This window comes from Thamnophis sirtalis, unplaced genomic scaffold (genome assembly GCF_051295495.1).
Source record: "Thamnophis sirtalis isolate CommonGarterSnake01/CBP01778 unplaced genomic scaffold, rThaSir2_p1.2 scaffold_4, whole genome shotgun sequence".
In the NCBI taxonomy this organism is placed as follows: domain Eukaryota; kingdom Metazoa; phylum Chordata; class Lepidosauria; order Squamata; family Natricidae; genus Thamnophis; species Thamnophis sirtalis.
In genome coordinates this window covers 129318610-129390698 of record NW_028261384.1, presented here as the reverse complement: position 1 = coordinate 129390698, position 72089 = coordinate 129318610, and the positions used below count along the sequence as shown (strand labels likewise).

At 41.0% G+C, this 72089-nt stretch overlaps 2 protein-coding genes across 2 annotated transcripts; one reads left to right on the top strand and one right to left on the bottom strand.

The window, feature by feature from the left end:
• Positions 1-26822: 26822 nt before the first annotated feature.
• LOC148046553 (vomeronasal type-2 receptor 26-like) lies at positions 26823-32159 on the top strand. Its single transcript, XM_087714834.1, has 3 exons — positions 26823-27695; positions 30335-30461; positions 31153-32159. The coding sequence occupies exons 1-3, from the start codon at positions 26823-26825 to the stop codon at positions 32061-32063; spliced, it is 1911 nt and encodes a 636-aa protein (XP_087570960.1). The 3' UTR covers positions 32064-32159.
• Positions 32160-53865: 21706 nt separating this feature from the next.
• Positions 53866-67763, bottom strand: LOC148046552 (vomeronasal type-2 receptor 26-like). The gene is made up of 7 exons (XM_087712190.1): positions 66917-67763; positions 65047-65374; positions 60384-60675; positions 58699-59580; positions 58175-58402; positions 55817-55943; positions 53866-54767 (listed from the first exon to the last, which is right to left on the bottom strand). The coding sequence occupies exons 1-7, from the start codon at positions 67761-67763 to the stop codon at positions 53866-53868; spliced, it is 3606 nt and encodes a 1201-aa protein (XP_087568316.1).
• Between the last annotated feature and the right edge of the window lie 4326 nt (positions 67764-72089).

Sequence of the window (72089 nt, the reverse complement as noted above, 5' to 3'; positions counted from 1 at the left end):
AACCTAGGATGTTCACTCAGAATTACCAGCACATCCTGGCCTTGGCATTTGCTGTGAAGGAACTCAATGAGAATCTCCAACTCTTACCCAATGTCAGTTTGGGCTTCCACATCTTAAACAGCAATTTTTTGGCAAGGTGGACCTATCTTGCCTCAATGGAACTTCTATCCACTCAGGACAAATTCATCCCTAACTACAAATGTGATATTCAGAATAGGATTGTGGGAGTCATTGGAGGACCTACTTCTGAAGTCTGCCTCCACATGACTAACATCTTGAGCACCTACAAGATTCCACAGGTAAAAAAAAAGATGAAAGATTCTGGTTTATTAACCTTAAGATAACATAACTTTATCTTAATGTTACCATATTTTCTTGAATGCAGAAAATATGACTTCAGGAATAGAGTGGTCAATGCCTGGAATGCATTACCTGATTCTGTTGTTATATCCCCAAACCCCCATAATTTTAACCTAAGATTTTCTACTGTTCACCTCACCACATTCCTAAGAGATCTATAAGGGGTATTCAGAAGTGCATTCAGAACATGCCTACCGTCCCTATTCTACGGTCTCCATTTATTCCTACCAATTTACTATGTTTATATTTATACTTATACTTGTACCTGTTATTTTTTACATGTTTGATAAATAAAATAAATATATAAGATAGTTTTGTAAATGAAAGATAGAAAATGGAAATCTTATTGGTTTGCTAGTTAATCTATTTATGACATACTGAGAAAGTAGATCGGTTTATATTTGGGTGCTGAAATATTTGGGGAACTGTGTTGTAATTATTATAAATGGGAATATTTTCCAGAAATACATCTATACATCAATATTTATAAATTCTACATTTACTGGGAATCACTGATCAGGAGTTTTTGAAAAAAGGTTTGGAAAGTCTAAATCTATGTGTAAAGATTGTAATCAATACTGTTCAATAGCAAAAATCTTGATAAATCATTCTATTTCCTGTGGTCTGGGAAAAAATATACTACTTTGCAGATTTGTCATAAGAAATATTTAAATTATCATAAGTATATAAGATTTATATACTTTAAAGATTTATATATTATAAAGAAAAAATAATGAAAACTATTCTGATTATCTCTTTTCTACTAAAAGTATGAGGTTCATTTTTTAAATTCTTACTGAGCTTTTCCCATTTTTATTTTATTTATTTTTTTGGTTCAGATCTTATACGGGTCTTCTCCAACAATAAATGACAAAAGCAAAGAATATTTTTTTCACCAAATGTTTCCAAGTGGGACACATCAATATTTGTGCATTCTAGAGTTACTACTGCATTTCAAGTGGACCTGGATTGGTGCGATTGTTTTTGATGATGACAATGGAGATGTCTTTGTACAGGATATACTTCCCTTTTATTATCGGAAGGGTATTTGTCTGGACTTCTTAGAAGCATTCCCCAAAATATCTTTTTCCAGTGACATTGCTGAAACAGCCACGGAATGGTTTGCAACCTCACGTATTGTCACAGGAAGTAGTGCCAACACTGTTATTATTCAAGGTGAAATGCAAACAGTTAGTGTCTTAAGGACAATTTTCCACTTTTCAAAATTTTATGATGTAGCAATTGAAAGCCGAGTGTGGATTATGACAGCCCAAATGGATTTTGCATGTCCTGGTTTGTCAAGAGATTGGGACATCCATTTCCTCCATGGGGCTCTATCGCTTGCTGTGCATACAAACTATCCCAGAGGATTCCAGAAATTTCAGAAGGAAAGAGGCCCTGCTTCAGAAAATAGAGATGGGTTTATCAGAATCTTCTGGGAAGATGTATTTAATTGTGATTTCTCAAATTCCAACCTAGAAGAGGGGGATAAGAATATCTGTACTGGGGAAGAAAAATTGGACAATCTGCCTAGAACCCTATTTGATACAAACATGTCTGGCCACAGTTATAGTATCTACAATGCAGTTTACATTATGGCACATGCTTTGTATGCCATAACTTCATTGAAGTCAAAAGAGAGGACAATGATAAAAAGCAGAAAACAAAAATATCTACTTGGAGAGCCCTGGCAGGTATCTTCCATGAATGTACTAGAGCTATTTTTAATAGACAATTAAAGACATTGCAGCATAGAATATTGTTGCCCACTTAAATTATTACCCACTTAAGTGCTGGGAAATAGATATAAAAGAGGCAAAAATGCAGTTCTTCTCTGAACTCATAAATCTATATAATGACGGCTACCTTCTGGGGAAAACTACAAAAATTAAAGTAATTAAATTTATATCATTAAAAAAGGAACAAATTTCTCTTTATGGTTTTTCCCTTTTAAATATAGCTTCTGAGTATGTATTGAGAATGTTAAGAAGAGATGAAATATGTATAGTGTTACATATTTCTGTATATTTTTATGCTTTGAGTATGTCTTTATATATAGATCAGTGTTTCTCAATGTTGACGACTTGAAGATGTCCAGACTTCAACTCCAAGAATTCCCCAGCCAGCATTCGCTGACTGGGGAATTCTGGGAGTTGAAGTCCGAACATCTTCAAGTCGCCAACATTGAGAAACACTGTTGTAGATATTGTTTCTTTAACTGTAAACACAGTGCAAACATTTTCTACAAATTAATATGTAATGATTTTATAATACGTTTATTACATTACCAAGTTAAACATTAAAATATAAACTAACATAACAGGAAAAAGGGGAAGGGAATAATAAAACAGATTAAAAAGGGACAGCACAACCAGTGAGAATAATTTGGATATGGATATCCAACAAATTAAGGGCTGTGGTGGTTCAATGGCTAAGACACTGAGCTTGTCAATCAGAAGGTCGGCAGTTTGGCAGTTTGAATCCCTAGTGCCGTGTAATGAAGTGAGCTCCCATTACTTGCCCCAGCTTCTGCCAACCTAACAGTTCTAAAGCACGTAAAATGCAAGTAAAAAAATATGGACCATCTTGGTTGGAAGGTAACAGTGTTCCATGAACCTTCGGAATTGAGTCATGCCGACCACATTACCACACAGACATCTTCTGACAGCACTGGCTCTTCAGCTTTGAAAAGGAGATGAGCACTGCTCCCTAGAGTGGGGAACAACTAGCACATATGTACGAGGGGAACCTTTACCTTTATCCAACAAATGGATATCCAACATCTTCCAACACTGGATGTTTTTAAGAAGCTGTTGGATATGGATTTGTCTGAAGTGGTGTAGAGTTTCCTGCCTAAGCAGGAGTTTGGACTAGAAGACTTTCAAGGTCGCTGCCAACTCTGTTATTCTATTCTATTCTATTCTATTCTATTCTATTCTATTCTATTCTATTCCTATTAATTTCTCCTATATTAAAAGCAATTTGTCTTCCAAACTTCTTTCCCAAACTTTCAGGTATTGTCCAGGCAATTGACTTGAACATTTCCTCCTCCTCCCCCTCCCCCCTCCTCCTCCTATTTCTGTATTTTCCCCTTCCAAATTATTCATCTTACCAATAACAGAGAAAAATTGTAGCTCAGGGTGTTGTAATGGGGAATTCCTTGTTTTCTTGAATGTCTTCCATGATTCAAACTAGGTATCATCATCACTGATCCTTCATCTTAGTTTTAAATTGTTTTAGAATTATTATGAAGGTTCTCCCTGGCCTCATTTCCTCCCATCTTCTCTTCAAATTAGTTCCATAGGTTTATAAGAAATACATTTTTAACAAACAGTGCTGGAGAAAATATTTCCTTTGATGACAATGGACACATAATTGCTGGATTTGATATTTTCAACTGGGTCACATATGAAAACAACACATTTACAAAAGTCAAAGTTGGATGGGTTGACCCAAACCCTCCCTCTTCTAATTGGCTCAACATTCATGAGGACTCCATTGTGTGGCCCACAAGATTTAATCAGGTATACATCTTGTACAGATTTAGGCATAGCTTAACCTATATTTCTGAATATTAAAAAAAAAAACATGGAATTGTTCATCTATTGAAACAATTTAGTCTTATGCTGTTAGTATATTTATGTTTTGAATTTGCTCTGCTGTATAGTTTAGTGTACAATTATATGGCAACATCTTGACAAAGGGACATGGTGGCTCAGTGGCTAAGATGCTGAGCTTGTCAATCAGAAGGTTGGCATGTCAGGGTTCGAATCCCTAATGCGGTGTAACAGAGTGAGCTCCCATTATTTCTCCCAGCTTCTGCCAACCTACCTGTAAAAGATGTAAGTAGAAAAATAAGGACCACTTTGGTGGAAAGGTAACAGTGCTCTGTGCATCTTCAGTATATAGTCATGCTGGTTACATGACCATGGAGACGTCTTTGGACAGTGCTGGCTCTTTGGCTTTGAAACAGAGATAAGCACACACACCCCCTCCAGAGCCAGAAAAAACTAGCATGCATGTGCGAGGGAACCGTTACCTATCTTGACAACCTTTTGAATAACTTTAGAAGAAGAGTGCTATTCCGCTCAGGTATTTCTCAGCTAAAGTGGTTGACATTCTGAAGGACTCCATTGTGTGCTCTACAAGAGATAAATGGATACATACAGTATTTTGCATAGTTTTGAAGATAACTTATACCACATTCTAAATATTCAAAGGGTCATTCTACTCTTCCAACTGTAACATCAATAGTCCTACTGAGATACTGAAATAATGTTTTGAATTAAATTGCTCTAAAAAGTGGTACAAGATTACAAGTCTTCTTTAGAACTGGAAAAGTTGCCAAAGTGAAAACTCTAGGACTTAGGCTAGGTTGTGAGGGGAAAAAATCTTAAAGGAGAATATCAAAATACTCCCATACTGTTGTTGAGGAGCTGAGTTTGATGTTAAGTAGAATGTGGCCATTATCTTGGATAACTGACCAATATCTGAGATAAATTGAACCAGTTTGCTGCTCATTGCTTAGTTTGCTGATTCAAGATGAATACTACCTGGAAATGCTTGCCATGACACTTACCCACCATGTAGGCAGTGACCACCATAATAGTCATCTGACAATAACTCATTCTCAAACAATAAATAGAGAAAATATGCATCTATGTTTCAATAAAAGGAATGCCATGGCAGAGCTACCAAACTGATTCCTTTATTTTTCATCTCCTTCATTCAGAAAAGACCCTTATCCCTGTGTAATGACTATTGTCATTCTGGTTCAAGTAAGGTCAAAATAGAAGGAAAGTCATTTTGCTGCTATGACTGCTTTTCATGTCCAGAAGGGAAAGTTACAAATCAGAAAGGTAATGTTTCTTCAATTTATAAATGTTGTTGTTGTTAATTGTGAAGTCGTGTCTGACCCATTGTGACACCATGGACAATGTTCATCCAGGCCTTCCTGTCCTCTACCATCCTCTGGAGTCCATTTTAGCTGACGCCTACTGCTTCAGTGACTCCGTCCATCCACCTCATTCTCTGTCGTCACCTTCTTCTTTTGTCTTCAATTTTTCCCAGCATTAAGCTCTTCTCCAGTGAGTCCTTTCTTCTCATTAGGTGGCCAAAGTATTTGAATTTCATCTTCAGGATCTGGCCTTCTAAAGAGCAGTCAGGGCTGATCTCTAGGACTTACCAATTTGGTTGTCTTGCAATCCAAGGGACTTGCAGGAGTCTTCTCCAGCACCATAGTTCAAAGGCTCAATTCTTTGATGCTCAGCCTTTCTTATGGTCCAACCTTCACAGCCATACATTGCAACTGGAAAAAACATAACATTGATACACACTTTTGCTGGCACAGTGATGTCTCTGCTTTTTAGTATGCTTTCCAGGAGTAAGTGTTTTTTAATTTCTTGGCTGCAGTCCACATCTGCAGTGACCTTGGAGCGCAGGAAAATAAAACCTGTCACTACCACCATTTCTTCCCCATCCATTTGCCAGGAATTGAGAGGACCAGATGCCAAGATCTTAGATTTCTCAATGTTGAGTTTCAACCCAACCTTTTGCACTCTCCTCTTTCACCCGCATCAAGAGGCTCTTTAGTTCCTCTTCACTTTCTGCCATTAGAGTGGTATCATATGCATATCCGAGGTTGTTGATATTTCTCCCAGCAATCTTAATTCCAATGTTTGGTTCATCTAGCCACGCCTTTCCCAGGATTAGTTTATAAATATTAACCCACCAAAACCTATCTGGAATAATTTCAGCATGTTATATAGTACTGTATATGTTGCATTATAGGATATTTTACAAATCATTTGGGATGAGTGAAATGTAGGAAAGTACTTTATGTCTTCTCTAATTAACTGCCACAAAATAAAACCCAAGAGGAAGACACAGCTTCTGGAAACTTAAGGAAATTTAATATCAACTCTACAAACTGTTCATGAAATACTCTTGACTTCCCTTAAGATCAGCATTATATTTATTGTTCTGCTCTAGCTTTGTTACTGAAGACCTGATGTGCTGCTGTACCTAATCAAAAACATTGCTGGCTCTTTCAAATCACATGCATATTCTAATTTGCATCAATTAATAATAATGGTTTGCATCTGCTCCCTTTTTAGGTTAGTCAAACTACTGTAGCTGCTGCACTATAAATCAGCATTTGTGGGCTAATCTCTAGTTTTAAACAAACTCTTTAGAAAAGATGTGAGATGAATTTCTTTTAATAACTTGCCCTCCCCCAGAATCTTTTTGTGTCTCCTGTTTTGAAAATGGCAATGACTATTTATGATGAGCTATAATTTCAATATCCAACCTTTGTGGTGAAAAACTGGCATCTAAAAATTTTGCTTTTAGCATACACCTTTCACCTATTGCATATACTGTATGATTTTATAATTTACTTTGTTTTAACTTACCATATTTTACGGACTATAAGACACACCGACGTATAAGACGCACCAAGATTTCAAAGAGGTAGGTAGGGCTGGGGGAAGGAAAAATGTCTTCATTTTTGTGAAAAACAACTCTGTTTTTGTGAAAAGTGGGCCGAAAACAAGCTTTTTGTTTTGCAAAATCAGAGCCGTTTGTGCCTCCCCCCCAGCCCTGCTGAAGTCTGCAGAGTGCTTCTGGGCGCTGGGGGCTAGGAGAAGACAAAAACCCCTTCATTTTTTGTGGAAAATGGCCCATTTTGGCCTGTTTTTCACAAAATCGGGGGCATTTCTGCCTTCCCCCAGCCCTGCTGAAGTCTGCAGAATGCTTCTGGGGCTGGCGGGAAGGCAAAAACACCTCCATTTTTGCAAAAAGAAGCCAGTTTTTACCTGTTGTTGTTTTTTTTTGCAAAAATGCAAAAAAATGCAGGGGTGGGGCTTTGGGATGTCAAAAATGGCTGTATTCGATGTATAAGACACACCAACGTTTCCACGCTCTTTGGGGGGGTTGCGTTTTATACTCCGAACAATATGGTATTTTTAGAATAGAATAGAATAGAATAGAATAGTTCTTTATTGGCCAAGTGTGATTGGACACACAAGGAATTTTTTCTTTGGTGCATATGCTCACAGTGTACATTAAAAAATGCATCAATGAAGAATCAGAAGATACAACACTTAGTGATAGTGATAGGATACTAAATAAGCAATCAAACCAAACTATGAACTAAATAAAAGAATATAAATTGCAAAGATGCAAGCAACAAGTCATAAGTGGGAAGAGTTAGGTAAAAGAAAGAATGAGAAGAAGACTAGTAATACAGCCTTAGTAAATAGTTTGACAGTGTTGTGGGAATTAGTTCTTTAGCAGAGTGCTGGCATTTGGCAAAAAAACCTGTCCTTGTGTCAGACTTATTGAATTAATCAAATAAAAACTTCCAGAAAACGTAATTCAAAAGCTTAGTTTAAATTCAGATATATGGCCTGTCACTGGCTGCATTACAGGCATTGTTTATTAGTGCCTTCAATCTAGATAATAATTTTGCAACTCCAGAGAACTTCCTATAGAAGCTGTAACCATGGCATATCTTGCTAAATTTCTTACTTCTTTCAATAATACTTCATTAATACAGTAACTTCTACATTTTAATAAGAGCAATGTATTCATTCATTTGTTCATTCATTCATTTGTTCCTTTCCACAGACATGGATGATTGCTTGCCATGCCCAGAAGGACAGTATCCAAACAACCATCATGATTCATGCCTCCCAAAACATATAGTTTTCCTCTCTTATGAAGAACCATTAGGGACCAGTTTGGCCATTACAGCAATTGTCTTTGCCTGCATTGCCACTGTGGTGCTTGGGATCTTCATCAAATACCAGGACACTCCCATAGTCAAGGCCAACAACCGGAATATCACCTACCTTCTCCTTGTCTCCCTTGTGCTCTCATTCCTTTGCAGTTTATTATTCATTGGAAAACCTGAAAAGGTGACTTGTCTTTTGCGACAAACTGCTTTTGGGATCAGCTTCTCAGTAGCCATTTCTTGTATATTGGCCAAAACCATCATTGTGATTTTAGTTTTCATGGCTTCAGTGCCCAGATCCAAGATGAGGCAATGGCTGGGGAAACCATTAGATAATTACATTATTATTTCTTGTTTCCTCATTCAAGCCACTGCTTGCACTGTATGGCTTATAATCTCACCCCCATACCCAGATGCTGATATGAACTTAGTGTCAGATGAAATCATCCTGGGATGTAATGAAGGCTCTACTCTCATGTTTTACTGTGTCTTGCTCTACCTGCTTTTCCTTGCTATTGTTGGTTTTAGTGTAGCTTTCCAAGCTAGGCATTTACCAGACAGTTTTAATGAAACCAAGTTTATCTCATTTAGCTTGCTATGGTTTTGCAATGTCTGGTTGTCCTTTTTTCCAACCTATCTGAGCACCAAGGGAAAATACATGGTGGCTGTGGAGATCTTTTCCATTCTCTCTTCCAGTGCAGGGTTACTGGGTTGCATCTTTTTCCCCAAATGCTTTGTCATTCTACTAAGGCCTAATCTAAATAATAAAAAACAGTTAATGAGAGGAAAGAAATTTGGTATAATTCCATAACATTGCTTCAGTGAAAAATGCATTCTCTGAAGAACATGCAGAAATTGAAATTTGGTTCAAAAAGATGCCATCAGAAGTTATGTCAATCCACCCATCCCTTGTGATTGCTCTAGGCCAGGTGTGTCAAACTGAAGGCCTGGGGACTATATCTGGCCCATGGGGTGTTTATATCTTGCCTGGAAACACATAAGGACCGGCCCACAGTGCCTTGACTGGCCATGCCAAGCCTTGTTTTTACTGGCAGATGCTTGCAGGAGGCCATTGTAGGCAGGGGTTGGTTGCTCCCAGGAATACTGCTGGTTTGGTGCATGCAAAAATTTTGCACATGCATGGTTGCTTTGTTTAAGCGCATGCCAGACACATGCTCCATGTGCATGCACACTTGCACAAAAATAGGTCTGCACTTTTGCAAAACATTAAAAAAGGAAACCAATTAAATTCATGCAATTACAATTGTTCTGTGCAAGTGCAGAACCAAAAATCAAAATGGCAGTCTCATAGGAGAACCGGTTCAGGGGCATGGCAGGCATGGGTCACTGCTAGTTCCAGCAACCCAGCCCACCAAATCACTACCGGTTCAGCTAAAGTAGTCCAAACCGGTAGGAACCAACCTCTGGTTGCAGGCAAAAACATAGCTTGGGAGCCCTTTTTCACTGGCAGAGCACTTGGGCCCCCACAAGCACCAACACACACAATGTTGAGTTGGCCACACCCACCACGACCACACCCACCTGCACCTCCCCCAGTCAAACACAACCCTGATGTGGCCCTCAACGAAATTAAAATTTGACAGCCCTGCTCTAGGCATTTACCAGACAGTTTTAATGAAACCAAGTTTAAGTCTATTCTAAGTCTGTTCCTGACAGCCTCTGTTTTGCTGCTTGCTTTTCGGCTGTCATTGAAACGGGGAGTGAGGGCATGGTATTTGGGTGTGGGAAATAATCTGTACAGGAGGACTGTTAATTGGGGGTTGTTCTCACCATCTTCTGCGCATGTAGTAAGGAGAGGAGTTTCCCGCCAAGGCCAACTGTCCGGCATACCAACCTGATGATGATATTTGAAGATGTCTCCCACCTGACAGCTGTGGAGATATTGGATTGGACTATGGGCTGGGGTTACCAAGGGGAGGGGAATGGGTCGATATCTGATATCTAATGCTTTTGCGCGCTTTTGCTCATATCCAGCTTTGCTTAGCTTCTATTTACTTATAATCAGTAAAAGTACTCTTAATTCTCAAAATGGAGTTGAGTGGTTTCTTTCTTGGTTATTAAGTGAAGCAGCCTTGACAGTTCCTTTGCACCATACCAGAAATAGACCCCCTAAGTTTAATGTGGAAAATATAAACAATAAGGTACCTATTGTACCTTATTGAAATAATTATTTTCTTTTCTTCCTTTTCTTCTTATGTTTAAGTGTTATGTTTAAGTTTTGAGAATGCATTAACATGCTGAACTTTGGCAACATTGAGGAAAAAAATTGACATCAATACTCAAATTCCAGTGTCATATTTGTGGTCATCCTGCTTGTGTTTGGCAAGTTTTCCCTCAAACCATTTCTATTAATAAAACTTTTGGTCAAAGGTTTAGGTCTGTAGGTAGCTGAAGATCTAGACTACCAGACACTTGAAAGAGTCTTTTTTTTAAATCCTGCAATCCTATCAACAGCTAGAAAAAGTGGGATTTTCCTAACCCTTCATGGATTTCTTTGGATAGTTAACACCATGTCTTCTGATCTCAGAACTTCAATGCTGGGGATAACTTGCTTTTTTCTTCTTTATTTTCTTCCATTCAGCACTAGTATTCATCTGACTAATGGTGGCTGTTTAATTTCTGGTTATTCTATAGTTTGATGAAGAAGTAAATAATGATGGAATGTAGTAAGGACCTGGATTCCCAGGCTGGAGGAGGTGCATTCCAGAGGAGTGAGAAACAACTCAATGCAGAAGTTACATTTGAGAAAAGAGGATGGGGACAGTTTTACTCTAATAGTTTACAAATTACACTCTACATGCATATAATTCATGGGTGTCAAACTCACGGTGTTACATTGCTGTCACATGATGCATCATAACATTTTTCCCCTTTGTGGATCTGGAGTGGGAGTGGTCTTGACGTGACACATCTGGCCCATGACACCCACAATGTAGTAGAATGCTCAATCTGGGAAGGTTCATGTCAGGTCCAAAACCTGACACTTGGCGATTCTTCCAAGAATGACAAGTGGTGATTGTTATTTTCAACCTATAGACAAAATCTTGCCAGACTGAACACTTTACTATTTGCATCCACAATATACTCTGTGAACTATTATATAGGAGCTATCTTCACCCTCTTTTTTCAAGCCTTCTGGAGATATGCCTTCCATGAAATAATATAGAATAATAGTGATGGAAGGGTTCTAGGAGATCTTCTAGTCCAACTCCTTGTTCTATTGGGAGACCCTATACCATTCTGGACAAATATAGAATGGAATAAAGAATACAGAATAATAGAGTTTGAAGGAAACTTGGAGATCTTCTAGACCGTCCCCTTCTTAAGCATGGGATCCTATACCATTTTAGACAAGTGACTGTCCAGTCTCCTCTTAAAAGCTTCCAGTGATGAAGCGCCCAGAACCTCTGAAGGCAAGCTGTTCCACAGATTAATTACTTTACTTTATTGTCATTGTACGTATATACACAGTATACACATACAACAAAATTCACATAACACCCATAGACCAGGCCCAACACACATAACAATCCCCAAACACAGCCCACCCACCAAAAAAATCCTCTGCCCCTAAACCACCCAAGCATCCACACAACAGACCAAGTAGTGCTATCCAATAGCTCACTGATGGTGGCCCTTTAGTTAATTGTTGAGTGCAATTATAGCTCTGGGATAAAAGCTATTCAGAAGACATGTGATCCTAGTTTTAATTATTCTGTATCTTCTGCCAGGGAAGGCACAGTCTGAAAAGAATGTTATACAAGTTCCTCAAACAGCAAGATGCTTTTAATTGGTCTCACTGTTAGGAAATTTCTCCTTAGTTCTAGGTTGCTTCTCTCCTTGTTTAGTTTCCATCCATTGTTTCCTTTTCTGCTTTCAGGTGTTTGAAAAATAGGCTGACCCTTTCTTCTTTGTGGCAGCCCCTCAAATATTGGAACACTGCTATAATGTCACTCCTAGTCATTCTTCTTTGTAGACTTGATTCAATAGACTTATATTACTAAATATTTCCTTGTGGTATTATTTTTTTCCCATTAGCCCATAGTTACAAATAACATCCAAAAGTAAATCAGAGTCCAAGGCAAAGTATTGCTCAAAGTTCCAATTTATCAAGAGATCCATATTGCCACATCTGGAAAAACCCGAATCTGAAAGCTTCCCAGTTTTCCCCACCAACCAAGTTGAAAGTGCAAGATCTTGCTCCCACACCCACAAGTCCATCATATGGTCCAATCTTCCATTACCATGCTGGCAGTTCCACCCATCCAATTCTGGTCAGGTGCAGAGGTGGGTTTCTAGAAAAATATTTGTTATGGCTACTTAACATCTAGCTCCGTACAATCCGCGCTCCCATTTTCCCACAATAGAAAATGCATTGTAGAATAATAGAAAGTGTGGCAGGCCAAAGATCCAAAAGGAAAGATGGCTGCAGACCTGACACCATGACCGTAAGGAACGGTATGGAAAGAAAAACCTTCCAGCCACCTGCTTGAGAATATCAATAACTTGAAATATATTAATGGTGGAGACCTGTATAAAAGCATACAATGTTCTCCTAGTCTCTTTTCACTGCCTTGCAGAATCATCCCTTTTGGTTTTCCATGGGAAAGGAGACAGGGAGTGAGTAGCAGGAAACTGAACCATCAATCCCAGATGCTTGGTTTTTTCACTTTATGATTTTTCTTATTTATTTATCAAATTTATATTACTGCCCATCTCATGGAAAGTGCTGTTTGGCTTACAAGTTCAATATATTTACCGTCCCTACCAATTCGCATATATGAGTGTGCATGCTCGCTCGCTCACTTCACTCTTACATACTAACCTCCGTGCATGTGCACAGCCTTTCGTACTTTCGGCGATACAATGGCCTAAATGGGTGCCATAGAGCCATGGCGGGTGGGCAGGGCCACCTGCAATTTCCACTACCAGTTTGAATCAATAGAATATCACCTCTGATTTGGCTGGTGGAGAACAATAAAATAAAATGATCAATAAAACTATTATAAATCGAAATAGTAAAACTGTAAAAGTCGACCTAACAAGAGAAGAAAAAATAGTACATGGAGGGATGTTCTGATGCCCCTCCGTCTGGTGAGTCACGCCAACACAAGCTTATTGCTAGCCATGCTTTATTCATAGTAATTACTCACAGACAAGACGTTGGCAACAACCCAGACTCCCACAGATAAGAGATACACACCAGAGCTTCTCAGCTTAATATAATGGTTGTGTCCTGCAAAAGGTCTCCTCCCAAAGTCTCTTCTTATATACACTCTTGGGAGGAACCAAATCACAACCACCTGGGCCTGATTATCTCCTATAAGTCTGTCTCCATAATTGCTGCCTTCGCTTCTCTGCCCTTCTCTGCCTGGCATCAGGGACCAACTCCCATTGCTCCTCCCCACTGCTCCACTGCCTGACATCAGGGACAAACTCCCTTTGACTTTCACCACTGCTCCATGCCTCAGGCGCTTCCTGGTGGCCAACCAGCCTCTCTTGTGCCTGCTCAGAGTCTGAACTCTGCCCAGGGTCCTCCGCCTCTTCCAGAGCCGGCTCATAGGGTCCCTCACTATCAGAGTCTGTCGGCAGCTCCAACGGCTCCTACTGGGCCACAATAGAGGGATATTAATAATAGTGGAGCCACCTCATGAGTTTTGCATCCCCTGAGGACCTCCAGACTACTGGCATAACCAGATCTTGAGACACTGTCAAAGGCTCAGGACCTTTGGCCAACGTCAGCACTTGGGGTTTCCAACAATGTAGGCATCATTGCAGAAAAGGTCAGCTGTCTAAGGCCTGCCAAATGTACTCAGCTTCATCTCTCCATTCTTGTCTGCCTGAGAAATGCCATAGATGTTCTGTCCCAGTGCCTGGAGGCCGTAAGGGGCTGCATGGGGTACAATGGGCTTCAACTCAACCCAAGGAAGACTGCGTGGATTTGAATATTTGGGCTTATTGACCAAAAAGGTTTTTTTTCTGCCACTAGTCCTGGATGGGGTGACAACACCCAAGGGGAACCTGGTGCACAATATGAGGTCCTCTTAGACTCATGGAGCCTGCTACAAGAACAGGTGACAGCTCTGCACAGCTTAGAGTGGAGAACCAGTTATGCCCGTTGCTGGATTGGGAGGCTTTGCTCATAGTCACTCATAACCTTCTGACCTCTTGTCTGGACTACTACTGGGGCTGCATTCAGAAGCTTCATCTAGTACAGATGTTGGCTCTAGGGTAGTAAAAGGTGTCAGATATTCAATACAGGTAACACCAGTGCAGTGGTGGGTTGCCAATCTTTTTTTACTACCAGTTCGGGTGCACTCCTGCACACATATGCACTAAAGCATCCAAGCAGTTGGTCACAGCCTCCCGCTGCCGCTAACTACCAGTTTGCCCAATCCGGGCTGAACCAGAAGCAACCTACCTCTGCACCACTGCTTTGTGAGCTACATTCTTCCAGTGTGTTTCTGGGTTCAATTCAAGTTGCCAGTTATCACCTTTAAGACTCTTCATGTCTTAGGCACCATCTTCTTCCAATCATTTCTACCTGTCCATTTGGTCAGATAGGTTGGAAATGTTGTGGTCCCATCAATCAAGGAATATCAGCTGGTGGGAACTGGGAAAAGTGCCTTTTATGTCATTGCCTCTGTACCCTGAATAGTCTCCCTTCCAAGATTAGGATGATCCAATCCTCTTGGCATTTTAGTAAGGTCATAAAGATTTGGTTATGTGGCTGGATCTAGAGTCCAAAGTGTGTTAAGGACCTCATTTCCTGCATATATTATTACTCATAAGAATAGTTTTATTTGGTGCCATGTACATTTATTTGATACTGTTTCAATTATTTGATTTTTTTCAAATTGTTTTATGTTTTATGATGTACACAGCTCATAATCACTTGTTGAGATCAATGGCTATTGAAAGTAATTAATTAAAAGCATAGGTGCATAGATACATACATAGATAGGGACACAGTGGCTCAGTGGCTAAGATAGTGAGCTTGTCAATCAAAAAAGTCAGCAGTTTGGTGGTTTGAATCCCTAGGGCTGCATAATGGAGCGAGCTCCCATTACTTGTCCCAGCTTCTGCCAACCTAGCAGTCTGAAAGCATGTAAAAATGCAAGTAGAAAAATAGGAACCACCTTTGGTGGGAAGGCAACAGCATTCTGTGCACCTTTGGCATTTAGTCATGCCGGCCACATGACCACGAAAATGACTTCGGACAGTGTTGGCTCTTCAGCTTTGAAAGGAGATGAGCACTGCCCCCTAGAGTCAGGAACAACTAGCACATATGTGAGGGGAACCTTTACTTTTATATACATAGATACATACATACATGCATACATACTGCTATCTATGTTATGAAAATCTGCTGAGAGATCAAATTAAGCAAGTAACTCCATGCATAGCGTTCTATTCCATTCATAGCAGAAATCACCCCCAAAATTGGGGTCTATTTCTCTTTATGAGACCACATAAAAAGTTTTCCAAATGTTCAGCTAAAGATAAAAAACTGCAGAAGTGTTGAGGCAATAAAATTCATGAAGTACCTATGTTTACAGGCAGTTTATTAACATGGTCCACCTGAGATTCAAAAACATGTCAAAATTGAAAATTGGCCTAAACTGGGAACTTCCGAGGAAAAATTGAAACCAATAAACCAACAAACCAATAAACCAGTAAACCAGTAAACCAATAAACCAATAAGCCAATAAGCCAATAAGCCAATAAGCCAATAAGCCAATAAATCAACAAATCAACAAATCAACAAATCAATAAATCTTTTTCATGGCTCTTTCAAAAGTCTTATACAGTTATTGTTTCTTTTTCTTCATAAGGGATATTATATAGCTGGTATTCTTCTTATATTCAAAAAGCAAGGTAACAGCTGAGCTGTGAAAAACATTAATGGGTCGATCTCTGAGAATATTATGTTGAACTTAGAATTCCAAGTTGGTCATTATTTCCCCAACAGGTCATAATTATGTAATAACTGTGTTTAATGCTGCTTCATCCTAGCATGGCTGGTGCACATTCCATTGGGATGGGAAGATACTTAACTATACTAATGCTTCATGGCTCACATAGAGTGGAAGCTAATGACAGGCAGGCTTTTAACACCTGTGAGCATTGATAGTAAATATTATACAGTTCTGGCTTTAGATGGTTTTGCCTCTTGACTCAATAGTACTCAAATGCCAATGAAGGAGCAGACACTTTGGAAGAAGGCAAGACATTTTTCAGACAAAGTGATATTTGTTGTGGCCTTTATGATAGGCATAAAGACTCTGCCTCCTGCCTTAAGTAAGGTTTTTATTGCTAAGTGTCCGGTGGGCAAACCTCTTTTTATTCTCCACAAGTATTACGAGCCAGGCGACTTCATCATTGCAGGCATTTTCTCTCAGATCTACATTTTTTCAAGTCCAATCAGCTTCCAGAAACCACCTTCTGAGGAAGGTTTTGATGACCTTGTGTAAGTAGTTTACGTTTAATACGTTATAAGCATGTTATGTTTGACCAGATAAAGTGCTCAAGTTATTCATGCTATTTATAGAGTTCACCTAAAGCTACAATCTGGGGACAAGGAAAAACAAAGGAGGGAAAATATTATGAGGAATCTTTCCAACTTTTCATGCAAATCAATCAGAATAGAGCTGGAAGGGACCTTGGAGGTCTTATAGCCTAACCCCCTTAGAAGGAGACCCTACAGCATTTCAGACAAGTGACTGTTCAGACTCTTCCTAAAAACCTCCAGTGATGAAGCACCCACAACCTCTGACAGCACGCTGTTCCACTGGTTAATTGTCCTCACTGTTAGGAAGTTTCTTCTCAATTCAACTTGCTTCTCTCCTTGATTACTTCCCATCCATTGTTTCTTGCCTTGCATTTGGTTCTTTGGAAAATAAGTTGGCCTTCCCCCTTCTTTGTGGCAGCCTCTCAAATATTGGAATACTGCTATCATGTTCCCCCTCAAACCCTGCAACCGTTTTTCGTGTGTTTTAGTCTCCAGGGCTTTAATCACCTTCATTGTTTCTTCTCTGCATTTTCTCCAGAGTCTCAAATCATGCATGTTCTTTTGTCTTCCTCTCTAATGTTCATTTCTTAAACTAGAGTGGTTCTTGAGATCTCAGAGATGGAAGGACCTACAGGGATGTAAAGGTATAAAACACAAGAATACCATAATGCCCTACTTCTCAGAAATTTATATTGTAAAAAAATAGATTGCATTAGATTTCTTGCCTAGCATCACCAGGGCGAGATTGGTTACGTAGAGGTTTAGTGGTAAATAAAATAAATAATATGGGTAGATATCAAATATCGTAAATATATAAATAAGACAATAGCTGCTAACATTTTCATGTTTCAGCAATATCCCTAAAGAAAATACAGTATGTTTCAAACAGGTTTCTGAAACTGTAAAAGTAATTCTATAGTTTTGTGTGTGAAATTAACTTTATAATTTCCAAAATGTGTTCTATGCAGTTGACTTGAAGTTCCTTGTATGCTATAGATCAATTTTTTTATAACAGTCTGTCTAAGATTGGAGATCTACTTAGACCGACTGTAGATTGGAGAGCTACATCTAAGTAGATGGAGCATTGTCACCTAGAAAACAGACTTAACCTGAAACTATTTTTTAAATCTACGTAGGATGTTTACTCATAATTACCAGCACATCCTTGCCTTGGCATTTGCTGTGAAGGAAATCAATGAGAATGCCCAACTCTTACCCAATATCAGTTTTGGCTTCCACATTTTAAACAGCCATTTCTTTGCAAGATGGACCTATCTTGCTTCAATGGAACTACTATCTACAAAGGACAAATTCATCCCCAACTACAAATGTGATATTCATAATAACATTTTGGGAGTCATTGGGGGACCCAATTCTCAAGTCTGCCTGCACATGACAAATATCCTGAGCACTTACAAAGTACCACAGGTAAGCTGTAGGCATTGAAATCCAATGAGGAAGAACTGCATTCCTTAATTTTAAATATGAACTTGTGTACACATGCCAGAACATGGATATCTCATTTTAAAGATACATAATGGCTTTTTTATTTTCTGAAGAACCAACTTGGTAAATGTTTAATCTGTGTTTGCATGTGAAGGATTGGCACAATGAATTTGTATTAAACTCATTCTGTATCTACTCATCACTGTGTCAAACCATGTGGATATCCCATGAATTCATGTGCTTAACAGCCTTAATTGAAGGACTTTGAAAAGTATAGTATTTGTTGCCATGCTTAGAAAATAAGATAGAATCAGAAAATAAGTTCAATTGACCACAGGTTTATTGCATGCTAACTCACTCCCTAAGGGATGTGGTGTCTCAGTGGCTAAGATGCTCAGTTTGTCATTCAGAAGGTCGGCAGTTCAGCAGTTCGAATCCCTAGCACTATGTAACGGAGTGAGCTCCTGTTACTTGTCCCAGCTTCTGCCAACCTAGTAGTTTGAAAGCATGTAAAGTAGAAAAATAGGTACCCCTTTGGTGGGAAGGTAACAGCGTTCTGTGTGCCTTCAGCATTTAGTCATGCCAGCCACATGACCACGGAGATGTCTTTGGACAGTGCTGGCTCTTCAGCTTTGAAACGGAGATGAGCACCGCCCCTTAGATCGGGAGCAACTAGCACATATGTGCGAGACAAAAGGTTTACCTTTACCTTTTAACTCACTCTCTACAAAAATCAGAACTAACAGAAAGACAAATTGGTGGCAGATAAAAATAATCAGGATTCAAGAGAAGAGAGCTGACGTCATGACAGCATGACGTGCGATCTTGGTATTCCGAGATTGCAGTCGAACTCCTGCTGCTGGATGGTCCATTTGGGCCTAAACTGTCTCGCAGAGATGGTAATTGAGAAGGGCACCTCCTGCTGATCTCAGGGACATCGCAAAATCCCTGAAAGATACAGGAATAGCCTTTTTTTCCGGCGACAGAAACACAGTTAATAAAGCTGCTGAAGTTGGGACAGCTCTTGAACAGGAAGAAAGCGGAAAGAGAAAGTGTGTAGAATTGGTGAGGAAATTTTATTATTAAAGGGGGGGAAAAAAGTTAAGTTAAGATTGAATACAGAAGACTGTAGTGGCAAGACTGATCTGCATTGAACTTGTGTGTTATCCAGTTTCTTTTTTTTTTTTTTTTACTGATGGAACTTTTGCAGGGGTTCTCTATTTTTTAAACAGGATGGATTAAAATTCTCCTTTTTTATAATGCTTGATTTGATTGATTGGATTGTTTGTGATCTCCATTTAAGGGTTTTTTTTTCTTTCTTAAGCTTGGAATATAAAGAAGAAAATAAGAAGGATTATAAAGAGGGTTGTAACAATAGGAGGAAAAGCAGTTACACTGCTACTTAGAGGCTGGAGGCTGAATACATTGTTTTTTCTTCTTTCTCTTTGATCACTTGAGATTCAAGGTTCTTTCAGCTTGATTACTTACAGTGATAGTAGGAAGAGCACAAGTTGTTTATACAGGTGCCTTTTGGAAGTTCTATCACTAGCTTTTGGAGGGAAGGCAACATTTTGACTTGAAAGATAAGAAATGAATGAACCTAAATGAACCTGTTTGAAGCTTATTAAAATAGCCTTGAACGCTATAGTGGCAGTAGCTCCAAAATTGAAAGAATGGCCCAGCAGGAAAAAGAAACTGTAACATTGCAAATGATTATATTTGAAATTCAAAATCTATTAGTTGTGACAGAGAGAATTGAAAAGAGATTGAAGAATATGGAATACAAAACAGAAAAATCTGATGGAGAAACTGAGGATGTTTACCAAATGAAGAAAGTGGAGGACAGAGTTCAAAAGATGGAAGAAAAAAAAATGAGCAAAGAGATAAGAAAACTGTGGATACTGACAACAAAGTGATCATGGTTGGTAATGGCAAGAGCAGAATATGGAAAGGGGAGATGGATGGATTGGAACTCTACCCCAGACTTCAAAGCACAGAAGAAGAAAAGAGAGAAAAATTGACGGAGAAAAGGAGAGAAATCTTATGTCAAATATTTATTTTATTTCTTTTTAAAAAACAGACAAATATTTCATCATTTGTCAATCATTAAGACATTGAAGTACAATTTTTTTGTGTGCCCCTCCCTCCATCCACCCCCCAACCCCCTCCTCCTTCCCCCCCCCCCGACTTCCCAGAACCCGTACACGGTATGGATTTTTAACTAACACAGTCTAAAATCTATTGAGAAAAAAGAAAAAAAGAAATTAATGACATTCTAGATTGACCTTAGCTTCTTCTTACTGAACTAACTTTTAACAGTTTAAATCATTTCTGATCTTAAGCATAGGCTAACTGGAATTTCTTGGTCCCGTATTTATTTTGTATATAGTCAATCCATTTTTTCCAGTCTCGTTTATATCTCTCATTTGAATGATCTTTGAGATATGCCGATATTTTAGCCATCTCGGCTAAGTTTGTCACTTTCAATGTCCATTCTTGGATTGTAGGCAAGTCTTCCTTCTTCCAATATTGCGCCACCAACAGTCTTGCTGCAGTTATTAGGTGCAGAATCAAATTAGTCTCTACCACTGTAAAGTCAGTACATATACCTAGTAAAAATAACTGAGGAATAAACTTTATCCTTCTTTTAAAGGACGGCGGTGGTGAGACCCCTCCTGAAGAAACCATCCTTGGATCCAGCCATTTTAAACAACTACCGTCCTGTCTCCAACCTTCCCTTTGTTGGGAAGGTTGTTGAGAAGGTGGTGGCCTTCCAGCTTCAACGGGCCTTGGAGGAAGCTAGCTACCTTGACCCCTTCCAGTCCGGCTTCAGACCCGGTTACAACACAGAAACCGCTTTGGTCGCATTGACCGATGATCTCTGGAGTGCCAGAGATGGAGGCCATGCGTCCATCCTGGTTCTCCTTGACCTCTCAGTGGCTTTCGATACCATCGACCATGGTATCCTTCTGCGACGACTGCGGGAGGTGGGGGTGGGAGGCACTGTTTTGCAGTGGTTCTCCTCCTACCTCTTGGACAGATCGCAGTCGGTGTTGGTCGGGGGGCAGAGATCATCCCTGAGGCCCCTAAAATATGGGGCACCGCAGGGTTCGGTCTTATCCCCCCTACTATTTAACATATACATGAAACCGCTGGGCGAGATCATTCGGAGGCACGGGATAAAATACCATCAATATGCGGATGATACGCAATTGTATCTGTCCACCCAGTGCCAACTCAATGAAGCGGTGGACGTGATGAACCAGGGTCTTGAGGCCGTTAAGAACTGGATGAGCGCTAACAAACTGGTACTCAACCCGGACAAGACCGAGTGGCTGTTGTGTTTCCCTCCCAACAATTTGGCTAATGTTCCACCTATCAGGCTGTGGGGTCAAATTTTATACCCCTCAGATAGGGTTCGTAACTTAGGAGTCCTCCTGGATCCACAGCTGACTCTTGACCATCAACTGTCGGCTGTGACCAGGGGGGCATTTGCCCAGGTTCGCCTGGTCCGCCAGTTATGACCCTACCTGAATCGGGAGGCTCTCACAACAGTCACTCGAGCCCTTGTGATCTCTAGGCTGGAATACTGCAATGTGCTCTACATGGGGCTGCCCTTGAAGTGCATCCGGCGACTGCAGTTAGTTCAGAATGCGGCCGCGCGAGTGATAGTGGGCGCACTGCGGTTCGCCCATATAACACCCATCCTCCGCGAGCTGCACTGGCTACCGGTTGATCTCCGGGTGCACTTCAGGGTGCTGTTGACCATCTTTAAAGCCCTTCATGGTAGTGGATCTGAGTACTTGAGAGACTGCCTTCTGCCGATTACCTCCCTCCGACCGATAAGATCGCACAGACTGGGCCTCCTCCGAATCCCATCCGCCAGTCAATGTCAACTGGCTACTACACGGAGGGGAGCCTTTTCTGTTGCAGCTCCGACCCTGTGGAACGATCTCCCCGTCGAGATACGCACCCTCACCACCGTCCAGGCCTTCCGTGCAGCCCTCAAGACCTGGCTATCCCAACAGGCCTGGGGATAAGCCGCTAATTTGCCCCACCCGAGTGTTGAATGTTGAATGCAAGTTGTGTTTTTATTACTTTATTTTGTTCACATATTGTTTATTTTGAATTGCACCCCCTCCCTAATGATTGTAAGCTGCCCTGAGTCCCCTCAGGGAAAAGGGCGGCCTATAAATCCTAATAAAATACAAAATACAAATACAAATAAAGATATTTTGCATGACTCACCATATTTTTATCCAGAATGCCTTAACCTTTTGGCAGGTCCACCATATATGATAATATGTAGCATCGAGAGAACCACACCTCCAACATTTAGGCTGTACATTCGGATACACAGAAGCCAACTTTTTAGGATCTAAATGCCATCTATAGAACATCTTGTAAAAATTTTCTCTCAGATTTTGAGCTTGTGTAAATTTCACATTTCTTACCCATATTCTTTCCCATGTGTCCAACATAATTGGTTCTTCAATATTTTGAGCCCACTTTATCATACAATCTTTAACTAATTCTGTTTCCGAATCCATCTGTATTAATACATTATATATCCTCTTTATATGCATTAAGCTTTGATCTCTTATTTGTTTAAACAGATTATCCTCAACTTGGATAAAACCAATTTTTTGATCTATTTTCCACCTAGCCTGTAATTGCCCATACTGGAACCATGTTTGAACTACCTTCTCCTCTTTTAATACCTCTAAAGATTTTAATTGTAATAACCCCCTTTCCGAGGTAAGAAGCTGTCTGTAAGTAATTCTGTCCTGTTTTTGTGCTGTATTCATATTTTCAATTGCGTGTCTAGGCATTGCCCACATGGGTATCTTGTCATTTAATTTATATTGGTATTTCTTCCAAACCCGCAATAAAGCATTTCTTAAAATATGACTTTTAAAATTCTTATCCAATTTTTTGTTGAATAACAGGTAAGCATGCCAGCCAAATACCAGATCGTGTCCCTCAATATTCAATATTCTATCATTGGTTAAATGAGTCTGATCACTAATTACAGATAATGCCACTGCATCATAATATAGTTTTAAATTAGGTAGTTTCAATCCTCCTCTCTCACGTACATCTTGCATTATTTTCATCTTTACCCTCGGCTTCTTTCCTGCGCACACAAATTTGTTGATACCCTTCTGCCATTCTAAAAGGTTCGCATCTTTTTTTAAGTATAGGTAACATTTGGAAAAGAAATAAATTTTTTGGTAAAATGTTCATTTTCACTGCCGCTATCCTACCCAGCAAAGATAAGTGCAATTTTTAGCTTGTTTCTCCATACGTCTAGTAGTCATGCGGCTAGGTCTTGGTTCCATAGCACCTTGCACTTCTAGAGAAGAGAGATGCTCCATCTTGTCTGGTGGTTGTGTAGTTTGCTGTCTATCCTGTCCTTCTTGTGGTCTTTCTCTAGGTCCAGATGGTGCAGGGTATCCGGCCTTCAATATATTATAATAAAAATATTGGGCTTTCCATACAGAGTTGAGGCGGTACCTTTGCTTATCAAATGTAAATATGATGCCAAATGGTGCATCCCATCTATACTGTATCTGACGATTTCTAAGTTCTTCGACCAAAAAAGCGTAGTCTCTCCTGGCTCTTAACATTTGAGGTGGTATCTCTTTCAAAACAGCCAGGTCTTGACCGCCAATTTGAAGCTTAGTGTTATAAGACGCTTGCAGTACCATATTTCTAAGCTCTCTTGTAGTAAAATATATAACGATGTCTCGAGGAAGCTGCTTCTGCTTTGCCAGCCAGGAGTTAATGCAGTAAGCTTTGTCAATTTGCCAGTCTTGGTTGGTCCCTGGTCTTCCCATCAGGCGGTCAAAAGCTTCCGATAGTATCTGTTTCAGGTTCTCCTATTTCTCCTCATGCAGCCCCCTTACTCTTAATGCAAACTCCATTTGTCGGTACTGTATCATAATAATTTCTTTTTCAGCATTTTCCACTTTTTGTTCCACCACCACTGTTTTCAATGTCAAGTTAGCATTGGCATCATTAAGAACCTCTAGAGTATCTTCCATTCCAGAAATATGTTCTGTTAATACAGTTACAAGTCTCAGCATTTCGTCTCTAATTTTACCAACCTTAGTGTCAATTTTCTCATACAGCTCCTGTTTAAGTCCTTTTATTTCACTTTTAATTTCTTCTTTCATTTCTTTTATTTCCTCTTTTCTCTCCTGCTTTACCACCTCTCTATTATCTCTAAACTTATCTTCCATTTTAATTGTCTGTGCATTAAGAGCCTCGCTTAGATTACTCAGGAAAAATTCTTTCGTTAACACATCCCCAGCAGGGGGCGTAGGAAGCGGAGGCTGCAGCTTTGTGCCAGGCACTGAGGATGTGCCCCTGGAAGTAGAGGGTGACGACTTCAAGTTAATATTTGGTTTTGAAGCCATTTCAAAATTTATCTGCCTGCAGTTAATAAAACTCTATTGCCTGAATATGCAGCTTTAAGTAAAGAGGCTGAGTTCCCCTTTTATTTTGAAATTTAAGGCTTGGCTAAACTTTCAGTGATTAAACATTGTAACAAGATCGTTCAGCAGATTCATCACCATTTAACTTCCAGATAAGCAAGATTAATGAAGGAGTAAAATTCTTGTAGAAATGAAACTAATTAAAAAGCTTCTGCCGGCCTATTGTGAAACCAAAACAAATGATAAGCAATCTCTTTTGTTTTGAATTCTTGTGACAATTAACAAAAAGTGTTCGTTATTACCGGAGAAACCAGCCTGCTCGGCGCCATTTTAAAAGCCTCTAAGTAAATAATTTTTCGGAGGAGAAAAAGAAAAGAAGCTAAAATGTTGATAAACAATTATTGTCCATGCAAACGGATTCAGCTCGTGATAAGATTAAATCAAACAAAACTTTGAACTGAGTGGGGGAGACCTACTTTGTCCCGCACAAGGCAGTTTGAAGTTCCCAGCACAGACAGCCGTTCTGCCTTGGGCTAGCCCCCCTTTCCCTGCAAGCACAAAAGCTGCAAAAATTGAAGAGCATTTGCCAGCAAAACAATTTCTTCTTTCCTTCTTGCCTGAAGGATAAGAAAACCTGATAAGATGTCAGATGGAAGATCTTCTAAACAGGTACGTAGCCAGGAATTCGGAGGCAGCTGATTTTTTGCTGCCACCACCAGCAGGCTCCTCCCAGGAAGTCAAGGAGAGAAATCTTGATAGCGATAACCAAAGATAAGCTGATGGAAAGAGCAGATGTTGGGTTTCAAACTTTTGTGAGATACGAAAGTAACAGTATGTTGCCAAGGGAGGTTTATACAAGATTTATTAAAAAAGTAACTAGAACATTAATGCTACAAATGGCAAGAGATATAAGACCGTACTATTGCTGGAGGGATACAGGTTGATGAAATGAAAATGTATAATAAAAATTATGCTAAATTTAGTTTACTAGTAGTATGTATAAAATGAAGCGACAATAGCTATAGTTAAATAATGATTAATAATGATAACAATACATATAGATATATTAGTTTGATAATATAAAATTTTATATAAGCAATATATGGAGATTATGAGAGGAGGTTTAAAAAGCTTTATCTAGAATATGTTATAAAGATGTATTGTGATTGGATGATTTTAGGATGATTTAATGGAATATTATCATATAATCCTATTCCAGATTTTGAATATTATATATAAAAGGACGTAAAAACAATTATAGTCAAATTAAGGTTGAGATATAATAATTGTGATATACATGAATATAGTGAATTTAAAATATGTGATTTGATATGAAAAGCAGGTGATGACTATGGAAGAGATGCATGGAAATACTGTAACCAGCTGACACACTTTCTACAATTTGTAATGGAAGATGGGTTTTTTATTTTTATTTTTATGTTTGTTTGTCCTTGTTCAAAAACAAATAAAAATTGTTTTAAAAAAATCATCAGGATTCAAGGTGGACTGGATTTAGATCTCTTGTGCATAGGAAGGGAGTTGAGACTAATGGCATGCTTGACCACACCCTCGGTCTCAGCCTGTTATAATACAAATATTGAGGAAAGATATTTTCAGATAGAATGTTTGTTTTTACACTCCTTTATAATAAGAAATACAACAACCAAATGCAAAATAAAGGTGAATAGAGAACTGTTGTGGCCCGGCAGGGGATGTTGGAGCTGCCGCTAGGCTCTGACAGCGAGGGGTCTTATGAGTCGGCCGTGGAGGAGGTGGAGGACCCTGGACAGGGTCCCGACTCCGAGCAGGGCGAGGAGAGACTGGTTGGCCACCAGGTGGTGGCGGAGCCTTGGATCAGATGGAGTGTTCAGGAAAACACTTGTGAGTTGTTTTGGGATGCACGCCGTCAAAGGACTACTCGGCAGCAAGAACAAATATGTAATGATAGGAGATGATTGTGCTTAGCTGATGCTGATTAAGATCCCCCCCTGATTATAAAAGAGACTGTTTGTGACACGCCCTTTTGCAGAAGTCAATGTTCACGATTCAGAGAAACCAACTTGGAGAAGTGGTTTGCTGTGAGAGCTTTTTGCATTGCCTAGGTTTGTAGTAATTGCTGCCAGAGTATTTATCTCCTTGTTTATTTTGGGCAATGAGAGTCTGGACTGATTAAAAGTATTCTTATTTGCTTTTGGCTTTCGTTCCTGGACGGAGGAGGGGGGGTCGGAACAGAGAACCTTTTTCCACTGCCTTACTTTTCAACTGGATCTTTCATAAGATTGATCATCATGATGTATCACTTTCTCCCATGTCTTTCCATCCTAAGATCATTTACGGGTCATCTCCAATAATAGAAGACAAAACTAAAGAAGATTTTTTCCACCAGATGTTTCCAAATGGGACCCATCAGTATATGGGGATTCTTGAGTTGCTGCTGCATTTTGAGTGGACCTGGATTGGTGTAGTTGCATATAATGATGACAATGGAGAGATATTTAAGCAGAATATACTTCCCATTTATTCTCAGTATGGTATCTGTGTGGACTTCTTAGAAACAATGCCCAAAATGTCCTTTTCAGGCGATGTTGCTGAAGCAGCAATGGAATGGTTTTCAACTTCACATGTGGTCACGGGAAGTACTACCAATACTGTTATTATACAAGGTGAACTGCATACTATGAGTGTCTTAAGATCAATTTTCCACTTTGCACAGTTTTACGATATAGCAATTGAGAGCCGAGTGTGGATCATGACAGCCCAGATGGATTTTGCTTCTCCGGGTTTTCTAAGAGATTGGGACATACATTGCCTCCACGGAGCGCTGTCCTTTGCCATTCACACAAATTATCCTAGAGGATTCCAGAACTTTCTGCAAAAAAGAAACCCTGTTTCACAAAATAGAGACGACTTTATCAGAGTCTTGTGGAAAGACGCATTTAACTGTGATTTCTCAAATTCCCCTCTAGACGAGAAGGATGAGGAGATCTGCACTGGAGAGGAAAAATTGGAGAATCTCCCTGTGACACTCTTTGACACAAGCATGTCTGGTCACAGTTATAGCATCTACAATGCAGTTTATATTATGGCTCATGCTTTGCAAGGAATAACTTCACCCAATACAAAACAGAGAGGAAAGAGGAAAGAGAGAGCACAAGATCGATTAAATCAAGAGCCATGGCAGGTATTTTGCAGAACAATATAGAAGAATTTCAGTCAATATTTCTTTCTCCTAAATGATTTTTGGGTTTGTTTTTTTCCCCCCTGCTTGTGCATGTTTTTGTGTTACCATAAAGAAATGGAGATTCAAAGGCATTTTTCCCCCTACTGCTAATCTTCAATACTATGTCTGGGCATATTACTACCAAATTTGTCTCACACCAGTATGAAGAAGTAGAGCCAGTTTGGTCAAGTGGTTAAGGTGGGACTTCAGTTCAAGTCGGTATATACCATATCTCTGTCTGTCTGTCTGTCTGTCTGTCTGTCTGTCTGTCTGTCTGTCTGTCTATTTACAGACCTACCTACCTACCTACCTACCTACCTACCTACCTACCTACCTACCTACCTATCTATCTATCTATCTATCTATCTATCTATCTATTATGCATGTATGTACACACACATACACACACACACACACACACACGGGGTGTGTGCATGTGTATAAATTCAGTAGCATAGTTTTTGACTTTAAAGAGAAGAAAGAGAATAGACAGTGCTAAACAGATCAGTCTTAACTGATCTGTTAAAGATAATTGCTTATTAATGTGTCACCTCAATTTTTCTTGTTAATGTTACCGTACTGCTGTAACAACTGACTGAAAATGTCTCCTCCTCCTCTTCTTCCTCCTCCTCCTTCCCTTTCTCCTTCACCTTCCTCCTCCTTCTCCTCCTTCCCCTTACCCTTCTCCTTCCCCTCCACCTCCTTCCCCTTTTCCTTCTTTGAATTGAAATGAGTGCTATTAGGATTTCTTGCATGTTTAATATTGATCTCTGCAGCAGTGTATTTTCTTTCTAGACCATTACCCAGAGTTTTCAACTGTGGACAGTGTCTCATGTCATCATTTTCTCTCCATTTCCCCTTGATTTAGTTCCACAAGTTTATAAGAAGTACTTTCTTTGAAAACAGTGCTGGCGAAAATATTTCCTTTGATAACAAGGGACATATAATTGCTGGATTCGATATTTTCAACTGGGTCACACACTCAAATAATACATTCACAAAAGTCAAAGTTGGATGGATAGACCCAGACCCTTCTTCTTCTAAATCGCTCAGCATTGATGATGATTTTATTAAGTGGCCCACAAGATTTAACCAGGTGCATATTTTGTACAGATCTGGAGATAGCTTAACCTACATTCTGAATATTAAAAAATTGTTGACTTGTGTTTTGAATTGGGATGTACTCTTTAGATTTCTGTTTAATTAGATCGCAGATCATTGGTGACCTTTAAAAGGTAATTAATAACATTCTGGACAAATGGAGAATAGAATAGAGACTAACAAAATTGAAGGAACCTTGAAGGTCTTCTAATCCAACCCCTTCCTCAAGCAAGAGGCCCTATACCTAAAATGGCAAGCCTATGGCATGCCTGCCACAGGTGGTATGTGGAGCCCTCTCTACGGGCATGCGAGCCATTGCTCCAGCTCAGCTCCACCATGCATGGGCACATGCTTCCCACTGGCTAGCTGATTTTGGGGCCTCTGCTGCACATGCATGGGGGGATACATGTGGGAGATGCACATGCATATGTGGGGGAGGGGGAGCATGGGGGGAGTGCCCCCCCCCAGTGCCCCATTTTTTGTCCCAGGAGGCTTCAATGGGTAGGGTGCAGCATTGCCTCCCACAGCCCATTTTTGGTCCCAGGAGGCATGCTAGACCCAAAACAGGGTATGGGGGGGTCACACGGGCATGTGTGATGGGGTGGGGGAGTTGTTCTAACTGTCAGGAAATAAAAAACAGAAAGATCACCATGCAGCTTTGCCTGATTTCTTTTTTTATTATTATTTTCAGAAGCATTGGTGAAATGGCTCAGATTGACAGGGGGTAGTACAAATGTTTCTGGTTTATGATATTGGAAGTTTATTTGATTTAAATATTTTGCTAGCTTAAGGGCTTAGTTACTCAAAAATTTATTCTTGGATAGAACAAATTACTCACATTGGCCTACCAAGTCCTTATCATATTGCTTAAGTATAATCATAGCACAAAAATTGAAATGACCTATTGGAGAACTTATAGTATTTGGATTTGATCCATTAGCTTTGTTAAAGGAATAGTTGTCAATAAAATATTACATCAGTAAAATTCAACTCCCTTTTGCTAGGATATATATTGGAAATTGAAAATAATTAAATGGAGAAATACCTGATTATATGGTAACCAAAAGCACTTAAAACTAAATAGAAATTTGCATGTTAAATCTTCTTGACTTTTAATGACTTAACAAAAACAAAAAAACAAAAAAGCCATGGGATGTTTTCCCACAATCTGATTGAAAGAAACATTTTTTATTCCTTTGGGTGAACTTTACTTGAAAGACCAACATGGTTATAATATATTAAACACTCCAGATTGAATCCAGGGGTGGTATTCACTTACTTTCAATACTGGTTTGCAAACGTGAGCCCAACGTCTGTGCATGCACTCAGTCTTCCGCACATGCGCTTGGCTTAAAAAAAGTGCCTTAAATGGGATGCTATAGAGCTGGGGTGGGTGGGCAGGGCCTCTTGTGATTCCCACTACCGTTTGCATGAACTGGTCTGAACGAGTAGAACACCACCTCTGATTGGTTCCTCATTTTATTCATCTCTATTTACAGAAAAGACCACGTTCCATGTGTAATGACCATTGTGCTTCGGGTTCAAGAAGGAGTGAAATTGAGGAAAAGCCGTTTTGCTGCTATAACTGCTTCCTATGCCCAGAAGGGAAGATGGCAAGTGAGAAAGGTAAAATGAACAGCATTACCTGTATAGAAGCAGCCATTCTATGCAAAGACTGTTCAGAAGAAGGAGTTCTAGTTCAGAAGATAAAGATAAAGGTGCTAATTTAGATGAGCAAAATAATTTCCCATCCAGTTTCCTATTACCTTCCCAGAAACTTGGAAAAGAAAGAACTTTGTTAGCTCAATGATAAGAACAATAGCACTTAGACTTGTATATACCACACCATAATGTCTAAGTGACCTTGGAAGGTTGGATGACTTAGTCAATCTTGAGCTCAATCAGGATCAAACTCCAGGCTAGGGGAAGAATTAGCCTGCAATACTGCATTCTAACTATTGCACCAACAGCTAAAGATACAAAGAATTTTTTGGGGGAAAGGAAAAGATCCTATGAGCAATCACTGGTTTTTAGAATGAAGGCTAAACATGTGTTGCTATATTTAAATTGAATTAAATCCTTTGCTTGGATATTGGCTGTCTCCCATTACATATACATTCAAATTTATATAATTTATTTTCTTATATCAATAGTTTCCTTGACCGTATTACAGAAGTGGTTTATTAGTGTCTTCAGTCTTCCCAATAGCTTTATAGAAGACTCAGGCAGTCTCCTAAGAAGTGGTACACCACTTACTTCAGATAATACTGAAGTAAGCAGAATCTTCTACCTGTAATAACAGCATTTTCTTTCTCAGATATGGATGATTGTATACCATGTCCAGAAGGACAATATCCAAATGACAACCATGACTCGTGCCTTCCAAAACACATAGTTTTTCTGTCTTATGAAGACCCATTGGGGACCAGTTTGGCCACTACTGCAATTTTCTTTGCTTGCATTGCCACTGTGGTGCTTGGCATCTTCATCAAATACCAGGACACTCCCATAGTCAAGGCCAACAACCGGAACATCACCTACCTTCTTCTCATCTCCCTTGTGCTCTCATTCCTTTGCAGTTTATTATTCATTGGAAAACCTGAAAAGGTGACTTGCCTTTTACGACAAACTGCTTTTGGTATCGTCTTCTCGGTAGCCATTTCTTGTATATTGGCCAAAACCATCATTGTGATTTTAGCTTTCATGGCTTCAGTGCCAGGATCCAAGATGAGGCGATGGCTGGGCAAACGATTAGACAATTACATCGTTGTTTCCTGTTTCCTCGTTCAAGTTGTTATTTGCATTGTATGGCTTGCAACCTCACCTCCATATTCAGACACTGATATGAACCTAGTGGCAGATCAAATCATTCTGGGATGTAACGAAGGCTCTACCGTCATGTTTTACTGTGTCTTATTCTACCTGCTTTTCCTTGCCATTGTTGGTTTCAGTGTGGCTTTCCAAGCACGGCATTTACCAGACAGTTTTAATGAGACCAAGTTCATCTCCTTCAGCCTCTTGTCTTTTTGCAGTGTCTGGTTGTCATTTTTCCCAACGTATCTGAGCACCAAAGGGAAATATATGGTGGCTGTGGAGATCTTTTCCATTCTCTCTTCCAGTGCAGGGTTACTGGGCTGCATCTTTTTCCCCAAATGCTTCATCATTCTACTAAGGCCCGATCTGAATGATAAAAAGCAGTTGATGAGAGGCAAGAAAGAAGAACTATAATTCCATATTTTTTTAAGTTAAAAAAATACATTTTCATGTGTGTTCAGTAAAGACCACTCAAAACTGGAATTGCAAGTTATGGGGAAGTTATCTCTTCTGATTGCTCTAGACAGTTATCAGTATCACTTACCACACACTTTCAAACAAATTAGTGGGGAAAAAATATGACACCAGAGATATCCACCTGCATTCTAATAAATAGAACACTAACAATGAATTACTTAATCCCCGGAAGCAATGTTTTCATTTTCTTTCCTTTCTTCTAATTTTTTGTGAAATACTTTGAGAATACATTGATATGCCGCAGTGTAGGAATTTTGAGAAAAGGGACCTCAATATTCCAGTTACATTATTGTATTCCTTGTCACTTTGGTATTGGTATTTGCTATGTCCCCCCCACCCAAGACCACTTCTAATTATGAGAGTCACAGACAAAGGACAGGTCTATAGATAAATGCAAATCCAGATCCAAGCACACCCACTGCTTCATTCCAGATTCTCAACAAACCTTGTTCATATACATGCACAGCATGTCTGCACTCAGCCTGATCCTTGGTTCAGGGTTTGTCCCTACCCCTGATGGCTATACAGAGAACCAAGGCTAGTCTGTTCATCCTCCATGGAACTTCATCAGTATTGTTATTCTAGTTGATAATCATTTTCCTGTTGTAGAAAAAACAGGACACGCAAGCCAGCACTTCAGGGAAGGAATAGTTTATTTGTGCAGGTTCATAGCAAAGAAATGTCCTGAACCATGAGTGACAGGCAGGAAATCCCTTATATAGTTTATCGCTTCCTGATAACTCCATCTGCTAGTTTTGGATACACCCCTCAAAATTTGCCCCCGAGTTACAGCAATATTATGTCTATAGGAAGTAATAATACATAGTCAGCCAATGGTCAACTATAGCATACATTTGGGGAAGTAAATTGTTTCTTTCCAGACGGATTTTACAGTCAAGCCAGCAGATACATTGAAATAGAGACTTTTGCTTCAGCAGTTTTCATGTGCATACTTCCTAAAAGCAAACGTTTGCAATTTCTATATATGAACAATTAAAGCTTAATATCATAAAACCCTAGTTTGGTTCAGGCTTGAGGCCTACATTGGTTCAGTCTGCCACTTCATTCCAACTGATTAGACAGTCAATCCTCATCTTTTCACAAAAGCACCTGAGGAAAAACTGTAAATATCATGAGGACCACATCTACTTTATTTACGTTTTAATTTTATGATGCTTGTGTGCTCCGTTTCTTTCATAAGATTACAGTTATTTTACTGAAAAAGTGAGTCTCCAACACCACCGATGGAAGAAGCCTTGAGACTTGAGTTTCGTCAAAGTTCCATTTGATTAGAGATGTCATATTGGCACATATGGGAAAACTCGAATCTGAAAGTTTCAGTGTAAAATGTGTTTTTATTTTCCATTTTTCATTTTCATACAGTCACATATATACTGTGCATAACCGGGGCCATACAACATTAAACAATAAACAGAGCAATTCCTCTTGTCAACAATATCCCCCAAAATAGAAACCGAATATACCTCTTCGACCCTCCATACACCTCTTTCTTCCGCCCCCTCCAACTTTCCATCTTTCCTCCATCATTCCCCTCTACCCTACTTCCCCGCCCCCTCTACCACTCCTCTCTCCCAGTCCACTCCCTCCCTTCCTTCTCACCCTCCCTCCCATCCTCTCTCCCGCCCTCTCTACCCCTCTTTCTTCTATCCCACTACTCCTCCCTTTGGTGTATTTCTACTATATGTCAATATATTCAGCTTGTCCTATTTTTACAGTGAAATTAAAGAGAAACAGTATACATTTTTAACAAACACAGTCTAAAATATATTGAGACAAAAGAAATAAAAAAAGTAGATAATAACATCTCTACATTGAACTCAGCTTCTTCCTGTTGCACTAACTTTGAACAGTTTAAATTCTTCCTGATCTTAAGCATAGGCTATCTGGAATTTCTTAATCCCGTATTTGTTTTGTATATAGTCAATCCATTTTTTCCAGTCTCGTTTATATCTCTTATTTGAATGATCTTTAAGATATGCCGATATTTTAGCCATCTCGGCTAGGTTTGTAACTTTCAATGTCCATTCTTGAGTTGTAGGCAAGTCTTCCTTCTTCCAGTATTGCGCCATCAACAGTCTTGCTGCCGTTATTAGGTGCAGAATCAAGTTAGTCTCTACCACTGTAAAGTCAGTACATATACCTAATAAAAATAACTGAGGAGTAAACTTTATCCTTCTTTTAAAGATATTTTGCATAATCCACCACATTTTTATCCAAAATGCCTTAACCTTTTGACAGGTCCACCATATATGAAAATATGTAGCATCGAGAGAACCACACCTCCAACATTTAGGCTGTACATTCGGATACATAGAAGCCAGCTTTTTAGGATCTAAATGCCATCTATAGAACATCTTATAAAAAATTTCTCTCAGGTTTTGTGCTTGTGTAAATTTCACATTTCTTACCCATAAACTTACCCATGTGTCCAACATTATTAGTTCTTCAATATTTTGAGCCCACTTTATCATACAATCTTTAACTAATTCTGTTTCTGAATCCATCTGTATTAGTACATTATATATCCTCTTTATATGCATTAAACTTTGATCTCTTATTTGTTTAAACAGGTTATCCTCAACTTGGATAAAACCAATGTTTTGGTCTATTTTCCATCTGGCCTGTAATTGCCCATATTGGAACCATGTTTGAACTACCTTCTCCTCTTTTAATACCTCTAAAGATTTTAATTGTAATACCCCCCTTTCCAAAGTGAGAAGCTGTCTGTAGGTTGTTCTATCCTGTTTTTGTGTTATATTCATATTTTCAATTGCATGTCTATGAATTGCCCACATGGGTATCTTGTCATTTAGTTTATATTGGTATTTTTTCCAGACCCACAGTAAAGCATTTCTTAAAATATGACTTTTAAAATTCTTATCCAATTTTTTGTTGAAAAACAAATAAGCATGCCAACCATATACCAGATCGTGTCCCTCGATATTCAGTTTTCTATCATTGGTTAAATGAGTCCAATCACTAATTGCAGATAGCGCCACTGCATTATAATATAGTTTTAGGTTAGGTAATTTCAAGCCTCCTCTCTCATGTACATCTTGCATTATTTTCATCTTTACCCTCGGCTTCTTTCCTGCCCATACAAATTTGTTGATACCCTTCTGCCATTCTAAAAGATTCGAATCTTTTTTAAGTATAGGTAACATTTGGAAGAGAAATAAAAATTTTGGTAAGATGTTCATTTTCACTGTCGCTATCCTACCCAGCAAAGATAAGTGCAATTTCTCCCATTTTTTCATCTCTATCTGTATACTATGCCAAAGTGGTTCATAATTGTGCTTATATAATTTCCCGTTTGAGGTTAAAATATTAACCACAAGATATTTGACTTTTTTGACTACCTCACAGCCTACCATTCCTCCTAGTTCTTCCTTTTGTTTAGTATTCATATTTATAGCTAATATTTTGGTTTTTCCTAAATTTATTTTAAAACCAGACATTTGACCAAATTGATTAATCATATTCATTAAAACCATACTAGATTCCTGCGGTTGTTCCAATATTATGACCAAATCATCCGCAAAAGCGTGGACTCTGTATTCTTGCTGCCTAATCTTGATCCCTTTTAGACCATCCAAGCCCCGTATTTTATTCAACAATATTTCCAAAGTTATAATGAACAATAGTGGGGACAAAGGACAGCCCTGTCTTGTACCTTTTCCAATTTGAAAAGGGTCTGTTAAACTTCCGTTGACTATGATTTGAACTGGTGGCCTTTCAGATCCAGCGGTCCTTGGAGGAAGCCACTTATCTCGATCCAGTCCAGCTTCAGACCTGGCTACAGCACAGAAACCGCTTTGGTCGCGTTGACTGATGATCTTTGGAGAGCCAGGGATGGAGGCCATGCCTCCATCCTGGTGCTCCTTGACCTCTCGGCGGCTTTCGATACCATCAACCATGGTATCCTTCTGCGACGACTGCGAGAGGTGGGAGTGGGAGGCACTGTTTTACGGTGGTTCTCCTCTTACCTCTCGGACAGGTCGCAGTCGGTGTTAGTCGGAGGGCAGAGATCGACACCTAGGCCCCTAACGCATGGGGTGCCGCAGGGTTCGGTCCTGTCCCCCCTTCTTTTCAACATCTACATGAAACTGCTGGGTGAGATCATCCGACGGCACGGGATAAAATACCATCAGTATGCGGACGATACTCAGTTGTATCTCTCCGCCCCATGCCAACTCAATGAAGCGATGGATGTGATGAGCCAGGGTCTTGAGGCTGTTAGAGACTGGATGGGGGTTAACAAGCTTGTGCTCAATCCAGAAAAGACCGAGTGGCTGTTGTGCTTCCCTCCCATGAATTGGCCAAGTGTTCCATCTCTCAGGCTGGGGGGTAAAATTGTATGCCCCTCAGATAGGGTTCGCAACTTGGGAGTCCTCCTGGACTCTCAGCTGACTTTCGAATACCATTTGTCAGCTGTAACCAGGGGGGCATTTGCCCAGGTTCGTCTGGTGCACCAGTTGCATCCCTACCTGAACCGGGAGGCCCTCACAACAGTCACTCGTGCCCTTGTGACCTCTAGGCTGGAGTACTGCAATGTGCTCTACATGGGGCTGCCCTTGAAGAGTATTCGGCGACTTCAGCTGGTCCAGAATGCAGCCGCACGAGCGATCGTGGGTGCACCTCGATTCACCCACGTAACACCTATCCTCTGCGAGCTGCACTGGCTGCCTGTTGATCTCCGGGTGCGCTTCAAGGTGCTACTTGTCACCTACAAAGCCCTTCATGGTATTGGATCTGGGTACTTGAGAGACCGCCTACTGCCAATTACCTCCACTAGACCGATAAGATCGCATAGATTAGGCCTCCTCTGAATTCCATCAGCCAGGCCAGTGTAGACTGACAACTACCCGGAGGAAAGCCTTCTCGGTGGCTGCTCCGACCCTCTGGAACAAACTCCCTGTGGAGATTCGGACCCTTGCCTCCCTCCAGACCTTCCGCGCCGCCCTTAAAATCTGGCTGTCCCGGCTGGCCTGGGGTTAAGACTCTAACCCACACTCGAATTGTATGACTGTTGAGTTTTTAAATGATGTAGTGTCTCTATGTTGTAAATTGTTGGTCTTTCCCCTCCCCTTTTTGAACTGTGAGCCACCCTGAGTCCCCCCAGGGAAAAGGGCGGCATACAAATAAAGTGACTAAACTAAATGACTAAATGTGTGCTGTTGATATATTGCTTTAATTGATTGTAAAAAGCGATCTCCTATCTGCATTTTTTGCAATATCTTCAACAGAAATTGCCAGTTAACTCGATCAAAGGCCTTCTCAGCATCGAGAAATATGAACGCAGCAGGAATTTGGTTGTTCTTTCCCAAATATTCTAATGCATTAATAATTAGTCTAACATTACTCTTCATCTGTCTCCCCTGTATAAAACCTGTTTGGTAGGTGTGTATCAATTGTTGAATAATCAACATTAACCTATTTGCTAGTATTTTAGTAAAAATTTTGTAATCTACATTAAGTAATGAGATAGGTCTATAATTTTTTGGTTGGGTAGTATCTTCATCTTCTTTGGGTATCAAAGATATAAACGCTGTCTTCCAAGATGGAGGCACTTTACCTTCCGTTTGGATCTTATTAAATAATTCTCTAAGAGGTTCTACCATTTCTAACTGTAAATTTTTATAGTAAACCACTGTCAAGCCATATGTACCTGGCGCTTTCCCTAACTTTAGTTGGGGAAAGCGCCAGTTTAGTTTAGTTTAGTTTAGTTTAATTACCTGCAAAATTTCCCCCGAGATTATTAGTTGGTCCAGCTTTTGCCTGTGCTCTTCTCTAACTAAGTATTTATCTAAGTATTTGTCTATATCTAAACCCTTAATTTTATCCCCTTTATACAATTCTGTAAAAAATTCCCGAAATGCCTTTTGAATCTCCTCCTGTTGAAACACCTCCTTCCCTCTATAAATCAGTTTGGATACATTTCGAGTTTTCCTTTTTTTCCTAATCTGATAAGCTAACCATCTGCCAGGTTTATTTGCATTACAAAATGTTGTGTTTTGCATATAATAAACTAGTGGCTACCTGGTCAGAGATCAACATGTCAAATTGAGATTTTAATATGGTAATTGCTTCCTTAATCTTTGTACCGCCTGGATTCAATGTTAACTCCAACTCTTTCCTCTTAATTTCCTCTTCCAACTCTGTTCGTTTTAGCCCTTGTTTATGTCTATGTATTTTATTTATATTCATCAGTACTCCTCTCATATACACTTTCCTTGCATCCTATACAAATTCCATAGGTGTACCCTTATTCATATTCAAAACAAAGTATTCAGATAACAATTTTTTACAATCATTAATGTACTTTTCATATCTGAATAAGTTTTCATTCAGCCTCCAAGACCTTCTTGCCTGCACTGCCCTTCCCAATTCCATCAAAAATGGGTTATGATCCGAAAGGACCCTAGCCGCAATCTTTGTCTTCTTCACCCTAGAAAGTAAATCATTAGTGATTAGTATAAAATCAATCCTTGAAAGGGATTGATGTCTATCAGAAAAGAAGGTGAAATCATATTCCTCTGCATTTCTTTCTCGCCAAATATCTCTCAATTCAAAGTCGTCCATCATGTCAAAAAATGGTTTGGGTAGCTTAGCTCGCATTTTAGTATTTGGGCAAGAGGTCTTCTTATCTCTTTTAGTGTCGATCACACCGTTCCAGTCACCCAATAGTGTACAAGACTTATAGTCCCACTGTACTAATTTAGCATGAAGATTTCTATAGAATCCATCTTGCTGTTGATTAGGAGCATAAATTCCCAAAAGTAATGTCCTTTTCCCTTCTAAGATTAGATCTAGCGCAATATATCTTCCAAAGGGATCTGCTTCAATTAGTTCAGCTTTGATGTCTTTTCTTAAGTATACAACTATACCATTTTTCTTTTCCGTAGCAGAGGTCACAAAATGTTGACCAAGTTTGGGGTTAAGCAAATATTTTTGATCAGTTGATTTGATATGAGTTTCTTGCAAACAAATTATATCATTCTTGAACTGTTTAAGATAGTGAAATATTTTCTTTCTCTTCTGTGGGGAATTCAGTCCATTGACATTCCATGTTAAAATCTTAGTTGTCATCTTTGGTTACCTGAAGCTTTTTTAGAACCTCCTGCATGGCCTGTTTAACCTTTGGCCTAGCTCCTCCAACGGCTTCTGAGCTTGTTGCTGTAACTCCTTGATCGATGGCCAATAATTGTTGAGGTTGTTGCCTTTTAGCTTGTTTTTCCATTCGTCTGGTAGTCATATGGCTGGGTCTTTGTTCCATGACACCTTGCCCTTCCGGGGAGGGAAGATGGTACATCTTGTCTGGTAGTTGTGTGGTTTGCTGTCTATCTTGTCCTTCTTGTGGTCTTTCTCCAGATCCAGATGGTGCAGAGTGTCCCCGCCTTCAGAATATTGTGATAAAAATCTCGAGCTTTCCATACGGAGTTGAGACGATATCTTTGCTTGTCAAATGTAATTATAATACCAAATGGTACATCCCATCTGTACTGTATCTGACGGTTTCTGAGTTCTTCCACTAAAAAAGCATAGTCTCTCCTGGCTCTTAGCATTTGAGGTGGTATTTCTTTCAAAACAATCAAATCCTGGCCCTCAATTTGAAGCTTGGTGTTATAAGACGCTTGCAGTACCATATTTCTGAACTCTCTTGTTGTGAAGTATATAACTACATCTCGGGGAAGTTGCTTCTGTTTTGCCGCCCAAGAATTAACATGATAAACTTTATCGATCTGCCAGTCAAAGTTGGACCCCGGTCTTTCCACCAGACAATCAAAAGCCTCTGAAAAAACCTGTTTCAAGTTCTCCTGTTTATCCTCACGCAACCCCCTGACTCTTAATGCCAGCTCCATCTGCCTGTACTGTATCATAATAATTTGTTTTTCAGCATTTTCAACTTTTTGTTGCACCACCTCAGTTTTTATTTTTTTTATTTTTTTTATTTGTGTTTATTTGTATGCCGCCCTTTTCCCTGGGGGGACTCAGGGCGGCTCACAATCAAAAAGGAAGGGGGGAAACAGACTTTTACATATAGACAGTACATGATTAAAATGCAACATTCAGACCATTCGGGCAGGTTACAATCTTTAGCCCCAGGCCTGACGAGATAGCCAGATTCTAAGGGCTGTGCGGAAGGTCTGGAGGGTGGTGAGGGTAAGAAGCTCCACGGGGAGGTCGTTCCATTGGGTCGGAGCTACCACCGAGAAGGCTCTCCTCCGCGTGGTGGCCAGTCGGCATTGGCCAGCAGATGGAACTCGGAGAAGGCCTAAATGATGAGATCTAATGGGTCGTGTGGAGGTGATCGGCAGTAGGCGGTCTCTCAAGTACCCAGATCCACTACCATGAAGGGCTTTATAGGTGGCAAGTAGCACCTTGAAGCGTATCCGGAGATTGACAGGTAGCCAGTGCAGCTCACGGAGGATAGGTGTTACGTGGGTGAAGCGAGGTACACCCACAATTGCTCGCGCGACTGCATTCTGGACTAGCTGAAGTCGCCGAATACTCCTCAAGGGCAGCCCCATGTAGAGCACATTGCAGTACTCCAGCCTAGAGGTCACAAGGGCACGAGTGACTGTTGTGAGAGCCTCCCGGTTCAGGTAGGGACGCAACTGGTGCACCAGGCAAACCTGGGCAAATGCCCCCCTGGTCACAGCTGACAAATGGTGTTCAAAAGTCAGCTGTGGGTCCAGGAGGACTCCCAAGTTGTGGACCCTGTCTGAGGGGTATAATGTTTGACCCCCCAGCCTGAGAGATGGAATATTTGCCAAATTGGTGGGAGGGAAACACAACAGCCATTCGGTCTTATCCGGGTTGAGCACGAGTTTGTTAGCCCTCATCCAGTCCCTAACAGCTTCAAGTCCCTGGTTCATCACGTCCACCGCTTCATTGAGTTGGCACGGGGCGGACAGATACAGCTGGGTATCGTCCGCATACTGGTGGTATTTTATCCCATGCCACCGAATGATCTCGCCCAGCGGTTTCATGTAGATGTTGAAAAGTAGGGGAGACAGGACCAAACCCTGTGGCACCCCATATGTTAGGGGCCTAGGGTTCGATCTCTGCCCCCCAACTAACACCGACTGCGACCTGTCCGAGAGGTAAGAGGAGAACCATTGTAGAACAGTGCCTCCCACCCCCACCTCTCGCAGTCGTCACAGAAGGATACCATGGTCGATGGTATCGAAAGCCGCTGAGAGGTCAAGGAGAACCAGGATGGAGGCATGGCCTCGATCCCTGGCTCTCCAGAGGTCATCAGTCAATGCGACCAAAGCGGTTTCTGTGCTGTAGCCAGGTCTGAAGCCGGACTGGAATGGGTCAAGATAGCTGGTTTCCTCCAAGGCCTGCTGGAGCTGAAAGTTTTGGATGTCAAATTGGTATTAGCTTCATTAAGAACCTCTAGGTTATCTTCAATTCCAGAAACATGTTCTGTCAGTAAAGTTACAAGTCCCAGCATATCATCATTTATTTTGGCAATCCTAGTATCAAGTTTATCATATAAGTCCACTTTAAACTCTTTTATTTCCCCCTTTATCTCTTCTCTGAATTACCTGAAGAGTGAGGTATCTGTCAGATGTCTAGGCAGATAACGCGACCAGAAACCCGGGAGCAGCTCTATTAAGCTGCCACCATCAGCAAGGTCCCGCCCAGGAATCTGAAAGTTTCCAGGTTTTCCCCAGCCAAAAGAAAGTTCAAGTCCCTGCCCAGCACCCATATGTCCATCCAAGATCCAGTCAGGCCGCACGTAAAACTGGAAATGCCACCCAGTCACCTCATCTCAGCTGCAGGGCAAGGTGGTCTTGACTGTGTGAGAAAATAATGTTAATTTGGCTATATATCACCCACACTCTGTATAATCCCCCCTCCCATTTTCCCACAGTAGAAAATGTGCAGGCCTGAAGTCCCAAAGCTAAAAGATGGCTTCCAGCTCTGACAATGAGCTCATCATTTGATGTGTCTAATTTGATTGTGATAAAGGAGATAATTATTGTATATCTACATTAGGATTTGAGATTTTTGAGATTTTATTAATATTTGTAGGCCGCCCTTTTCCCTGAGGGGACTCAGGGCGGCTCACATAAAATCAGGGAGGGGGAATACGAAACAATGACAAAGACACATATAATAAAAGTAATAAGCAACATACATTCATCATTCGGGAGGGGCGGCTATCCTTGTCCCCAGGCCTGACGGGCTAGCCAGTTCTTAAGGGCTGTGCGGAAGGCCTGGACGGTGGCGAGGGTACGAATCTCCACAGGGAGTTCGTTCCAAAGGGTCGGGGCTACTACTGAGAAGGCCCTCCTCCTTGTGGTTGCCAGCCGGCATTGGATAACTGATATTCCCCACATATTACAAGTGTAAAAATTGTCGTAGTTTAGAAGTTGCCAAACTTTGACCACTTTCTGCAAATTAAAGTTCTATTCCTTCTGCAAGATGGTATGTCCTATCTAACTTTTTTTTTGCTCTTTTTTTCTTTTCCTTTTCCTTTCTGGATTTACCTTGTCATGAATAATAATACACCTGATGCTTCTTTGAGGCCTATTGTTTGCCCTGAAAAAAAAATGTACTATCTAAAAGATAAAAATTGTAAATTCTCAATTACCAATATTGAACCATCACAGGAAAGGAGTTGAAGGACACTTCTTTATAGTTCAATACATCAATATGCGTTTATTAGTTATCAATGTCTTTCAATTTCAACACTCTTGCTCTTAATAAAGATGCACAGTCCATAGTATCTATTATAAAATGTGAATAATAAGAATGGATATTTTATCATATTTTGTGAATGTGCAGTAAGCTAGATTTTTTTCCTTGTTAAATTTCTTATTAAATTTTTATATTTTATATAGCCAACACATTGTTCTTATTGTTTCTGGTCATTGTTGTTGTCTGTTTATTATCTATCTATCTATCTATCTATCTATCTATCTATCTATCTATCTATCTATCTATCTATCTATCTATCTATCTAATCTTATCTATCTATCTATCTATCTATCTTTCTATCTACCATCTATCTATCTATCTATCTTTCTATCTATCATCTATCTATCTATCTATCTATCTATCTATCTATCTATCTATCTATCTATCTATCCATCCATCTATGATATATCTATATCTATATCTATATCTATATCTCTATCTCTATCTCTATCTCTATCTCTATCTCTATCTCTATCTCTATCTCTATCTCTATCTCTATCTCGATCTCGATCTCGATCTCGATATCTATATCAATATCTATATCAATATCTATATCAATATCTATATCTATATCTATATCTATATCTATATCTATATCTATATCTATATCTATATCTATATCTATATCTATATCTATATCTATATCTATATCTATATCTATATCTATATCTATATCTATATCTATATCTATATCTATATCTATATCTATATCTATATCTATATCTATCTATCTATCATCTATCTATCTATCTATCTATCTCTATCTATCATCTATCTATCTATCTATCTATCTATCTATCTATCTATCTATCTATCTATCTATCTATCTATCTATCTATCTCTATCTCTCTATTTATCCATCCATCCATCCATCCATCCATCCATCCATCCATCCATCACACAATAGCAATAGCACTTAGACTTATATACCACTTCATAGTGCTTTTACAGCCCTCTCTAAGTGGATAACAGAGACATTATCTTGCCCCCAACAATCTGGGTCCTCATATTACCCATCTTGGAAGGATGGAAGTCTGAGTCAACCTTGAGCCAGTGAGATTTGAACTGCTGAACTAGCAGTCAGCTGAAGTAGCCTGTCTGTCTGTCTGTCTTTCTGTCCTTCCTTCCTTCCTTCCTTCCTTCCTTCCTTCCTTCCTTCCTTCCTTCCTTCCTTCCTTCCTTCCTTCCTTCCACATTATTTTTCCTATCTGAGTCTCTTTTAGTGAAGGAGACAATATATGCATGTATGCAATTACATACATGCATTTCTCATGAGCTCAGAAATTAAGATTATACTTGTTGATAAACATCAACATGTTGACTTCTGAAAAGATTATTGTGAACTCAGCATTCCATAGTGGGCACTATTCCCCCATTTGACCATGATTATTTAAAAAGTATGATCCATACTTATGATCCATATCATATGTCCTCTTCCTATGAACATTCCCTCGGGACAGGAGGGTGATACAAAAGTGAACTATATTCATACTTCATGCTTCAAGCAAAAGTGGAGCAAGTGAGTGGCAAAGCTATGCTACTGTCATTACTGGAAATAGATATTGTTTAGGTCTGGCTTTAGAGAAGCTGAGCATTGCCACTGGTATGAGCAGCATTTTAATATCAATAAGGGAGCAAGCGTGCTGGAAGAAGGCAGGAACACTCTCAGACAAAGTGGCCATATTTGTAGCTCTGATGATAGCTGTAGAAGCTCTGTTTCATTCTCTGCACAAAGGCCCTAATGCTAAGTAACCTGTTGGTTAACCTCTTTCTATTCTCCACAAGTATTAACAGCCAGGCCACTGTATCATTGCAGGCATTTTCTCCCAAATCTACATTTTTTCGAGTCCAATCAGTTATGAAATGTCACTTTCTGAAGAAAGTTTTGATGACCTTGTGTAAGCAGCTTGGGTTTAAGACATAAAATGCAACTAAGTTCTCAAGTTTGTGAAACTGAACAGGTGTATCTGTGAGAGGGACACTGTTACTTCATCATTTTCAAACCTCAGTTGATTTGAGAAATTTTTTTTTGTAATTGATTAATACAGTTGACGTAAAATGCTGTGTTTTCCATGAAATGTTCATTTTCCGTACCTATCATTTTATAGAAAAACAAAACAAGAAACAAAGATTGGGATTAGATCTGCTGCTGAATTAAAAGCATAAAATTAAACCTTAGCTTTGCCTTCTGTTCTGACCCCCCTCGTCCTACACCAAAGCACACCGAGGCAAAGATACTTCAAGGACTTTATTAACAGACAGACAGGCCCTTGGCAGCAATCCAGCACAGTCCAGGCATTGGCAGCAATCCAGCACAGACAAGACGTGGCAGCAATCCAGCACAGACTAACCTTGGCAGCAATCCAGCCTGCCAAGCTAGCCACGAGAGTTCTCCAGCTCTAATAAATACGTTGACTCCTGCAAAGGGTGTGTGCACAATCATTCCTTTTATAGTCTTGAGAGGAGACCTAATTACCACCAGATGAGTGCAATTATCTCCTGTAACTGCGCAACTGTTCCTTCCGCCTATTAGCTCTTTGGTGCCGGGCATCCAGGAACCCTTGCCTCTTCCCCACTGCTCCAATGCATGACTTCAGGATCACACTCCCTTGTCTCCTCCTCACTGGTCCAAGGCTCATGCGCCTCCTGGTGGCCAACCAGACTCTTTGTGCCTTGCTCAGAGTGGGAAACCTGTCCAGGTCCTCCACATCTTCCATAGGGCCCCTCGCTGTAGGAGTCTGGTGGCAGCTCCAATGGCTCCTGCTGGACCACAACACCTTCCATATCTCAGAAGGTGGTATAGATTGCATATGATTTGTATTATCTCTATACCAGCCAGAGGTGGTATTTGCCAGTTCTTCAAACTACTCAAAATTTCCGCTACCAGTTCTCCAAAACCTGTCAGAACCTGCTGAATTCCATCCCCTAGCTTATGACAAGCTAAGTCAATCGGGAAGCCATCTTCACCCAAATTAACATGCTAAATTAGCAAAAATGGTGAGAAAGGTCAAAACTGGGGCAAAATGCATTTAACAGATGTCTCACTTAGCAACAGAAATTTTGGGCTCAGCTGTGGTCATAAGTTGAGTGCTACCTTTACCTTTCAAATGAGTGCCCTGTATGATTTATCGTCATGATTCTCATCTTCCACATGTTCTATCTCAAGATCTTCTATGGTTCATTGCCAATGATAAATAACAAGACCAAAGAAAGTTTCTTCCACCAGATATTTCCAGATCGGGCTCTTCAGTATATGGGGATTCTTGAGTTGCTGCTGTATTTCAAGCAGGGGTGGGTTTCTCACCCCGTTCGAACCGGTTCGGTTAGAACGAGGCCGGCGGCGTCCTTGCGCACGTGTGCGGCGTCCTCGCGCATGTGTGCGGCACGTGCGTGCATGCACGGGGTGCACACATGCGTACTAGTGTCTGTGCGATGCTCCAGCTGCTCCTGGAGGATCGCGCAGGTGCTGTATGCGTCCTGCGCATGCGTGGAAGCGCAGAATTCATCAAAACTGGGTAAGGAGCGGGCGCAGGTGCACGGGCGCGCGCGGGCGTGGGGGAGGGGCTTCGCCATTCCCGGAAGTTACTTACTTCTGGGTTCAGCGACCAACCGGTTCGCAGGGACCGCCGCGAACCGGTTGAAACCCACCCCTGATTTCAAGTGGACCTGAATTGGTGTAGTTGCATATAATGATGACAATGGAGAGATATTTGTACAGAATATTCTCCCCATATATTCTCAACATGGTATCTGTGTGGACGTCTTAGAAACAATGCCCCAAATGACTTTTTCAGGTGACTTTGCTGAAATAATAACAAAATGGTTTGTAACATCACATATTGTCACAGGAAGCACAGCTATTACTGTTATTATACAAGGCAAAATACACACTATTGATTAATTTTCCATGTTGCATAATTTTATGATATAGCAATCGAGAGTAGCGTCTGGATCATGACAGCCCAGATGGATTTTGCATCTCCTGGTTTTCTAAGAGATTGGAACATACACTGCCTCCATGGAGCTCTGTCCTTTGCAATTCACACAAACTCACCCAGAGAATTCCAGAACTTTCTGAAAGAAAGAAATTCTGTTTCAGAGACTAGAGATGGCTTTGCCAGAGTCTTGTGGAAAGAAGCATTTAATTGTGATTTCTCAGATTCTACTCTAAAAGAAAAAGATGTGGAGATCTGCACTGGGAAGGAAAAGTTGGAGAATCTCCCTTTGACCCTCTTTGAGACAAGCGTGTCTGGTCAAAGTTATAGCCTCTATAATGCAGTTTGTATTATGGCTCATGCTTTGCATGCAATAACTTCATCCAAGAGAAAACAGAGAACAAAGATGAAACAGATAGGACAAGATCAATTAAATCAGGAACCATGGCAGGTATTTTGCAAAACAATATACCCAGAGCTGGTATTCAGCCAGTTCGTATCCATTAACCCAAACCAATAGTGGAAATCATGGGTAGGATTGCCCGCCCTCCCTGGCTCTATGCTGTCATATTTATGCATGATTTTGAGGCTGGGCACATTCGTGGAAGGCACACATGTGAGCAAAACGCATGCACAGAAGGCCAGGCACATGTGCAGAAGGCACACATAGCAATAGCAATAATAGCAATAACAGTAGACTTATATACCACTTCATAGGCCTTTCAGGCCTCTCTAAGCGGTTTACAGAGTCAGCATATTGCCCCCAACAACAATCCGGGTCTTCATTTTACCCACCTCGGAAGGATGGAAGGCTGAGTCAACCCTGAGCCGGTGAGATTTGAACCGCTGAACTGCTGATCTAGCAGTCAGCCTGCAGTGCTGCATTTAACCACTGCGCCACCTTGGCTCACCTTGGGGCGAACTGGTGGTAACAACATGTACACTTGTAGAAGAATTAGTGCCAGATCTAGTGAAAGATCTAGTGAAATGAACAGAACAATATGAGACTGTCCACTGTATAGTAAATGCCAGGAAATAAATTTAAGACAAATCCAAAAGAAAAACATTTGAGTTCATCATTGATCTGAGGATCTTCACTCACTTTATTTTTCCAGAGAATTTATGGACATTTTGGTACATTAAAGATAGATATATAGATGTGTAAAAGAATCATAATGAATATTTCAATATTTCAGTCCCCAAAAGAGTTCCTTTTCTTAACTTTTTCTTTGAATAGACATTGTATGATACAATATAAAAGTGTAAAAGTCTGGATTGATAATTTTTTCTCTCTCGTTTAGTCCCTGTCGACTAATATTTTTATATTTTTTGTATTGTTAAATTTCTGCTGAGTAAATTTGATGAAAACATTATGTTTTGAAACCATCTGAAGCCACGATGGTTTCTGACTTAGACAGAGTAAAAATGTGTGAATAAATACACTTTTATTATATTAATAAGCAAAATATACATATATTACAGTAAAAGCAACTACTTTTCCAAATCTGACACCCTGTCATCAAATTACCTGTACAAGTCACTTGGTCACTTTCTCCCTCTTTCCTTCTTTCCCTCCCTCCCTCCCCCACTCCCTTCCTCTTCCTTTACCTCTCCCTCCTCCTCCTCTCTGAAATATTTGTTTGTTTATTTGTCAAGCATGCATAAAATAACAGATAGAAGTATAAGCATGATTATGACTACATGAAATGGATATGAATAAATGGGAACATTAAGACAGGGATGGTAGGCACTTTGGTGTGCTTATGCATGTCCCTTGCAGACCTCTTAGGAATGAGGTGAGGTCGACAGTAGACAGTCTAAGGTTAAAGTTGTGGGGGTTTGGGGAAGAAACCACAGAGTCAGGTAGTGCATTCCAGGCATTGATCACTCTATTGCTGAAGTCGTATTTTCTGCAATCAAGTTTGCAGTGGTTTACATTAAGTTTGTACCTATTGTGTTCTTCTGTGAAGTTCCCAAGAGATGACCTAATTAATTTATGAGCCACAAGACAAAGTTCAAACAAAAAAACATTCATTTATTATGATCAACATCTTGGCTTGATCTTCTGTGGAGCCTAAACTGGCTTTCACTTAATTGCATTTGAACTTTACCCCGCTATCTCCTACCTTCTGTCATGTGTCATACATCATATTCACAACTAGGTTGTAGAAATATGAGGGGAAGAAGGCAGGGCTTAGCAGAAGACGGACTTTCAGGCAGTTCCTGAGAGACCATCTATACTGGGTCATTTTGGACGATTCGTTTCGAATCTAAGCTGTCCCGGAGAGACAATGACATGGTGGGAACTCCAGTGGTCCCAGAGATGTTCACAAAATCTCTGGGAACCTAAGGAAAGCCCTCCTAATCCAGTGATTTCCGGATCAGCCGATGCTGACTACAACTGCAAAAGCCCAGCGAGAGAGTGGATATAAGCATGTCGTTTGGTGTGAGTTTTAAATCTTTTTTTCTTGTTGGAAAGAGAACATTCTAAATTTGGAAACTTAGTTTAAAATAAGGCTGACTAGTGAGAAAAGCGGCAGGGATAAATGTTGCCATTTGGAAGTTTATTTTTCTGTTCCTTTTTTTTATCTTTGGAAACCGGGCTGGACTTTCTTGTAATTTAAATCGGCCTCTTCTGTTCCTCTTTTTTGTTGTTGATATTTTTAACTTTGAATCTAATGGGGACACTGAATCTTAAACTTAAAGTGCCTTGAAGATCTGTTTTTTTTCTGTTTTTCTTCGTTCTCTTTTAGCCTTTTTGATGTATTTTAATAATTAGTAATTAACAAATGCCACGGAACAGGCTAAAGCAAGCTATAAACTACAAATTACAAGCTAACACTGCCATCTTGTGGACTTGAACTTTGTTATCAAAATCCCCCCTGTAATGCATTTGATTTACGTATTTACGCAGCTGGAATCTTGCTGGACAAAACAGCAGAGCTGAGAGTGACCTTGGAAAGACTTTTATCTTGGGGGGGGGGGGGGAAGAGTCCGAAAAAAATCATTTGTTTTAGCTTGTTGGCATTCTTTCATCTCTCAACACCATTTTCATACCATCTGCTGTGGAGACATCGACACTGATTTTTTCTTTTTTGATCATCACTATTGACTTTTTGATCTTTTACTTTTTTTTCTCACTGGCTCAGGGTTGACTCAGCCTTCCATCCTTCCGAGCGGGGTAAAATGAGGACCCGGATTGTTGTTGGGGGCAATATGCTGACTCTGTAAACCGCTTAGAGAGGGCTTTGAAGTGGTATATAAGTCTAACTGCTATTGCTATTGCTATTATTATAGACAAAGCTTTGCTTGAAGAAAAAAAATTCAACGCCATATAGGAAAACAGAAATTCTTGCATATAGGAAAACAGAAATAATTAATATGAAACAACAATTTAAATGTCATCTATCAACATTTAAAAGTTAATACATATTGCTGAGGTTATTGTGCAGTAAAAGAGTTACACTCAATTTAAAAAAAAAACACAAAAATGTAAGTATTTTCCAGAAATCTTCACAATGTGCTAGAAAAGAAGTTAGGTGTTTTTTTCATATTTTATTTTTGTGTGTCTGCCAAGGTTCCAAGTGATATAGTCAGGTCAGCTTCAGGCTTGACAGTGTCTTGTTTACAAGAACAAATACCTTTATAGAATGACAAATTGATTCTTAATCTGTTCATGTTCCTTTCAGAAAAGACCCTATTCACTGTGCAATGACCATTGTCATCCAGGTTCAAGTAAGACCGAGATAGAAGGGAAACTTTTTGCTGCTATAAGTACCATTCCTGTCCAGATGGGAAGATTGCAAATCAAAAAGGTAGGCTACATTTAGCTTATAACATCAAACGTTCCTTGGTAACTGTGTGGAAGGTACCGTATTTTTGGGAGTATAAGACGCACCTTTTTCCTTAAAAAAAAAAGGCTAAAAATCTGAATACAGCATTTTTTGCCTCCCGAAACCCTACCCTTTCACCAAGGCACATAGACTTTAGGAGCCTTGCAGAGTGCAGAAATGAGGGCAGAAATGAGCAAAAGATGGACTGGTTTTTGCTCAATTTTGCCCTCCCCCCCCAGCCCCCAGGAGCACTCTATAAGCCTCCTAAAGGCTATGCATGCTCTTTTTTTGGCAAAAGGGCTGGTTTTTGCTTTTTTGGGGGGAGATCAACCCCCAGGAACACTCTACAAGCCTCCTAAAAGCTATTCATTGGTGTGTCTTATACTCCGGTGCATCTTATACTCCGAAAAATATATGTAATTATATATATGTAATTATGATATATGTGATTATTTCATGATATTTTTCAATGTGGTAAACTTAGTGTTATATATTTAGTGTATACTGATTTATTATGTATATTACATTTTGAGATGCTGCTTTGTGCAATGTTGATATTTTATTAATAGTACTTGGAGCTGTTTATTTAAGAAATTGTGTTCATTACACTAATCTCTTTCAGATTGTATACACTTAAAGGTAAAGGTTCTCCTCACACATATGTGCTAGTTGTTCCTGACTCTAGGGGGTGGTGCTCATCTCCGTTTCAAAGCTGAAGAGCCAGCGCTGTCCGAAGATGTCTCCATAGTCATGTGGCCAGCATGACTAAATGCCAAAGGCACACAGAACACTGTTACCTTCCCACCAAAGGTGGTTCCTATTTTTCTACTTGCATTTTTTATGCTTTTGAACTGTTCGGTTGGCAGAAGATGGGACAAGTAATGGGAGCTCACTCCATTTCATGGCACTAGAGATTCGAACCATCAAACTGCCATCCTTTCTGATTGACAAGCTCAGCATCCTAGCCACTGAGCGACAATGTCACTAAGTGTATACACTTACAGCAACAGAATAAGAAGCAGTAAACAAAAGAAATTAAAAAGATAAGCAAAAAATATGATGTGATCTAAATGTCTATGGGGATTCTCAATCATCCAGGTCATGGTTGTCCCAAAGGTTCTTTTTCAAAAGGCAAATGGACTTTCTTTGCTTTTTCCTTGAAGACATTCCTCTTCTCATCCAAGAAGCTTCTTCAGTTCTGAGTGAATCATGGAGAATGGAAGGATTCATATTCCTCCCAGTTATCTATTTGTTAGGATTCTTTCAGAGAGTTGTTGAGGCCAGTTGGAGGTTTATTTGTGCCTTCAGAGTCACCAGAATAGTGCAAATGGGTGTGGAAATTTCTTGGAACTGCTGAAAGGACTGTGTTGTAAACAGAAGATAGATAGTGTCATATCCCTGCCCCTCTGTTGAAAGGGGAAGTTCAATCTTAGTGTAGATGGCCTCTTTGCTACCTCTTTCAAACCAATAACCAGTTGACTGCAAGGAATATAAATTCTTCTATTCTCCACCATTTAATCAGAATTAAAGAAGCTTCTTGGATGAGAAGTGAAATATCTTCAAGGAAAAACAAAGAAAGCCCAGTTGCCTCTTTAAAAAGCACCATTGGGATAATTCAATCTACTTTGCATCAACTCACTTACTGTACCTCTTCCTAACATCTGCTTCTTATAAACCACCCGTGCTTTCACTACAACTGTATAAGATAAAGGTAAAGGTTTCCCTCGCACATAGGTGCTGGTTGTTCCTGACTCTAGGGCATGGTGCTCATCTCTGTTTCAAAGCTGAGGAGCCAGCGCTGTCTGAAGACGTCTCCATGGTCATGTGGCCAGCATGACTAAATACCAAAGGTACCCTGAACGCTGTTACCTTCCCATCAAAGGTTGTTCCTATTTTTCTACTTGCATTTTTACATGCTTTCAAACTGCTAGGTTGGCAAAAACTGGGACATGTAATGGAAGCTCAGCCCGTTACATGGTGTTAGGGATTCAAACCTTACCTGTATTTGAGCTGTTCGGGGCTTCCGCGCACTTAGCATACGACACCTGTGCAATGGTCTGCCAAGCAGCTGGAGCATCTTGGAGGCATGGCAGAGTGTCGCAGGCAGTAAGCACGCTTGCGTGCACTGTGCATGTGTACGTGCATGCTAAGAGTGTTCATGTGGTGAACGCCGTTGGCTGTTTTTGGCTGTGATGGCTTTCTGCCACCCTCTGCCAGCAAAAATGTAGACCTGTTTTTGCTGACAGAAGGCAACAGGAGGCTGTCATGGCTGAAAATGGAGCCTGGGAAGGCCGTGTGCTAGCTTGCCTTCAGATGTTGTGGGGGCTTCATCACTGGAGGTTTTAAAGAAGAGACTGGATAGACACTCGTCTGAAATAGTATAGGATGAGAAGGGGGCTGGTCCTTTCATGTTCTAATCTAATTCTGATTCTGGTCATGCTCATTTAAAACACAGAACCAGAAACCATTTCTGACATCTCTTTTTCTGTGCAGTTTCCAAAATATTCCGGTCAGAGGAGTGGAGTGGGGGGAAACAACATATTTTTCTGATGTAAGGTTTCTGAATTGAAATATACTGATGGTCAAGATATGGGTATAGTTGATGTAGGAAAATATTTTGGGATTTGGGATTCAGTACCAAAGCTGAACCATATGCAAATTAAATAATTTTTTAAAAATGACTTCTTTAATAGACACATGTTGAAATTTAAGATATGCTTCTAAAGAGCAGTGCAAGCCACAATTCTGCCCAACAGAAGGGCATGTGGTAAATTAGTTTGCACAAAACAGACCTCCAGAGCACAATGCCATTTCTAACCTTTTCAAGAAATACCTTGTCAGCAATGAAAAAAAAGTCTATATAATATTAGAGTTTATTAAGAATTTTAAAAAGGTTTTTAAAGGATGGGAATTGAGGCTAACTAAAATATTAGACTTTAAAACACAAAGCATTTCCAAAAAACATTTTCAGTTAAGATGATTATGAAGCCTCAGGTAAAAGCTAGTTTGAAAGAAATCAGGGCCTTTCTTTAGCAAATACAATATTGCACTTAGATAACAGAATAGGTAAGTTTTCTCTTTGTGTTCTGGAAAATTTCAATTGATCAGCCAGATCTTATTCTTTTGATTGATTGATTGATTGATTGATTGATTGATTGATTGATGGCAAAGGATTATGCTTTTTGGTCTTTTTGCATAGCTATTTTTTTTAAAGGCAATACAGTTCTAGATATTTTAGGTGTTTCTTTGTCTCAGTTGCTGCTTACTATTCAGTTCTGGTCTCAGTAAGATGATAAAACATTTAGGGAAGAAGATGCATACAAGAAGTCCTCCACTGGATGTTATAATGGAGAAGATCTCCACAGTCACCATATGTTTTCCTCCTGTGGTCAGATAACTAGGAACAAAGGAGAGCCAAACACTGCAGAAAATCAACATGCTGAAGGTGATAAATTTGGCTTCATTGAAAGAATCTGGTAATTTCCTGGCAAAGAAAGCTACAGTAAAACTGACAAGGGCTAAGAGGAACATGAAGCCCAAGACACAGTAGAACATGATAAAAGAGTTTTCATTACATTCCAGAATAATTTCTTTTGCCATTAAGTGCATGTTGAAATCAGGGAATGGAGGAAAAATCAACAGCCAAACAGTACAAAGAACTACTTGAATGAAAGAGCAAAAAAATACAATGGAAATGCCCAACCTTTTCCCCACCCATTTCCTCATAGTAGACTTTGGTTGGGTGGCCATGAAAGCTAAAATCACCACAATTGTTTTTGCTAACACACACGATACAGCTACAGTAAAAATGATACCAAAAGCACTTTGTCGAAGGAGACACATCATTTTGTGAGGTTTGCCAATAAATAGTAAAGCACAAAGGAAAGAAAGCAGGAGAGACATGAGAAGGACATAAGTGAGGTTTCTGTTGTTGGCCTTGACAATAGGGGTATCCTGGTATTTAATGAAGATACCCAGAACCAACAATACAGTAAAAGAAGACAAAACAGAACAAATGGCTAAGGTGGTCCCCAATGATTCTTCATATGTTAGGTAGGTTAAAATTTTTGGAAGGCATGAATTTTGCTCCTTGTTTGGATACTGATCTTCTGGACATAGAAAACAGTCATCCATATCTAGGAAAAAGAAACAACATGATTATTCTGAAATTCAGCTGAAAGAACCTGAATGCACTGCTATGAGGAGACCATAAAATTTGTTATTTCAGTTTGATGTCTTGAGTCTGTAATTGCTGGTATAGGGAACTATATACATAATAAGTAATGAATAAATGTACAATACCAATATTAGATTCTTTGAATGTGGTAGAAATTATAAGCAGAACACAAGCAGGAGAGAACACTTAGTTTCATTTCAGAGTTCAGAGTGGACAAGCCCAGACAGACTTCTTTATTAAGTTTCTGCTTCAATTCTCTGTACAGACTCAGAAGCTGCAGACTAAACCACACCCTGACTCCCATCTGTTTCAGCTCCTATTGGCTGACTTAGTTGCTATGCTTATTCATTGGCTGACCTTGTTACCATGTCTCTCCCAGTCATGAATCTTCTAACATTCTTGACTGGTTGGTCTTATAGTGTTATGGTTGATGATAGAGCTTAAAAGGCAGAATACACATCAATATCTTCATTCAAAACACCAGGGGAATGATATAGTTCTTTAAATTGGTCCAGTTTTGCAGAAATTAAAATTGATAGGATGACTGTTAACAATTCCTTGATTATCCTGTATTTCATTGAATATCATGCCTGTCATTCATAATTAAATATAGGTGGAGATGGTGACTGGGTAACCGAACCAGTAGGCACGGCATGCTCATCATGCCCCCGAATCAGTTCCCCGATTGCTATGAAATCTTTTTTTCACATGGTTAATGTTATGAGCATGTGCAAAACTATTTAAAGGAAACTGTGTGCATGTGCGCACCGAACTGGCAGTAATGCCAGCAGAAACCCACCCCTGCACCACTGCCATTATGTCATCTCCTGCAGAATATAAATGTAAACCTTTCCCCCTATGTGACAAAGTAGTATTAAGATCTGTAGTTATATCAGAGAATACAATTACACCACATCTATAAATTATGAAAAATATCTAGAAATAACTATCTACAGCATCCAGTATCAGTATATCTGGAAAATGAATTGCTTATCTTTCATCACTCACCTTTCAGATTGGAAATCTTCCCTTCTGGACAGTGAAGACACTTATAACAACAAAATGGCCTCCCTTCTATTTTGATCTTAGCATAACCCAAAGGACAATAGTTATTACACAGAGAAAGTGGCTGGATCTGTTCATAAAGAAGAGAATGTTTTGCATTTTCCAAGACTGTGTATTGATAGTTATTGCCTACAAACCTCCCACTTTGTATCAGGTTTATTGGGAAGATCATACAAACTAATCCAAGCCAAACTTGGATTAGTTTGTATGATCATCAACTAACGTCTGTTAGATACTGATTACTGCTGTGATTAAAGTATATTGCATAATTATATGGTTTATGTATTGTAGAGGTCTTCAATACAGTAAGTCCAGAAATCCTATTGTTTTGGATTTATATTGGTTACAAATAATTTGTTCCACTTTTCAACATTGTATAACTATAGAATAGAGCAGAATAGAGTAGAATACAATAACAGAGTGAGAAGAGACCTTGGAGGTCTTCTAGTCCAACCTCCAGCCTAGGCAAGAAACTCTATGCCACTTTAGACAAATGGTTATCCAACATTTTAAAAATTTCCACTGTTGGAACATTCACAACTTCTGGCGGCAAGTTGTTCCACTGATTAATTGTCCTAACTGTCAGGAAAATTCTCCTCAGTTCTAAGTTGCTTTTCCCCTTGATTAGTTTCCACTCATTGCTTCTTATTCTATCCTCAGGTGCTTTGAAGAATAGTTTGACTCCTTCTTCTTTGTGGCAGCCCCTGAGATATTGGAACACTGCTATCATGTCTCCCCTAGTCCTTATTTTCATGCAACAGTTCTTCATGTTTAAGCCTCCAGTCCCCTAATCATCTTTGTTTAGATGATTAGGGGACTGGAGCCAAGGTGGCACAGTGGTTAGGGTGCAGTACTGCAGGCCACTTCAGCTGACTGTTATCTGCAGTTCAGTGGTTCTAATCTCACCGGCTCAAGGTTGACTCAGCCTTCCATCCTTCCGAGGTGGGTGAAATGAGGACCCAGACTGTGGGGGCGATATGCTGACTCTGTAAACCGCTTAGAGAGGACTGAAAGCCCTGTGAAGCGGTATATAAGTCTAACTGCTATTGCTATTGCTATTGTTGCTCTTCTCTGCACTCTTTCTAGAATCTCCACATCTTTTTTACATTGCAGAAAACAAAACAGAATGCAGTATTCCAAGAATGGCCTTACAAAGGAATAATAAGGTGGTATTAACACTTCATGTGATCTTGATTCTATCCCTCTGTTTATGCAGTCTAGAACTATGTTGGCTTTTTGGTAGCTGCTGCACACTGCTGACTCATATTAAAATGGGTCAGATCCCTCTCACAATTGCTACTATTGAGCAAGGTACCATATATACTGTACCTGTGCATTTTGTTTTTCTTGCCTAAATGTAGAACCTTATTTTTTTCACCATTGAATTTCATTTTGTTAGATAGTGCCCAATGTTCAAATTTGTCAAGATCCTTCTATATCTTAAGTCTATCTTTGGAGTGTTTGCTACTCCTGCCAGCTTGGTGTCATCTGCAAATTTGATGAGTTCCCATTTTATCTCCTAGTCCAAATCATTAATGAAGATGTTGAAGACTACTGGGCCTTAAACAGATACTCAACTGCATACTTCCCTCCATGTAGATGCAGTTCAATTGAGAACTGCAGGTCGAGTGTGGTTGGTCAGCCAGTTACAAATACATCTGGTGGTGATGCTGTCTAACCCACGTTTTTCCACTTTATGTAGTAGTAGGCTATGGTCCACCTCATCATATGCTTACTGAAGTCCAACTAAATGATATGAACAGCATTCTTCTGGTCCACAAATTTTGTCACTTTGTCAAAGTGACTATATAAAAACTTTGTTTACATGGTTGTGTTATTGCATCACTTCTGAGCTATTAAGAGCCGAGGTGGCGCATTAAGAGCCGAGGTGGCATTAAGAGCCGAGGTGGTGCAGTGATTAAATGCAGCACTGCAGGCTACTGCTAGATCAGCAGTTCAGCGGTTCAAATCTCACCGGCTCAGGGTTGACTCAGCCTTCCATCCTTCCGAGGTGGGTAAAATGAGGACCCAGATTGTTGGGGGCAATATGCTGACTCTCTGTAAACTGCTTAGAGAGGGCTGAAAGCCCTATGAAGCGGTATATAAGTCTACTGCTATTGCTATTGATATTGATATTTTAAAAAAACTTGGAGGAAATATTGTCAACTAAAACTTCCTGTCTATAACGTTATGTTACATTAAATCTTACAAAGTTTCCTTGGAGCATTTTTTTATACCACTATCCTGCAGGTTTCATCTATTCAGTTAAACATTGTTAACCATATCCTGGATTATCCAAACCTGGTTAAATCTGCTTGGCCAAATGATTGCTTCTTCGTCAATTTTTAACCTGTCCCCTTGGGATGTCACAGATCCTATTCCACCAATTTTGATTTTCAAAAAGGATTTATTTGGGAATGTTATCCAATTGATCACATCAAACCCAGCCTTTAGTTCTCCATTTTGATTGAAAGATAGTGTTTCTCCTGCAGTATTATTGAAAGAGAGCCTTCTTACTATTTGATTGAACTACAAAACAAAAACAAAGAATAAAGAGAGAGGACAAAAAATTGATCAGGATCTGCAAAATGATGAAAACCTACCTCCATTTCAGAAACACGGGGGGGGGGAGCATATTTTTACATGTAGGTTATATCTTAATTGAAGAGACTTGTCTCCATTCTGTGATAAGTTCTTAAAGGCATACAAGTATATTTAATTGGCCATTCAATGATATGGAGACAAATTTATTATTTGAATGTCAGATATAACATAACATTATGTTAACATATTGGACATAAGAAACATCTAAAGTGCAACATTACCTTCCATGGATGAAGTTTGAGAAGTTCAATAACTCCTGCTTTGCCTATTCTTGATCTATTTTTGAAGGTAGTTGAATAAGCCACATGTAATGCTTGTGCTAAAATATGGACTGCATTGTAGATGCTGTAGCTGTGGCCAGTCATGTCCATTTCAAAAACGGATACAGGGAGGGTCTCTATCTTCTCCTCTCCAGTGCACATCAATGGATTGTCTATTAGGGAGTTGCTCTTCTCATCAACCATTGAACCCGAAAACACACATCCAAATGCCTCCTTCCAAAAAACCCTAATAAAACCATCTTCTTTATTAGAGTTTGGTTTTCTCGTATGAAGAAATTCCCGAAACCCTAGAACCTCTCTTGAATGAACTGCAAAGGATAGAGCACCATGGAGAAAATTTAGGTCTTCCCATCTCTGAAAAGGAAGAGAAGTGAAATCCATTTGGGCTGTCATTATCCAGATTTTACTATGACCTTGTAATGATATCTCTTCAAATTTTAACATTGAGTGAAACATTATCAAAATTATCATTATATCAATTTCACCTTGAATCAACACTGAATTGACAGTGCTGTTCATCACAATACTGTACACTTTCATCCCTTCTTTCACCATAGTGAGAATGTCAGTAGAATAAGAAGCAAATGGGAATCTTTCAATGAAGTCGAAGCAGATCCCATTTTGGGCAAATATTGGTGTCACATTTTGTACAAATTTCTCCCCGTTCTCATTATTCACAGATAAGACCCCAATCCACGTCCATTTAAATTGCTGCAGTAGCTGAAGAATTCCAATATACTGAAGGTCCATATTTGGAAACATTTGGTGATAGAAACCAGACTCTTTGTCCTTATTTGTCACTGGAGCAGAGCCATACATCAACTATAAAAAAAAAACAGGAAAAGAAACAATGGGCTCTAATTTTTTTAAAAGTGCATTAATGTATTTTTTTTCTCATTATAGTAGACAAAGCAAAAGTTTATCTCCATTTCATCTTAATAGTTTTCGATTTGGCAGTTCTCTTCCTCTAACACTTTCAAGCATAACATTTGAAGACTAGTTGTGCACAATCTTTGTTTGTCTTAACCTTGCTTTGATCACTTTATGGCTTATTTGCAATAGCAATAGCAGTTAGACTTATATACCACTTCATAGGGCTTTCAGCCCTCTCTAAGCAGTTTACAGAGTCCCCACAGTCTGGGTCCTCATTTTACCCACCTCGGAAGGATGGAAGGCTGAGTCAACCCTGAGCCAGTGAGGTTTGAACCGCCGAACTGCAGATAACAGTCAGCTGGAGTGGCTGCAGTACAGCACTCTAACCACTGCACCACCTCGGCTCTATACTCTATACTTTCCTGTATAAAGCAGGACATTTAGTACAATCTACTGTTTAAACTCAGAATAGGAGCTGATTTATTTATTTAGTAAGTTCTGTGAATGCAGCAAGTAACATTTGGTGTACCAGGAATTTTCTAGTCTGTTTAATTTGAATATGGTTCTCCATCCTTACATTAATAACCATGAAATTGAAGGAGTGAGTGTTAACATGTATTTCTTAGATTTGAAAATAAATTTGAAAGGAGAGTGTTCCTCTTGATATCAGTCAGTGTTTGCTTTATGCTAGAAACCAAGTCTCATCTAATTGAAATGAGAAATTTCACTGGATAAGCCACACACATAGTTACCTGAGGAAACTTGTAGATATGCAGAATTGTGACTACTTGAAGACATAGCTCAGTGTCAGGTCCTCCAATTATTGCTACTGGATATTTCTGAATGTCACAGTTGTAATTAGGTATTAATCTGCCTTTAGAAGAAAGTAGTTCCATTGAGGCATGGTACATCCATTTTGAAGTAAAATGGCTGTTATAGATTTGAAAGCCCAGGGTGACATTGGGTAAAACATGGGGATTAGTATTGATCTCCTTAACAGCAAATACTAAAGCCAGGATGTGTTGATAAATTTGAGTTATGACCCTGAAGAGAGAGGTACATGATCTGCTGTAACTCGTTTCTTGCAGAATATGGTATCTATTTTGCCTCTCCTTTCATCTATAATATAAGGAGTTGATCCAGTCTATATATGCAAGAAGCAATGTTTCATTCATTGCACTTATTTAATCTAATAAAAGAATAAAAACACGTGATTTGAAATAAATAGTGGCCATCAGATTTACCAGGTTTCTTCCTCTTGGCCCAGGTATCTCAAAAGCTTTTATTCTAGGAAGAGTATTATTAGCATGACAGTGATGCCTTCACTATTGATCCAGGAAGTTACAGTGAACATCAATCTCTTGCGACTTTTTTAAAAGATTGTTGCTGATGGGATCTATAAGAGAGTTCTTTTTCCACCTTTTCTTTAATTGCATCTTTTCTCTGGAAATACTTACACAATACTTACAACACTAGGATAGTGACACTTGTTAGGTTACAATGTTCATCAGAAGAAGTTACTAGGGAAGGAACCTTGGCTCTCAACTCTCCCCATGGAGCTTTGTCATTATGAATGAAGCAGAATCATTTGCATAAATATGAATATTCAAAAGTATAATTAAATAAAGCATATTGAACATTATCTCCAAATAAAAGACCCTGATTTCATAGACCAAATCTAACCTTGGTTTAATTAAGGGGAGTGGGGGATGACAAAGACTTGAGAGAAATAAAAATTCATTCTCTATCACTCTTTGCTTGGCATCAACATCACTCAAGCAGATAAAGGCACCAAAAATAGAGAAAGTACAAAGTCCATAAAATCATTTTGCGTATTCAGGGCCACTGTAAATATAAAGCTATAACACATATCACCACAATTATTTCATGACTTATAGATGACTCAAGACTACATGGTGAATTTAATGCAAGATATCAGCAAACGTAACTATATCATATGCATAATTCAATTCATACAATCCCCTTTCACTTATTCACCTTCAAGTCAATTTTACACATCTCTCTCTGGCCATAACTCAATACTTACATGAATTTGATACAAGACATCAGCATACATGTAAGTATATTGAGGAAGGAGGAGCCAATGTCACGACGAGATGGATGTGCGGTCTCGATGCTCTGAGACCGCAGCCAATACTTTTGTCACTGGGTGGTCCAATCGGACCTAAACCGTCCTGAAGAGACGGTGAACAGCATACATGTAAGTATATTATATGCATTACCTGATTCAAATAATGCACTTTCACTCACTCATTTCACTCACTCATCTTCAGGTCTATTTTACATATCTCTCTCTGGCCAATACTTCCTCAATACTTACATACTTTCTTCAAAGAGGTTGCTAGAAGGAGGTGTCTTAAAGTCCATCATCATACAAAACAGGAAGATCTGAGAAATGATGCTAGCAAAGTGGACATCCCCTGACTGGTATTGCTTGTGGAGAATAGGCAGAGGATCTGCAATGCTGCATTTACTATGAGAAATGTGACACATCCCTTGTGGACAAAGCACTGATAGGAATGTTATGGACACAACACAGAGAAGAAAACTGTTCATTCTTGAATATAGGTCACCTTTCTCCAGCTTATCTTGTCCTTCTAGATTTTTAACTTATGCCCCCCCCCCCAAAAAAAAACACTTGTTGCGTGTTTCTGTATCTGTCTTTATATTTGTTTCTGTGTGTATGGAGAAATTGAATAAAAATCACATGTAGTCAAGCAGTGTCTGATTGGAATTGCAGATGGGGATGTTTCAGGAGCAGGTATGAACAGATTTGGATCCATTGGAGATTTCTCCCTGTCCCCTGATTATAGCTTTTTCCATGTCTTCATGCTTATATGGATTATTACTATTGAGATAACCACTCTGAGGGACCTTGAACAAGAAGGAAAAGTTTGTTTGTCATGTCTCAAAAAGAAGTCTATTTAATACCATGGGACTTGACAGCAAGCCTCAAAGCAGCAAGGATGAAGAAAAAAAAAATTGCAGGCATGAAAGTCCAAGTTATTTGCAATATTGTATTTATAACAATGAAGAGGGAGTCCCTGTGAAGTCCATAGAAAATAAACACTACAAATGAATGGATGGATGGAATGAATGAATGAATAAATGAATTTTTAAAAAATCCTTGCAAAGTGATATAATTTTGCTACTGATCCCATGGTATCGTTCCTTGAAACTGGATTTTTTAATAGTTTGACATTGATTTTACAAAGTTCATATACAATGATCAACTCCTGATGCCATACAGCGACGAAACATTGATTTAAGGAGCCTCTTCCCTTCCTTACAACAAGAAAATAACAACAACAGCACACACTCTCAGTTGTTTTGCCCATCCCTAGGACAAACCCAGTGGTGGGGTCCTCCCTGTATAGTACACAGTATGCCAGAAAAGGTCCTGAAAATCTGGTGTACCAGATTGGACTGGTAGTAATGGTGGCTTGGCCATTCCCCTGAACCTGTTCTCCTGTCAGAAGCTCTTTTTTAAGCCCCTTTTCCCTGATGGTTCAGGCAAGAGAAAAGCGGCTTTAAAAAGTAAAAGAGAGAGAGAGAAAGGGAGGGAGGAAACTCACTTTTCAGCCAAGATTCAGCAAAGGAGAAAAACAATTTTTTGTAGATTGAAGGCGGACAGAAGACGCGAGAGCCAGGACTTCCAAACAGGCAAAAGTTTATTGCAGAACGGAACAGATGGCAGCGATTCAAAAGAACAGAAACCGCGCCAAGGTATTTATATGGGGTTTGTAAAAGAGGGAACCAATAGGGAGCCAGGTACTGTCCAGCAACTGCTGACGCAGTAACTTGGCCAATCAGAATGCGTTAGCTGGCTAGCAACAGACTATGCTACGTCCCAGCCAATCAGGGCGCAGCATAGGCTGTTGCTGGCCCTTTAGGAGTATTCTACACCCTTCCCCCCAGTTCTGTGCATGCCCCTGGGTGGAGCATGCGTAGTCGTCCAAGTAGGCGGGGCGGCGCCGGACCCGCCCCGATCTTCGCAGTTCAACTGCAGTCGTCGTCGGGGTAGGACCTGCTCATGGAAGTTCCTCCCCGAAGGGAGTGGAGCTCCGAGCAACGCCATCTTTGGACTGCCCAGAAGGTGGGCTCACCGAGCTAGATAGGCTGGGCTGAGGGGGCGCGGCCGTTGTAGGATTGTCAAATTGCTGGGGGGGCGTTAACAAGTGGGGGACTGTAGCTTGGCGGAATTCCTGTTGTGGGTTGAGATGGCAGGGGCGCTTCCCAACAGGGGGCGCTCGGGTAGGCTGGGCCTGACTTGGGGAAGGCCCATTCACGGTGCGTTGGGATGGTTTGAGTAGGCTCAACTGGAGCATTACATTCTGGCAACAAGGGGTAGGCAAGGCCTGGATGTGGGAAGGCCTGTGACATTGGCACCGGCTGGAAGGTGGCTGTGCTGTCGGGCTCCGGATCCCTAGGCCCGCTGGTCTCCATAGGGAGGCGCTTCCTTAATTGATCCAAGTGGCGCCTCCACTCAGATCCATCGGCCAGTCCGACCCTGTAGGAACACGGGCCGGTCAGGGAATTGATTACAGCTGGTACCCATTTAGGCTCCCCCACAAAACATCGGGCCCACACCAAATCCCCCAGGCAGAAGGAGCGGGACGGGAGGACCCCCAGGTTGCACGGCTCGTCCCCTGAATAGAGCGGGTGCAGTCTATCCAGGGGGGTCCGCAGGCGCCGACCCATCAAGAGCTCCGTGGGGCTTTTGTTGGTTGTTGGGCAGGGGTGGAGTGTTGGCTTAGTAAGTAAGCTGCCACCCTTGTCTGCCAATTGCCCCGGTCCATGCAGCCCAGCGCCTCCTTTGCTGAGCAGACCGCCCGCTCTGCCCGGCCATTGCAGGCCTGGTGGTATGGGGCTGTGGGCGCATGCCGGATCCCTTGTTTGGCGAAGAACTCCTGGAACGTGATGGAGGTGAATTGCGGCCCGTTGTCTGAGACCAGGACATCCGGCAACCCGTGGGTTGCAAACAACCGGCAGAGGGCCCTGACCGTACTCTCAGCTGTGGTGGAGGTCATGATAACCAGTTCCACCCACCGAGAGTAGGCATCCACCACAATTAGGAAGTTCTGGCCATGGAAGGGGCCAACAAAATCGACGTGGAGGTGTGACCACGGGCCTCTCGGAGCCTCCCATTCTCGAGCAGGCCCAGCCGGGGGGTTTGGCTGGGAAAGCTGGCATGTGGTGCAGTGGTCTACATAGGCCGCTATCTTTGTGTCCAGCAAAAGCCACCAGACATAGCTGCGGGCTAATGCCTTCATTCGCACTATGCCTGGGTGGTCCTTGTGGAGCAGAGGCAGGACCTGGGGCCGCAGTGCAGTAAGGGTCATGACCCGATCCCTCCAAATGAGACAGCCCCTGTGAAGGGAGAGCTCAGCTTGCCGGGCCTTAAAGGGCCGGATGCAATCGGCCACCTTTTCCGTGGACCATCCCCTCAGCACCCAAGAGCAGACCTGGGCGAGGATTGGATCAGCCTTGGTGTAGGCCGCGACATCCGCGGCCATAATGGGCAGGCTGGAAGACGCAATTAAGAGGACTGACAGGGATGGCACGGGGGCTGGGTCAGTCTCCGGCAGGGGGCAGTGGCTAAGGGCATCTGCGTGCCCTAGCTGCTTGCCTGGACGGTAGAGCAGCGTATAGGAGTATGCTGTGAGGAACTCCGTCCAGCGTGTCATCCTGGGAGATAGGATGGGGGGGGTCGGCTTGTCACCTGCCAAAAGCCCAAGGAGAGGCTTATGGTCAGTGACAAGGGTAAAGTGCCGACCATAGATATAGTCATGGAACTTTTTAACCCCGGACACTGCAGCCAGAGCCTCCTTTCTATCTGGCTGTAGTTGCGCTCCGCAGAGGAGAGTGTCTGGGAGTAAAAAGCCACAGGGGCTTCCGAGCCATTTGGGAGGACATGGCTCAGGACAGCCCCCAGACCATAGGGGGAGGCGTCACACGCTAGCGTCAATGGCAGCTTGTCACTATACTGTACTAAGACAGCTGATGATGTAAGCGTGTCTTTGACAGCTGCGAACGCATGCACTTCGCGGCTGCCCCAGCGCCAGGCCGCTGATCAGTCGAGCAACCAATGCAGCGGCTCGACTAGTGACGCCTTGTGCGGTACAAACGGCGCGTAGAAATTTATAAGCCCTAGAAACGCCTGCAGCTCCGCCTTGGAGGTGGGTGCAGGGGCGTTCCTAATGGCAGACACCTTAGAAGGCGTAGGGTGGATTCCTTGGGCATCAATTAAGAAACCCAAGAACTCCAACTTGGGAACAGCAAATGAGCATTTGCTGCATTTCAATTTTAAGCCTGTGCCCCTAAAACGCAGGAGGACCTTCCTTAGCATCTCGATGAGTTCTGAGTGGCTGGAAGCAGCGATCAGAACGTCATTGAAATACGGAACCATGCCTGGGAGCCCATGGAGCAGCCACTTCCAGCCGCTCTGGAAGATCCCTGGGGCCACGGAAATGCCAAATTGTAGGCGGCGGCAACGAAAAGCCCCACGATGGGTGACAATGGTCTGGGCAGCCGCCGCATCATCATCCACCGGGAGCTGTTGGTAGGCCTGTGCCATATCCAGTTTGGCAAATGTGCAGCCCTGCCCCAGGGAATGGAACAGGTGCTGCACCACAGGGACTAGATAGGGGTTTGCCTGAAGGGCAAGGTTGATCGTTGACTTGTAGTCGGCGCAGATCTGCACCGACCCGTCTGGTTTGACTGGGACCACGATTGGGGTCTCCCAGCATGAATGGTTGACGGGTTCGAGTATGCCTTGCGCCAAAAGCTTGTCAAGCTCGACGTCAACCTTAGCCCTTACGGCAAAAGGCACCCTGCGGGCCTTGAGCTGAATTGGAGCAACCTGGGGATCGAGGTTGAGGGAGATGGGAGTGCCCTTGTAGGAGCCCAGCTGGTCGTCGAAGACGTCCGAAAACTCTAAGAGGACGTCCTCTAGGGAGGAGGGGACCACCCTATGCACCCCCCCCGATAGAAAGACCCAAGGCAGGAAACCAGTCAAGGCCAAGCAACACAGAGAGGGAATTCTTTACAATTAGGATGGGCAGATGCCCATGAAAAGTCCCATAGTCCACAAGGATGGGAAAAGACCCCAGGGTAGGAATGATAGTCCCCTGGTAGTCCCTAAGGGATGTGTCCGCAGGAAGAAGCTGGGCACAGGAGACATGGGGGCATAGAGGGGAGAAGGCATCCCAGGAGATCAGGGAGCGGGAGGAGCCAGAGTCCACCTCCATGCGGCAAGGCTGACCTTCCAGGTGGAGTGAGGCAGCAACCTTCTGGGCTCTGGCGGACGCCTGGCTCACGGTGTCTCCGGTGGCTTCTGGCGGGTACACGGTGTGGCAATCTTCAGCCCGCCGAGCGAGCCGCGGCGGCTGGCAGCGCAGTTGCGCTTGGGATGCGGCAGGTTGCTGCAAGAAGGATGGCGCAGGCAGAGAGGCATGGCAAACCTGGGCAATGTGCCCCTTTTTGTTGCAGCAGCGGCAGATGGTGTTTTTGAACAGGCAGGCCGTGCGGGCATGGCGGCCGCCACAACCAGCGCAACCAGAGGCAGTAGGAGCAGCAGGAGGTGGTGGTGGCGGGGGGCGCCTTGGCTGTGCCCTAAGCTGGCCAATGACCTCATTGGAGAGGTCTTCTGGCGGCAACAGTTTGTCAACCAGGCAGGCTTGCGAGGCAGGAGGAGGGCACCCTGGCAGTGGGGCAGGGAGAGGCGATGCCAGCTGCAGGCGTTCGATGTTGGCCGTGGACTGCTCAGAGAGCTCCGCTGCTCTGGCAGCCTCCACAGCTTGCTGCAGGGTGATATTGTGGTGCCTAAACATGCGGATTCTCAAGTTTATGTCTCTCGCGCTGCACACGAACTGCTCGACTAGATTTTCGTCCAGATTCTGGAAGTCGCACTGAGCCGCTGTGATGCGGAGCGACTCCAGAAATTGGCTGATGGTTTCAGTCGGATTTTGGACGCGGTGGCGGAAAGTGAAATGGCGAGCGATGCGGGAAGGTGCCAGGGCGTAGTGGCCCTTAAGCCTGGCCATTAGGGTGTCCCAACTGAGCATGTAGGCTGGCCGTGGTGCGGCTAAGGCTCTGGCTGACGCGAACATCGCGGGGCTGCAGCAGCTTAAAAAGAAACTACATTTTTCCTCTTCAGGCTGGTTGTGATTTTTTGACGCGATCAGGTAACATTCAAATCGCTCCATGAAACCCTCCCAGGTTTCACCAGCGGATCCGAACAGTGCAAAAGGTGGCAAAGCGGATGCCATGGTAGCCGATTGAGTCAGTTCAATGGCAGAAAATGGAGCGGAGAGAAAAAAATTTCTAAGCGTTCGCGCGCCAGTGGTTTAAACGCGGCTTGTGCGGCTGGCTAATTCTTTCTCACTTGTTGTCCTAGGCTCTGCGGGAATCGCTGAATCCCACCTTCGTCGCCAGTTTTGTAGATTGAAGGTGGACAGAAGATGTGAGAGCCAGGACTTCCAAACAGGCAAAAGTTTATTGCAGAACGGAACAGATGACAGCGATTCTCAAAAAGAAGTCTATTTAATACCATGGGACTTGACAGCAAGCCTCAAAGCAGCAAGGATGAAGAAAAAAAAAATTGCAGGCATGAAAGTCCAAGTTATTTGCAATATTGTATTTATAACAATGAAGAGGGAGTCCCTGTGAAGTCCATAGAAAATAAACACTACAAATGAATGGATGGATGGAATGAATGAATGAATAAATGAATTTTTAAAAAATCCTTGCAAAGTGATATAATTTTGCTACTGATCCCATGGTATCGTTCCTTGAAACTGGATTTTTTAATAGTTTGACATTGATTTTACAAAGTTCATATACAATGATCAACTCCTGATGCCATACAGCGACGAAACATTGATTTAAGGAGCCTCTTCCCTTCCTTACAACAAGAAAATAACAACAACAGCACACACTCTCAGTTGTTTTGCCCATCCCTAGGACAAACCCAGTGGTGGGGTCCTCCCTGTATAGTACACAGTATGCCAGAAAAGGTCCTGAAAATCTGGTGTACCAGATTGGACTGGTAGTAATGGTGGCTTGGCCATTCCCCTGAACCTGTTCTCCTGTCAGAAGCTCTTTTTTAAGCCCCTTTTCCCTGATGGTTCAGGCAAGAGAAAAGCGGCTTTAAAAAGTAAAAGAGAGAGAGAGAAAGGGAGGGAGGAAACTCACTTTTCAGCCAAGATTCAGCAAAGGAGAAAAACAATTTTTTGTAGATTGAAGGCGGACAGAAGACGCGAGAGCCAGGACTTCCAAACAGGCAAAAGTTTATTGCAGAACGGAACAGATGGCAGCGATTCAAAAGAACAGAAACCGCGCCAAGGTATTTATATGGGGTTTGTAAAAGAGGGAACCAATAGGGAGCCGGGTACTGTCCAGCAACTGCTGACGCAGTAACTCGGCCAATCAGAATGTGTTAGCTGGCTAGCAACAGACTATGCTGCGTCCCAGCCAATCAGGGCGCAGCATAGGCTATTGCTGGCCCTTTAGGAGTATTCTACACAAATGCTGTCACTTTAAATTGGAATTGTGCATGCCTGGCTGTGGAACTTTAGGAGTTGAAGTCCAAAAGTCTTAATGCTGCAAACTTTAAATTGAAACCTGCTTAACCTGTTTCTGGGTCAGCTGGATAAAAGGTATGATTCTTATACGGTTCTATGTTTTTGAAGTTTTGGGGTTTGTGCAATATGGGTTTTGTGTTTCTAAAAGTGTTTCTAAAATTCCCTGCTTGTGAATGGAGCCAAACTTTCTATAGGCTCATTATCTCATTATCTCTATCTGGCAGGAATGTGAATGAGCCTTTCTGGGAGTATTTTTTTTTTTTTGGGGGGGGGGGGTTGCTTCCCACAGAGAGAAGGGAGAGAGAGAGAGAGAGAGAGAGAGAGAGAGAGAGAGAGAGAGAGAGAGAGAGAGAAAGAAAGAAAGAAAGAAAGAAAGAAAGAAAGAAAGAAAGAGAGCACAGCTATTTAGGGCTAGAAGGCTACTCAGAGGTCATCTAGTCCAACCCTCCCTACTGTAGCAGGAAACCTTACATTGTCTGGATTATTTTGGTGCCTCTAACAGAGGAAAATTGCCAGAAAGGAGAAGGAGTTTACTAGGATAAGGCTGCCATGCAAAGGAAGGCAGAGATAGTCCTTGACTTATGACCACAAAATTTTGGTTGCTAAGTAAGAGCGTTGTTAAGTGAGCTTCACCACATTTTACTAAATCCATGACATCTTCTGGTGACATCAAGTTGACCACAACCACCCAGTCATATGACCGCCAAGCCATGCCCACAAAATAGGCTACGCCCACAGAATAGATAGTAAAAAAAGTTTAAACTCACCCCATGATAAACCTCATTGAAGCCCCACTGCTCACATCTCCCCACTTTAAGCATTGGAGACTATCCAGTATGATTTCCTATCTTTCAAATGAATTCCAGCCTTCTTGTGAAAATCACTTAGTTTCATTCCTAGGTTTTGAAGGACTCTTGCGTAAGGAATTGATCTGAAGGAATTTTGAATAGGCCAAAACTATTTCTTATGCAGTATAAAAACTAGATGTTTTTAAAGGGAAAGATAAGATATTTTTCCTTCACCAGCACACACACCCCTCTTTTTTAAACAATGTGTCTATCTCACAAATGGAGATAAAGGCACATTCTTAAAATGTACAAAAGAACACTATGTTAAAAAATGAAAAAAGATATGAAAATTAACTTTTAAAATTGGCTTCTGATTTTCATCTCTGGAGTTATTCATTTTGCAGCAATATCTTCCAAATAATGACAATTTTAATTCCTCCCATGTTAACATCACCTTCTTAATATGTTTATTCTTTCAATGAGTAATCTGATATATTTGCATGCATATACATGTTTGTGTGTGTGTATGAAAGAGAAAATGTGGGATTTCTGTTAGAGAATTAAGTTATAAACGTTGCAATGGAAAGAACATCAAAGAAACATATTGGGACAAATCTTTTGTTGTTTCAAATCACCAGACAACTTTGCTCTCCAACAGCTGTACTAAATTTCCCTCTCAACATTGCAGATGGCATAACATTAAAGCAGGTCAAAGAGAGAGGTGTGCATGCTGTTCCATAGGTGACAAAGTTCAGGAAGATTTTGCAATGAAGATGGCCTAAGAAATTCTTGTAGGAAGTTGTTCTCTCCTCTTGCTCATTTGAAAATACAGCACTCTCATGCTTTGGCAAGTTTTGATCAGCAGAAGGTCAAATGAGTCTTCATTCTATATTCCATTCATTCTACATAGTTTAATTTTAAAACAATCAATAATATTCTAGCATTTGCCCTTGCTCTTTGTCTCAGAATATGAAAAGACAGCAAAAGAAAAGTCCTGAAATCTTTTGGCTTCTTTAGCATCATATGTGGAAGATGCAATTCAGTTCTTATTTCCTATCATCACCTTGTCAAACAAATAGCATCCTCAATCAAATAAGAATCCAAATTCCAATTTATTAGAGGAGCCATATTGGCAAATCTGGGAAAACCCGAATGTGAAGGCTTCCAGGTTTTCTCCACATAGTTGAAAGTATTTGTATTTGTATTTTATTATTTGTATGCCGCCCTTCTCCGGGAGGACTCAGGGCGGCGAACAATTCAAGGGGAAAAAAAGGGGGGAACATAAAAGACAAAATACAAATAATAAAAGTAGACAACAGTCGCACAACCATACATGTCGAGAGGGGAGGGAACTCATCACCCCCAGGCCTGCCGGCAAAGCCAGGTTTTGACGGCTTTTCGGAAGGCCTGGAGAGAGGTGAGGGTCCGAATCCCTGCGGGGAGTTCATTCCAGAGGGCTGGAGCTGCCACAGAGAAGGCCCTCCTCCGGGTAATAGCCAGGTGGCATTGGCTGGTAGATGGCACCCGGAGGAGGCCAACCCTGTGAGATCTAATGGGTCTGTGGGAGGTAATTGGCAGCAGGCGGTCTCTCAAGTACCCAGATCCAATATCATGAAGGGCTTTATAAGTTACGACTAGCACCTTGAAGCGTATCCGGAGACTCATCGGTAACCAGTGCAGCTCGCGGAGGATAGGTGTAACGTGGGTGTACCGAGGTGCACCCACAATCGCTCGCGCGGCTGTGTTCTGGACGAGTTGAAGTCTCCGAATACTCTTCAAGGGCTGCCCCATGTAGAGCGCATTGCAGTAGTCCAGTCTTGAGGTCACGAGGGCGTGAGTGACTGTTGCGAGTGCCTCCCGGTCCAGGTAGGGACGCAACTGGTGCACCAGGTGAACCTGGGCAAATGCCCCCCTGGTCACAGCCGACAAATGGTGTTCTAAAGTCATCTGTGGATCCAGGAGGACCCCCAAGTTGCGAGCCCTGTCTGAGGGGCGTAGGTTTTCACCCCCCAGCCTGAGTGATGGAATATTGACCAAGTTTTTGGGAGGAAAACACAACAGCCAC

Coding starts and splice junctions, on each gene's coding strand:
- LOC148046553 (XM_087714834.1), top strand. CDS start 26,823: ATGTCTTTCCATCCTAAGATCATTTACGGGTCATCTCCAATAATAGAA. Junction 27,696..30,334: donor TAAATCAAGAGCCATGGCAG/GTATTTTGCAGA, acceptor CTCTATTTACAG/AAAAGACCACGTTCCATGTG. Junction 30,462..31,152: donor GAAGATGGCAAGTGAGAAAG/GTAAAATGAACA, acceptor TTTCTTTCTCAG/ATATGGATGATTGTATACCA.
- LOC148046552 (XM_087712190.1), bottom strand. CDS start 67,763: ATGTTCGCGTCAGCCAGAGCCTTAGCCGCACCACGGCCAGCCTACATG. Junction 60,676..65,046: donor ATCCGGCCCTTTAAGGCCCG/GCAAGCTGAGCT, acceptor CTCTCTCTTCAG/GGTCATAACTCAAATTTATC. Junction 54,768..55,816: donor GAAGATTTCCAATCTGAAAG/GTGAGTGATGAA, acceptor TCTTTTTCCTAG/ATATGGATGACTGTTTTCTA.